This window comes from Panicum virgatum, chromosome 3K (genome assembly GCF_016808335.1).
Source record: "Panicum virgatum strain AP13 chromosome 3K, P.virgatum_v5, whole genome shotgun sequence".
In the NCBI taxonomy this organism is placed as follows: Eukaryota; Viridiplantae; Streptophyta; class Magnoliopsida; order Poales; family Poaceae; genus Panicum; species Panicum virgatum.
The window spans coordinates 31806595-31877313 of record NC_053138.1 but is presented as its reverse complement, the minus strand read 5'-3'; the positions used below and the strand labels follow the sequence as shown (position 1 = coordinate 31877313).

Sequence of the window (70719 nt, the reverse complement as noted above, 5' to 3'; positions counted from 1 at the left end):
ACTCCCTCCGTTTCAAATTATAAGTTATTCCAAAAATTTTGGAGAGTCAAAGTTTTTCAAGTTTGACCAAATTTATATAACAAGATAATAATATTTATGATACCAATTAAATATTATTAGATTTTTTGTTAGCTATATTTTCATAGTACACTTATTTGATGTCATAAATCTTTATATTTCTTTCTATAATTTTAATTAAATTTTGAGATGGTTTGACTCTCCAAGATTTTTAGAATAACTTATAATTTGGAACGGAGGGAGTACGACTTTAGTGCGTCCTCTTACGTCCTCCTGTGTGCTGCTGGTATACAGCGTCATCTTTGATCTTTTTATACGCAGAGAGTGCGATCGTGGTCACTGTTCTGTTCCGTTGCATGTACAATAGAACTGCATTAACAGATCCATGGGCATGGTGCTGTCGATCCGCTGACACTGCACAACTTGCAAGATTCAATTTTTCGACTAAAACTTTCAATGACCATTATTCAGTACGACAAGCTAGCTAGCGTTTAACTCAACTTTCAATCCTACTGAATTAACTTGAGCTAATGGAGAGCAAAGTGTGGTTCTACCAGACCAGCCCACCCCACCTATCTGAGCCTGATGAATATATTCGCTAACTGCACTTTCTCCTTGGACAGCGCCAACACTCTGCCTTTCTGACTTTGCACTATCTGTCGTCCATCAGGGTCTTTGCCCTCAGCAAAAGCCAAAAGCCCAATTGACCATTTTCTATTATGAAAATACATCCAACGTTTTTTGTGACAAAGAAAAAAGAGTGTAAATATCTATGTCCTCCCCTCATGGAAGGATAGTGTTCTTTAGCACCTCCTACTTCTCATGTCAAAAGTTCTGGTTCCTTCTTGACCTTTTGTGTCTGTTCTGTTTTGTTCGAAACATTATTTGTATTGATTGGTAGATTGTTATAGCTTCACCATATACAAATCCTGGGGGAAGAAAGGTTCACAATGGCAGTGAATGGTTACAATCAAACCTTAATGTGATTCTGAAAAATTTAATAAATACGATTTCCACTTCCTCGTGTTGTCTCTGTTCTGTGCTGTGTGTACCCTCGATGTTAATTGTCTGAGGCTCTAGATGGCAGCTTCGACCTATGGCTAGCAGTGCGAGACGTTTACAGGTGAAGACCAATGGCCGCACTGATTTGATCTGATCTCTCAGAGCTCAGACATCAGCTGCTGCCACTAGATACTGTTAGAAACGACGGCGAATAAACGACGAAGAACAGCAAGATTAAACCACAGGAGACACGAGGATTTAATATGGAAAACCCTTCCAATGCGAAAGGAAAAAACCCACAGGCGCCAGCCAGCAAATCTTTACTATATCAGATGTGTGTTTACAACGCCTAGCGGCGGCTTACAAGAGTAATAAATCAGTCGAGGAGCAAACCCTAAAGGGTATATGAACCGTAGCCTCCCGGCGACGGATCTCCGCTTCGCTACGTCGGAAGTCGGCCTTTCTTTTTGTGCAATGAATTTGGATCACAATATAACAGATACATCTCATGCATGCATGATTGGAACCCAACAACTGGTAAAATGTCCATATTACATTTATTATCTGTTGATTGGAACCAATGCATGGAGTAAAACAAATGCACACTGCCCTGCACTACAGAGGAAAAGGAAAAGGATCAATATGCAACTAGGCAAGTCAAGTCTCTCTTAAAAAAACGCGGCCGGAGGGGTGAACGGACCCCACCGTTTTTCATTAAGAGGAAGCAACACGGCTTCTTCGGGCCGCGGAAAAATCCCCAAACTCTGGCCCATGCCCGTGAGGGCCAAGCCTTACGGCGAGCACAGCAAGGGGATTTTTTTACCCACGGGCGGAAATTCGTCCCAACTGAGATTCGAACTCGCAACCTCGTGGGGACGACCATACCTCAGCTCCTCTAACTAACTAGACTAGAGGAGCTTTGGTAAGTCAAGTCTCTCTTCACATTTATTTGGCACAATTTAGTCTAAATGTATACAGCCATCTTTTCGACCATCGAATAGACTTCGCGACAATATTCTACTAGTATTATCCGCTACTATTTATGTTCTACTAGGTCATCACGCATGCCAATGCTGTCAATATGACACTAGTACACTAGTCCGGTTGACAATCCCAGTTTCCCAACCGAAACCGCCATACCGGAACTAAATAAAGGACCCTTTTTTTCTATTTCCCCCTCACTGCTCCGATCCGATCCATTGCCCTTAGAGAATAACTTAACAGCAAGATTTGTGAGCTCTGCAGGCAACACCTTTCGGTGACAGTGTCGGAACTAGTACGACAAGAAGTAGCTTGTATGAAAACTCCAACTCCACATGGTAGAGTAGACGATATGCATGTCCCCTAGGCCTTTAGCCTAGAGAATCAGAAAAGCGTGTGAAGAAACGAGTATATAGCAAGCAAGCGCGCGTGGTTTGTCCGCAGACAAACCCACTCCCCTGCCGATATATTTTACTCCTCCAATATAATCCTCAGGCGGCGCCAATAAACACACACCCGTTCCCTTTCGGAGGTTGCTTCCGCCTGACCTTCCCTGCTAATTGCTATTGGTGGATGCTTTGCGCAATGGCCATTTTTCATATCTGAACATGTCGTCGTCCTCTGATAAAGAGGTGATGGCGTTCTTTCGTTAGTATCTTTTATCTTTGTGTTGTGTTATGTGTTTTGCTACTTTATTCTTCATGGCTTGATCTAAGATTCTATGTTACAGTTACTATCTTCTCCATGATTTCTAAATGGAAAAGTTATAACCACGCCATTCCATATTAAGGAAGCGCAGTTAACAGAAGGGCACAATTGAATGGTTGTAATTATTATTACTACTACCATCAGGACATCCCTCATTTCTTAAAAAAAAAAGCAATACTAACATTTTTATTTTCACTTTAGTCCTTAATAATCATGGGTCATCCATGCATATTGGCAAGTTGTTTGTGCAGCGTCCTGCACGCGCAGACTTGTTTTTACACATAACCAGTGGCCAGTAATGACCGGCTGTTGCCTCCCATGCACTGAAACCAGCCGTGGAGCAGCAAACCAGCAAATGGGTGTCACTACACATGAATCAACCAACCTTTTCAACTGCCTGCACTACGGAAAAGCAGATATAGCTAGATTGCTAGAAGCAGCAAAATTGCAGTGTCACCGCCTACACCATTGTCAGTTGCAGCAGATCGGTCGCCAGGAGCGAGTTGGTCGAGAAATGCCGCCCAACCATCTTGCTTATTGGTCATGGAACGAACTCCTCCGTTTCTTTGCTGGTAACACTTGAACTGCAGGTCTGCAGACTGCAGCACACGGTTTTGTGTTGGTGTGCATGGTTACGTTAATTATTCGAACAAGCTTGTAGCAACTAACAGAGTGTATCGAGCCCGTGCCAGCCGAAGGAAAAAAAAAACTGTCAGCTTGTTATACATGCATGAGTTCTGAGCTTTTTCTGAGCCGACAGAGTACAGGAAGACACCATCATTTACAACTTACAAGCTATGCATTGCATGTCATCTAGGTAAGGTAGGGAGGGTCGTTGGGTCTTCTGTGTGTGTATCAGTGTATGGGCGGCAACTACCGCTGTCAGTAACATCTTTTGATAGCTACAAAGTGTATAATGATAATCATCCCGCATTCAGTATAGTCGACCCCCCAAGCCAAAGAAGGAAAAGCTTTGAGAGGCGCGCGAAGATTAATTGGGTATTTGGATCTGTACTAAAATGCAAAGAACAAAAAGGGAAATGTACTAGCAGATCCCTGCTCTGCCCTAGTATTTTCTCCAAAAACCTAACCAGCACCCGTATCGCTAGAAACTGCCGAAGTACCGAGCCGTAAAACCACTGGGAATGCTGCGGGAAACAGTGGGCCGAAACTTGGTGCCAACTGCTCTAGACAGACGATGGCCGGCAGTTTCAAGTAGGGTACAGTCGTACAAACAAATTGAGTAGTGAAAGAATGCAACATTGGCAGATCCAACCCTAGACTCCATGATTTAGTGGGACGTACGGCACCATTCATGTACTAAATATTTCTCTATATATAAGATAAGATATGACATGGTGACAGATCAATTTATCAGTTTTCAACCAAGAAACTGCAGTGGGCCGAAGTTTGTACAACATATGACCACATTTTATAAAACAAGTACCAAGTATGACAAGTTCGTGAGATTATCAGAACATTTGGTGAAATTGCATACCGTAATTTGGAAAATAAAATATTATATTCGCTCAACCTGTAATGTCCTATGGCTAGAGAAATAATTATTCATTTCACCATAATAATGTCTGAAATCTGTTGGGTCACTGGTCTTCGCCTCATAGCAATGCTCAAGCAGAGAAGCCATTTCTTTCTCTTTGATACAAATTCCCATCTCATGGAATTTTCTAAAAAAAACTTTCTTAAGAAAATATAGGGCTGGCCTTTAAGATAGGATTCCATAATTGCAAAAAAAAGACTAAAAAAGAAAGCAATAAGACTGAATAAAAAGTGGATTTTAGACCTAGCTGACTGACATGTTTACGTCTCATATTGGCTTGATGCATTTGGGAACGTCTGTAAAATCTTATTAATAAACTTTCCAGGGTGGCATCCATGCTGAAAAAAGAGCTAAGAGTATGAGGTTTTAGAAATAAATAATCTGACGACCAAATATGCAATGTAGAATCTTCTCCACACAAAAAGGTAATAGCATGTAGTCAAATTTCCCTCTTATTTTTTCCCGCAAAAAAAAATCCTTTTGTTTTGCGGATTGTACTGGAGCTTCAAGCTCTCAAAACAAAATAAGTAACATTAATCTTCAACAGTTTCTAAATACATACAGATAATACACCACATAATGGCACTTCAGGTAACTCATCTATACCTCTTTCAGTGCTTCAAAGACTTAGATGTACACAAATCCGAGCAATTCTTATGTTGGCCATACTAGAGAAGCTTCAACACAGGACATATACATGTATTGTCCCTCCAACTCGGGGCAAACGAAAAGTGCGTCCAGCATATGTTTAATTGTCAAATATCCTCAGTAAAAACTATAACACATACACACAGCAAGATAGGGGGAAAATGTACTTCTTGCAACAAGATGTATTTCTTGCCTGAGGCAATGTGTACAGCTAACGTAAGACCTATATTAGTTGCACTGGCAAATAATGAATTTGAGTGTTTGTTGCCGAAAAATTGAACAGGTGTCTAATGAACTGTACTTGTATACTATTCTCTTTCTAGGAAACTATACTTCTAGTATCTCTATAATAGTATGGTAATATCTTTGTTTCTTTTTTCTTTCCTATTGACAAAATTTGTAAAGCATCTACAAGCTGCTCCTTGCAATATGTACAGCAGCCGAGTGAGTAACTTCATGAGATAGAAGCTAATGGAAAACCTGTGGTGATGTGTAATACTCACTTTCACTGAAATATGGTCTCAAGTCCTCTTGGCACATGAAATCCAAAGGAAAAGAAACAAGATGCCCCTTTACTAACTTTAATCTGTCCGTAGGGTCAGTACCTTTGAGATCAAGGTCTTGGCAAGCTTCTACGTTCTCTTGGGCAATACCCAAATCAATTGTAGTGTGGCCAATTTTGTCCCTCAAGTGAGCGAAGCTTTGCCGAAATTGGGCCCTGAATAGTCACTATATGTTTCAGAGACCACAGCAGTTGACGAGAAAGACAACCACAATGGAATTTTAAATTCATACCTTGAGTGGATAAGATCGTTGGGTACACAAGAGAAGACATCTTGGTATATCATAGTGTTTGTCTGCCATACATGATAGTTAATATGTATTCAAGAATGAATGGAGTTGACATTTGCATAGGCATTCAATATAATATGTGCACATAATACAGTTTCAAAACAATTTGACAAACTGAAGGCAACCTAACAGGAAATAGGGTTCCAGATTAGATAATTTGATATGGATTTCTGGGACGAAAGTAGTAGCATCATAATTTAGTGCCTATTGATTGTACAAAAAAATATGAAACATTATGTCACCTTAGCAGTGGCCATCCAGATATTTTTGAATGTTGAATCATCTATAGGATCCATGATGTGGCTAACCTGAAAGTGAAAAATGCATTTTTGTTAAGAAACTGTATACATAACAAATATTGTCTGCTCTGTAAGGGTAAAAACATTGTAAAGTATAATTGTGACTGGGAAATAAATGTAAACTGGTTTTTTTGGTGGGGGAAACTGTGTCAAGCAAAGAAAAATTTCATAAGTTTAAAAACTTTTTTACCAAGCTTTGATCTGTGATCATGAACTCATGATATACCAAAATAGTTCTCATGCGAAAATTAATCGTGGCTTTTGTAAATATTCACTTGCCAGAAGTCAGCAAAATTTATGCAGACCTTTCTCATGGAGTTAGTTGTCACTAAATGGAGCAACATGTGACTTTTCTCATATCCAATGCCCCCACCTTTCTTGAGGGGCAAACAGTAGGTCTTTCCCCATTCCCTTAATGCAAGTTCTAATATCCAGACTTCTGAGAACTGGATTATTGGTAGCACATAAGAAGCAGGAACAGGAAGCACCAACTCAATCATATTTCTAAGGCTCAAGTTCTTGGGAGAGATCTATTGAGACTCAGCTATTACTTTACTAAAACAATTATGTGTTATGTCACGCTGATTATATAAGATTTGATTGCAAATAATTTCTTCTTTATGCAGGAAAAAACATGACTACAAGAGTGTCTAAAAGCTGGAAAAGCAAACCCCAATTGACCTTATTAAGAAGGTGATTACTCTTGCATCCATATCTGTGAAAACTACAACTGAAATGCTCATGACATTAGTACATTACTCTTGCATCCTTCTGGACTATGTGTCATGGATTAAGCATTGGAGGAAAATTATGAGGAAAATTATGAGGAAAATTACATTTTCAATGATCTAACCCCATCATGTGATCATGATAAAATTTCCCTTGATCTTTTCCATCCAAAACAGAATGCATACGCTTTTGTACCAATAAAAAAGGGCAACTGCAAAGTTTGAACCCTTATTGCAAGCTTGCTACTAGGAAAATTGCAAAGATGGCATGCTGTTTAAAGCAGAGTCAAAGTACATTACACCCACATATTGCAGTGAAAAAACAAATAATTTGAAATATGATACTTTGGCATGTTATGTGTTATATGGGCAGGCAAATGAACCAGAAGAACAGAAACAAGGATGGCAAGAATTAATATTAAATTGTAAACAGGAGAAATGCACATCCTGGTTCCATCACTTCTTAATAGAATTGCTGCGTGTTTCACCACCTAACAGCAGCAAATAAAAAATATAGAAGGACATAATGGCCAGACCTCTCCCGGACGAAGGCCAAGGTGCTCCGCCCACAGAGATAGACGTAGGCTTAGAGAGAATTTCCCAGCTTCCCAAGGTCTTCCATCCATTTTAGAATTAACAACTTCTTTGTCTTCGACGACTACAGCAACCTAGAAGGTTGAAGGGAACAAAAAATTGTCATAACATCAGCACACTATAAGGTGTTTTCAAAAATGTCATAACTTCAGCACACTATAAGGTATTTTTCTGCTAAGTTACTATATAGAACATCTATTTTACGAATAAAAAAGAGAGTAAAATACATGGATGGTCCTCGAACTTGTCTCGAGATGTCATCTAGGTCCCTAAACTCTCAAAATGCATTTTTTAGATCCCTAAACTTGTCCGGAGGTGTCATTCGGACCCCTAAACTCTCAAGATGCATCTTTAGGTCCCCAAACTTGTCTCAATGTGTCATTTCGGTCCCTAAACTCTCAAAGTGAATTTTCATATCCTTGAAAATTGCCATTAATTAATTGTATTCAAAATGGACAGTTTATTAAATTATTTTTTCAGTCGATTCATTTAGAAATCTTACCACTAAGACCATTTTAATTCTGAATTAACTGCTTATTAATCATACATCATAGGTTAATCTAGATCATTTGATATCAACGGTGGATATTATAGTTTTCTCGTTTAAAATGCAGATATCAATGCTAATCCTGAATATTTCCTACTAACTATTTATATATTGCATGCGCTTTGTATACATTTATTAAGATAAATTTGTTCCCATTCTCAATAAAAATCAAAATAGCAATTTTATTAAACTTAAAGTAGTAAAAGAATTTTTCATTAACCTAAAGTAGAAAAACAACATTTATATTAAATTACAATTACAAATAGCATCTTGAGAGTTTAGGTACCTGCATGACACCGCGGGACAAGTTTATAAACCTAAAATGCATTTTGAGATATTAGGGACCTATGTGACACCATGAAACAAGTTCAGGGATCTAAAATGCATTTTAAGAGTTTAGAGACCTAGATGACACACCAGAACAAGTTTGGGACCGTTGGTGTACTTCACCGTAATAAAAATTAAGTATTTCTTTTTTCTTATTTCACACTGTGCATCTGTTGTACACTGCAAATTAGGATTGTTTTAGTGATTACATTTGACGTAGCAATATAGGAGCAGGCGAGCAGCATCCCAAGACACAGTTGAACAAAGAAAAGGTGCATACCTCAGAATCCCTTGATCCAAGCAAGCTTCGATCATTTATGTTTGCGGAGCCAATCAATGTAATGCGGTCGTCAACTATCATTAACTTGCTATGTACATAAATCTGCAAAAAAGACCATGTTAGAAGGATATCCTGAATATATTTCAAATGCCAGTTCATGGAAGATCACCAACAAAGCACAATGGTGACTAGCACTCTGTAAAATGGGAAGAGCTCATGGTACCTGACTAGTAACCAAGGGACCCCCATCAAGAAGTTTACCATGTGCTCTAAGACCATGAAAGGAGATGTAATCATGTGCCTTAGGCCCAATAACATCAAATAGATTCTGAAGAATCGAATTAGGGCCTCTGCATATAGTCCGATATTGCCAGTGCATGATTGCCCTAACCGATGCAGCTCCGCCATCATCAATGCCTCCCTATGATGAGATTATGTAAGTAACCAAGCATAGATAGAACATATTTCTAATTTTTAGCAGAAAACTACCTGAAAACCAGGTAAAAGAGGTATGATGATGATGGCCTTAAATCGCCTTTTTTCTCTCTCAGCTCGAAGTATACGCCGATACAATGCTTCTAATACACGGTTTTTAATTGTATCATCTCCTGACAGGCCTGATATGAAAAATTGATTCTGCAAAAGCCCAGCAAAAAGGAAGTTGCAATAAAATTGGCGTATATCTTCACAGATAAGTAACCAGGTGCAAACATAGTAAAAGTTGCTAATTTTGTTTACCACTTAATTTTCCTCAAATATATTAACAGAACTATACAAAATAAGTGAGCGAGAAGAATACATGGCGAAATCCAGTTTCAGATTTCAAATTTAAAAGGTCAAAGGAAAAGGCACAAACCTCAATGTATACAAAGTGTTCTGCCTTTTCAATTAGGGAAAAGTAGGCATTGTGGATGCTCCCTTCAATTTGAGTGGTTCCAGCAGACCATTGACCAACACTCCTAACAACCTGAGCCAATATATATATATATATATATATATATATATATATATATATATATATATATATATATATATAGAGAGAGAGAGAGAGAGAGACATAAATTATTATTACTTACGAAAGAAAAACTTATTGCAAAGGAATCAATCTAATGATAGTATACAAGCATGTCTGAAATACTAGATCAGGAATGTATATTATCACTCAGATGCTTTTGAACAAATGATGAGCATGTAGGGATACAGCAATGTCATATCAACTTTATCTGGCAAGTTAACTAAATAGAAGTAATGATGAGCTGTAGCCACACTCGAAGTTGATTATGTCTGCTGATGCATTTAGATATGAGTTAAATATGTAGACAATCATTCCGTCAGATTACAAGAAGTTGACATCACCAAGAAATCAAGGCACCACTATATTTTTTTTTCATAAAGGCGAAAGTGAGAAACTCTTTTAAACAACATTAAAACTCTATGTAAAAGGATCCAACAAATAATGCTACTAAACATAGTGGTGGAGTGTCAACTCAGTCCCCTTCCCTCCTCCTTCCCATTAACTCCCAATAGAGTAGTTTCGATCAAAACAACAAAACAGCTTTAGAATGTCTGACATAGCAACAACAGACACTATCAACCACATTGATATTACGAACCAAAGTTCATAAACGATATAGTAGTAGGATCTGCATTGCAGCCATTTAGACCATGTTAATATGTGTGTCCAAACATTGCTAGAACAGCTAGTCAGCTACTCTTCTCTAATAAATGAAACTGGCAGTCTCATGCCTGTTCATTGAAAAAATAAACATTAGTACCAAGCTGTTTGCAAGACATTCTATGCTCATTTCTACAGATTTCATGTTGAATCTGCGACAAAATAAAAAGCTTTCTGCTTGTTCGTTTCTCAATAAATTACTGTTTCATAATAACATAGCTGCAAACAACCAAATGGCAGAACAACTAATTGGTGAAGCATATGTATATACTACTAATTAAGAGAAATTCATGTCCATGGAACCTCAAGCTACAGTGTTTACTGTTTAGTTTATTGCAGAGTACCATGTACTGACCTGACAACGACAAGCTGCCCTTGGACCAACTTGTCCAATGTCAAGTACTGAAGCAACTTGGTCACCTCGCTCTTGCTTTTCCCACCATTTCTTGTCCATGAGATTCCTATCATCTTTCGATGAATCAAAACGCCTAATAGATGATGACTCAAGGGAACTGAGATTGTCCACAAAACTTCTCATAGGTAAATCCTGATGAGAAGACTCCAACTTTGCCTTTCGGTTGAGCAAAGGCTGATTAAAGCTCTTTTTGTTTAGGCGATCTGAATGGTTAATAATGTCTAAATCAGTCACCCTTAAATCTGCATTGGACAATTCCTGTGGCTCAAGTTCTTGAGGTAGAAGCAATGGAACATCCTGACATGATGTGCGTGATGTCAAGACTGGCTTTCTCATATCAATATCTCTGTCATGATATAGTTTTCCCTCAGCCTCATCATTTGTTTCTTTGCTTCTACCCTTGTAGTGTGGTATTACCATGTGGTGATGAGGCATCAGTAAGGGAATTGCTTGCTCATTTAGAGCTTTGTTCCTCTGAAAAAGAAAAAGGAAATGAAAAAGAAAAGGAACAGTGAATTTACAATAATTGTGAGAAAACTTTACGACAAGTTGACCAATGCATCTAACTAACCTTTGCATAATTCCAGCGCTGAACAAAATGCCTTGCTACATCACGGCAAGGTGGACCATAGAGAGCACATTGAACATCATGCCAAGGCATGCGGGGATATTTGGCACGGTCCAGTTCATCTTTCATGGTGTCCTCCCAAGAATTGGGCTCAGATTCCCTATTTACAGAGATGAAGAGACATTTACAAACTTTGCCCCATACATGTAAAGGGTAAAAGATAACATCACAATTACCTGGGATTGTAGTAGTCCTTTCCTGGCCATATCACAGGAGGCGAATCTGTGACTTTGTGCTCAGGACTATCGTAGCGACCAAAGCACAGATCAAGACCTCCAATATAACATGCTTGATTGTCAACTATCACAATCTTCTCATGGTGTGACCTTGAAGCCAAGATATGAAAGTTAAATTGTCAGAAAAACAATAACCTTTTATTGAACATAAGGAAACAGGGAACAAAGAATCCTTCATACCACAAGTATACACCACTTGAGAAATGATCAGGGTAACGCAAAACTTTGACATTTTCATGAATGTTAAGTAGCCTTTGCTTACTGTATAAGCTATTAATCTTCAATGCAAGAGCAACTTCCTTGTATAAGAGAATGTAAATCTGCAAAATTGAGTCCAATGTCATCCAAGAGAACAGGTAATTATCAAGCAACAGTTCAACCTCCTGATTGAAAACAAATTGTTATTCCAACCGAAGGTAACTGATATGTTGCACGCGTTATCAGCTGTTCCAAAAGGTTTGACTATGTCTGAAAATGTCGAAGGCGAGAAATATAGAAGAGTTTTTTTTTTCATCACTACTCAACAGTAAAAAACATAGTACAGTTTCTTAAAATAATTTCTTTGTATAACATAATATATATTGACTAATGAGGCAACTTTAGAAATACTATGGTGAGTGCTTAGGATGGCATGTGAAGGAGCAAACATGCAAGTCATACATGATTTTGACATATAACAAGTGGCAAAGCTTGCTTCATAATTCCAACTCCACGCCATTCATACACCTGGCTCTTGACATTTTCTGATGAAAATTAAAATTTAAAAGAAAAGCCATGACAGTACCTGTACACCCTGCTTAGCTCTTGCTTCCAGTAGGGCATCAAGCCTAGATGACCCATGATTTTGGAATGGACGTCGAAGATACAACTCTGGGCAGAGCCACCAGCCAGTAATAAATATCTGCTCCAAATTTGAATTGTTTGCCTCGGATGACTGGTGGATAATTATCATGCAGTAAATGTTGAAGGAAATAAAAAGCTAACCTCTGATTTAGCTTCCTCAATGGAGGATGCAATAGCTTCAAAGGCAGCTTGCCCATCTATAAACCATTGTACCATACTCCCATCTTCCAACAAACCCCTCGGTGGCGCAAATGAACCAAAACGATGAGGATAACACCAACCCTCTGGAGGTTGTCGAGCAGCATTTATTGCAGTAACCCAGTCCTTGACCTTAGAAGAGCTTCTTGTGCGTAGCTTTATTGTCCGTCCACCAGAAGACACCTTTCTCCAATGAATAGCACAATGAGATTCAGACTCAACAGGAAAGGAAAAGTGATGCATACAGAATTATGGTGCTAAGTCATCAAAATATAGTGAAACCAACATCATCAGAATGAGATTTTTTATTATTTTATCACATATTCACATACAATATATGCAAGCTACCTACAACAGATATTTTGTTGATGAACCACATGTTTCTATACTATGTTCTACACAATGACCAGCAGTCTCATGCACGCGCCTGATATACCGAATGTCCCAAATGGTTGCACAGATAACATTGAAACAATTATGAAAACTAGGAAGAATTGAAAAGAGTTAAAGTGACAAACTGCAAGTCTCAGATAATTCTAACACTTCAATCTTGTGACTATGGTATTAGAAATAAAATGTGGACACTGATCAACAAGATTCTTCTACCATGGAATTGGACAGTAACATAGCAAGGCTTTTTTTAGCTCAGTGCTTTCTATTTCTGGAATTTTGAGAGCACCATTTTTATATCTATAGCAATCAAATCTTAATAGAGTTAATGAGGAATTTTGTAACTAAACAAATTTCAATACCAACAAGGCACAATATAGCAACTGAAACTAGCCGACTCAACAATCCCTTTGGCTATTGGATACTCCGATGTTTATAAGCTGGGAGGAACTAGTGTAAACAAGAAGAAATAGGAACCCAAATTCGAGTCAAAGAGGACTCAAAATTTGGGTGGCAGGGGTGTACACCCATAGCCCACACCTTCGACCGATTGAGCTAGACTCAGTTCCTAAAACATGAAAAGTAAGTACCAGAGGGTCCTTTTGGACTTGTGACCTGTGAAACATTATATTTTAAGTTCCATGTACTTTAAAACTACTACTTCGTGTTATAAGTCAGAACAAGTTCCTATTTGAACACAGAATTTCCGATATGGGATAGGTACCTGGAATCCAAAATGCAATGGGTTACGTTCTTTGATCTCTTTTGCTAAAGAAATCTGGCCTTCTCCATTTATATCCATATGCGGCAATGCATCAAAAATAATGACATCTAAAAGCTTTGGATCAAAAGGATCTTCAAGCAAAGCCAAGAATCCTGGCTTCAGGACAACCCAGACCTGTTGAACAAATAACCAACAACTCAAATACAACAACAAAATATCTGAGAACAAAGCACAACTGCAAAAAGCTTGATACCTTTTGCCAATTGCTCTTGCAACAGTTAAACAATCCACATGAACATCGCTTTTTTCGATCCTTCTGAATCTTTGGCAAATGTCCAACTGAAACGTAGTCTTCTTTTAGCTTAGGCCCATACTCAGGTAAAAATGACAAACATGACACCTCCAAAAATTTGCAAACCTGTTGTAAAACATAAAGATAACCATGACATTTTTATGCTCAATTACTAGGGGATCTACTATAGTGAAATGTAAAATGCTTTTGGTACCTCACGCGAATTGACAATATCCAAGTTTCCTAAGAAATGGTTCAGATATTCTTGCATTGCAACTTTTGCTCGATCAGAAATAGAGTTTTGACGTCCAATAGCTGGTCGAATGACAGGCAAAACAGCACTTGAAGGAACATTTCTGCCACAACAGGTTCAATGTCTTGCTTACTGCATGCATGGAATAACATATGGAGACTTAACTGCTCTAAAGCAACATATGAGATGTGATAATGCATACCTATAGTGAGTAACTTATAATAAACTACCACCATAAATTTGTAAACATGTTTACCTATTTCTAATGGAGTTGTCGTCAGATTGTGGTGGAACATTCACATCATCTGCTTCATCCTCATCATGTACTACTGGCATGTGCTCCCCAATTCCCAAATTTTGGAGCCATTCTTTGACCTTCGATGGCAGAATACAAAAATTAATTTGATGTGGTATGCTTAAATTGCAGTATGTCCCATTATGAGGAGGAATAAGTGTATTTGACTAAAAATTACGTAATGCAATACCCCTAACAGATGAGGAGGTCCAAACTAAAAACATCTTTTCTAATTTCTAGAACCAATATCCCTAATGTTACACAGCTTGAAAATTTAGCACACACCAGATTAGTTGAGCAACATTAATTCGTTGAAAATTAAGAACATACCAGATTTGTTAAGCAACACTAATATGTTGAAAATTTTGCATACACTAGATTCGTTGAGAACTGTTTGGGGTCTAACATGGGGTTCGCTGGGAATGATAGGGCTCACAGAGAAAAGTAGATCAGGAAACCAGTTTCCAGAAAAACTAACCTGCTCCTGCTTTTCATGGAATTCCTCAAGAAATTCACGCCTCTTCAATGCAAAGTGCAGATAGAAAACCTGTGAAGCTTTCTTATATAGGCGCCACCTAAACTGATAGAAGTAGTGAACATTATTCAGAGCAGATATGGCACATTCGTAACTACTGTGATGGAACATAAAACAACAAAAATATGGATGTGCAGAAGCAAATAAATAAGTATTCAAGATGATAAAATATGCATAATGTAACAAAGGTATTCCCTCATGAGTTTCTAATGATAGTTATTTTTTATCTGTTCTCTGTTTATGCCTGCACATGTGGTTTGTTCTTCGTGTGTATTCTATTGTACTGATTGTCAAGATAAACACATGATCCACAAAGGTCCCAATTGCATACAAAGGTGAGAAGGAAAGGGTAACAAAGACTTTTTCAACAATCTGTTCACAACAAAAGCACACAAATTGCTAAAAAATAGATGATACAAGCTTATATATCATTTCACTAAAAAAAATTTACATCCATACTTTTTATTTAAATGCGCCTTTCCACCATCAAAAATAGATTTACCATAATCAAATAACTGTCTACAGCCAATTGAGAAGAATGTACATACAAGCCAAAGCTAATAGCAAGATGAAATATCAAAGACCTTACAAGGCAAAAACAAGATTACCAATAAGTTACTAGAATCATGGTTCACAGGATTCGTGGTACAGGTTTGTGGTTCACCACTTTTTATAAGTATCACTCCCAGGGGCATGGCTCGTTTGGTTGGAACTTGGCTTGCAAATTGGTGATTGGGCTCGTGGTTCACAACGAAAAAAGGAAGGGGAAATTCAACGAAAAGGAGACTACAGTGGTTAATAGACAGGGGCACTGCCATCTAAAGTGGCACGGGCTGGTGGACACAGGAGGGAGGAGGGTGTCAACCTGAGAGGGGATAGCGGTGCCATGTTCTGTGGTGGCAGATCAACCACTACGGGAGACAGTTTGAGGATCATGGTGTGGGAGGCTGGGAACATCACATGAGAGGTGAGCTCTCTAACGAGCAGATTGGAAAGAAGAAATGTTGCGTATGAGAAGGTGACCAGGAATGAAGAACCCATGCTGTCAGATCGATGATCAACAGTCAAAGAGTTCAAAATGAGTGTTATGGAAACGGACCGCTATCATTTCAAATGCAAGGGAAACCACCATCCAATACCTCTAACATTTTATAACCAAAAGATAAGTTGCATGATATTCTAAGCATGCAAGTCAGCAAACATGTAAAATGCAGTGCGAGGGGAAAAAGTGACACAGAAACATAGTCATAGACAAACAGGGCAAAATTTTCCAAACTAAAAGTTTATGCATTTATTCAGAATTTCAGATAGAAAACACCAGATACCTAAACATCCAGTAGATAGAATAAACATGAAGCCATCATTGCTAATCTATCCAGACTTTGATGGAAGAACTGCTCATACGAAACAAGTCAGGAACTTGTCAGTCTAACCACCCAAATGAAATTTGTAGTCAAAGACCTCGTGTTCCCAACATCAAGGTAGGGAAAAAGGAACTTCAAACGGTCATGGACTTGCCATTCTGTTGAAGTCGCCTGAACCATACTGGTTAATGGTCAACTAAAAATTCGCAGAAAATCGATCTCTAATTCCAATGCTTCTTCCACTTTGCATATGTCAATATGTAAACCAAATACACATACCACTTCCAGAAAGGTAAACTAAATCATTAGCAACCACCGTCCACACGCGATGTAACTGAACGCACGTCTTATCGTGGATTCCACCCACCAAGAGAGCGCGATTTCCATAGTAACCACGATCGCATCACACCGAATTCACAGGACTTTCCAGGGCCCATTTCTCCGTCAAACAATCCACCAAAACCTCAAAACAATTGGGGAAGGATCGCGGACCTGCTTGTAGTGGACCTCGATGGTGTAGGAGAGAAGCATGGGCGTGATGTCCCCGGCGTCGGGGCGCGAGACGGCGACGATGGAGGCCCGGGGCAGCTCGTCGAACACCCGCGCCGCGTCGGGCACCCGGAGCGACGCCGAGGCGGAGGCCGCCAGGACCTCCGGCCGCCGCTCGGGCTCGGGCTCCGGGTCCGACGGAGACGCCTCCCCCTCGGGGCCCGCCGGCGGCGGCATCCGCGCGTAGCGGTAGTGGCCGTGGCGCGATCCCGCCGGCGGCGGCAGGCGCTCCAGGTTCATGGACGGATGCTTCGCGGGGAGGGAGGACAGCGGGGACGGGCTCGATCTGATTGGCCGGCGGAATTGCCCGAGTTTTTTTTTTCTTATGGACGGCACGGCAGGACGGTTGATCGGTTCGCTGGTGGGCTGCGGGAAACGCGAGGAGAAAGAGAAGTCGGAATGCAAAATGAAGAGAAGTTTCTTCTATAGCTTGGACAGTTTGACTCTGGTAGGTGGTGGGGCCCGGGCCATTTGGTGTGTGTGGGGCCAAGCTTGAGGAAGTTTCCATCAGACCATCTTTAATCATCAATCATCATTTTTAGAATTTGGGCTGGTTCTGTGTTGTGGATGCAAATGTTGAAGTTCAATTTTAAGTACAGGTATATAATTTAGTCTGAAGAAAAAAATTTAAATATGGTTCAAATCCGTGGCGGATCCACGATAATTGTTAGGTTTTATTTTCCAATTTTAGACAACTTTAGTCTCTTCTCTCGGTGCATCCATAGTGATATGAGGGGTTAGAGCCCCTCCGACCCATCGCTAGATCCGCCCTAGTACAAATGCAAGGATTTTTGGCTGATCAAATAATTATATCATTGTGTTGCTCCTATTTGGCGAATCAATTTTGATGTCAAATTGCCAAGTCAGAGTCCGATCCTAATGGTTGAGGATGCAAGTAGGCTTGGGAACTCACATATTAACTAGGTACAAACCAGAGAAAAACAATTGGACCTTTGAATCTCAAACAAGTCGGAGTAAAACATAAATGAATCTATTCAATGAACCAAGAATCATCATCAGCAACAAGATGATAAACCCCAAACATTTCTTCCATTACCAAAAAATACATTAGTAGACAGAGGGTAAGTAAGTTTTTTTCTATATTTTTATTCTTAGGCAGAGCACTGTGTAAGATGATTTTTTTGGAGAGCGAGGCCATTAAATTTATCACCATTGCGGTTTGAGCACGATATCATATCCATGATTATTTCTATTTTCATTCTGTGATGTTTTCAGAGGTTTGTCACAGATACTGGACCCAAATTAGAGCCCGTATGGGCTATTTGCAAACCTATGACTAAAATTCATAAATCGTCCTAGATCATATCTGTTTACGACGGTTTTCATAAACATCACCAAAAATTAGTCATGGATTAAAGGATTTCTTGCAGTGTGCAAAATAACTATTTCTGATGTTTAGATAACTCGGAATAAACTAAAATATGAGGACACGTTTACCCCATATGCATATTTTTTGTGGTTATATTACCTCTTCAAATTTGTGCCTAACCTTTTCCGCATCAATTTCCATCGTATGAAAGAATATATTAAACGTTCCATACGTCTATACTATGGAGTAAGTCGTTAGGTGTGCCTTAGATTCGATATATTTTTCTCACTTCGTTTGTCACAGGATATAGTTACATTTAGATATCTTTGACAAGCAGGGGCGTAGCCAGCAGGGTGAAGGGGGGCTCCAGCCCCACAAACTCCATTGGAGCCCCCCACAAGCTCCCCCTACAAATTTGAGGAGGAAGAAAGAGGGAAGGGGAGGCGGGAGGAGAAAGAAGAAGAGGAGAGCCCCCACTGGAGCTCAATCCTACATCCGCCACTGTTGGCAAGACTCTGCTCAACTCCAGCATCATCGCCGGTATTGAAGCATTGTTGCAGCTACCACGGTTGAATGCAAAATGAGTTAGGGGAAGCATTTTTTTACATAACCAGTTTCTCATTAGAGTAGTGCTATAGCCACGGGCTAGAGCACGCGGAAGCTATGTTAAAGAGGCTCTTAGGTCTGCCCTAAGCAAAACCTTTTTATCTTTGACTAACAATATCTTTGAAATAATTTATTTTAAAATATTATATTTTCTGATAGTAGGTTTTTACCATGAGTCTGGTATCATGTTTACATTGGTAACCTTTGTATATTTTATATTTACAGCTAAAAATCTGAAATGTTGCAAGTGAGTAGTTTTGCGGAGCGCGCGAGTTGTCTTGGGCTTTGGCCTTTGGGTGGCTTGTGGTCCTTCCTATTCCTTTCCTTTTGACTTAGAAGTTTTATTATCAATTGCAAGTATATTAGATCGTTTTTAATGGAAGTTTTATTATCATTAAGTATAGTGTCATGTCAACATTTTTTATGGTATGACAAGAAATTAATGAACAGAAAGGTGAAATGAGTTTTATGAGGATGAAATCCTATGTGTACTGTTTTCAAGATAGCTTGTGTCTCGTAGGTACCTTATTAAAAAATAATAAACAATGAAACTTTGCATTGTATAGATGTTTTCATCCAATTCCATATGACATTGCACCATTGGAAAACAGTGAAGCGAAAAGAGCACAACGAGATGTTTCACGGTTTCACCGCATATAGATCGAGCGTTGTGCATAGAATGTGACTAGCCTTTATGGAGTCATAATATATTTGTTAAATGCTGAGAATATACCGGTCCAGTTAGGCCGGCGAGAACATGCATGCACGCTCTTAGGACCTTAGTAGAAATGCGTGTTCCAGTTTGACCAGTGCGATTAGGACCTTAGACCCATGATCATGTCAATCAGTACGCGGCTACTCGCTGAGTCTCTGGGTCAGCAACGAGTGACTCGTCATCGCCTCGGATCTGCAGGACGCTAGCTATAGCAGCATGGCATGCTTTAATCTTGTTCGAAGTATTGTTTCCGTGATCTAATATAGTCCATTTTATATTTTTATTCTAACGTTGATGATCATCAAATCAAGGCTTAGAGATACTAGATAGTACCAGTTACCAAACGGCTAAGTGAACGCTGCCATTTTTCATTTCAATAAATAAAAAAAGGATGACTTGTTCTGAATTTCATTATTTCAAGAGAGCCGGTATCACTCAATAAGGGCCTTTTTGGCAAGACTCCAGCTGCGGCTCCCTCGACGGCTCATGCTGGAGCTCTATCAAATGCTCTGGAGATGGAGTGGCTCCGTTCTAATGATTGTGAGAGCCGGGTGAGAAGGTGGAGCAGGTGGAGAAAAAAAAACCAGCTCCACCTGCTCCAGCTTTGCTTTTTGTCCGAAGCCCTTCCAAATGGGGCCTAAAAAGTTTCATCTCGAGCCGCTTCGGCTCCGCCCTTATTGTCCAGAACCCTCCCAAACAGGGCCTAAAACATTCCATCTCGAGCCACGTCACAAGCCTACAAAGGTAGCGCAAACAATCAAAATGGTGCCAAATTAAAGCGCCTCCGAGACACAAAACTAACTGGCACCGTATCTATGAAAACCAAGGTCATTGTGCAAACTTTGAAAACTCCCCCATAGACCACATGATCTTGATCGGAGGGCAGGTGGGAAAGTTTTTCATTTAACCGCCCGTCTCACCCCCGCCGTTCCCTGGCGTTTTTGCGTTCCGGCCCCTCCGTCTGTTATCCCCAACGCCGTTCCGTCGCCCCCACGCGAATCATCACGAGTTCGTGACGGTCGGTGTCCCAGCACCGTTCCGAAATCCCGCAGGGCGCCGCCGCCGGACTCGACCCTCCGCCGCCACTCCCGTCCTATCCTGCCTAGCGGAGTCCGCCTCCCTCGACAGTGCCAGCACCCTCCACAGCACCGCGACGTGGACTGCACCGCCTGCCTCCGTTCCGTGCCCTACACAAACAGCACTGCCGCCTCCGTGCATGACCCGAGTGCCGCCGTCACGTACGAGCACCGCCAGCCTCGACTCGTCCAGCGCCGCTACCCTCGTCGCACAGCTCGTGGTCCGGCCATCCGCCACGCCATGGAGCCGGCAGCCGTCCGCCATGGATACGGAGGCCGCGGAGACCCGAGGGGGCGCGAGAGGCAGCGGTGACCCAGGTCGATTCCTCCGGCGGCGTCCCTAGGGCAGGATAGGATGGCGGCGCCCCGCGGGATCTCGGAAATGAACTGCGCCTGGGACACCGACCGTCGCGAACCCGCGATGATTCGCGTGGGGGCGACGGAACGGCATTGGGGATAACAGACGGAGGGGCCGGAACGCAAAAACGCCAGGGAACGGTGGGAGTGAGGCGGACGGTTAAATGAAAAATTTCCCCACCTCTATCAAGTGCCCTTCGATCAAGATCCTGTGGTCTACCTGGGAGTTTCCAAAGTTTGCACAAAGACCTTGATTTTCATAGGATACCATGCCAAACTAATAAGCAAAACAAAGCCAAGAGATTTGGACTTTTCAACTACGCCCAACAATATAATTTTTCGGAAAACAACTAAAGAAACACATAATTGCAAGTCTTCTATGACTAAAGCGCTGGATCTTTGACCATTGACTTTGACCGACCACATCTCGGTCAGCCATCGAAACTGCCGGTGAAAACATTCACTGACATGTGGTCCAAGCTTCTCATCAAGAAGAAAGAACCCCGGGGAAAGGAGTAGGAAGAGTCCGCGTCGGCCGCCGCGGCAGCCGGGCCAGCTTCAGGTCACAAGGTAGATGGGCATCGTCGGAGCGCCTCCACCCGCTCCTCCGGCGCCGAGGCTAGCGGGCCTGAGGCTGACGTAGGGCATCGCCTCCGCCGCGGCGCCGAGCTCGGCGGCGGCCAGGCGGCCGGACCGCACGGCCGGCGCCCAGCACGCGCACGCGGCCGGGCCGTCGTCGTCCGCGCCGGCGTCGTCGCCGTCGTCGGCGAGGTACAGCGGCGCGGCGGCCGAGGCGGAGGATCCGTAGCGGGGAGGAGGAGCTGGAGCCGCCGCGGGGCTGCAGTGGGAGGAGGAGGAGGAGGGGCGCCTGAAGAGGAGGAGCGCGGCGGAGGCGGCGGAGCTCCACCACCGGCGGCGCCGCCGCTGCTGCTGATGTTTCTGCAGGTGGTGGTGCTTCTTGGAGATGGGCTTCTGGATCTTGAACCGCGCGGACTCCAGCGGCGGCGGCTGGTGGGAGTGGTGGCGCCTGCTCCGCTTCGCCTCACCCTGAGACCGAGAGAAACCGCAGAGAGCGTCAGCACCTTTGCAAGAATCGGACACAGTTTCAGAATCTGGCGCAAGCCGCTAAAGCACCACGCATCGACCTGGGCGAAGAAGCCGACGAGCTGCGGGTCGAAGCCGTAGTCGCTGAAGTGGTCCTGCTCGCCGCCGCCGGCGGCGGCCCCCGGGAAAGGGAAGAAGGGCGCCGCAGCGGCGCTCACGGCCGCCCCCCGCTTCTTCCCCATCGCGGCACCTACCCGGCCGTTTCCTCTCTGCGCACGGCCGCCACGACGACGGCGCCTGCTCTGTGACCAAGGGAGATTGAGAAATGGACGCGCCCCCGGGGGAGAGGAAGGGTAGAAACAAACAAGGAACTGCAGGGGGCCACGGGCTGTCACTGGGATTTGGGAAACAAATATAAGAAGGCAGCCGAAGCTGCGATGCGATCTCACTGCACGCTCCCTTGGAAGGAGTTCTTAGCTCGATGAGCGAGAGATGATTTGGTGGGCGGGGGCGCGGGCAGAGGTGGCACCGGCCAGGCAAAGTGACCGTTGCAACTGCGAGCCAGCAAGTGCTCCCACCCACGCGGCACGCGCGGTCCCTCATCAATGGCAGCGGCGCTCCCCGCCCGTCTCTTTCCTGCCCACTTTTCAGGCCTTTTTACCCCGGACGACCGGGCCCGACGCCCTTCTCCCGTTCTCCACTCCTCTCCTTCGCTCGGGGGCCTCGGCTTGTGTTCAAAAAGGTTTGTAAAAAAGGTAGGTCGCCTGTCTCGGGGCCTTTTTGACCACCCCAACCGGCCTGCCGGCGACGCACCTGTGCACCCTGCAAAAGGCCCCGCCACGACCACGAGGGATGGATGCTTTTTTTTGTGTGCCGGTCTCGTACTCAAATTTCTGCATTTCAAACGTTTATTTATTTTAGTTACTCCACGAGTATTTGTTGTTTCACGGGATTTTACAGAGCTGTCATCCAACTCTGAACATAGTCAAGTGCCTAGTATTATGCATCAATGCTGCGCTCGACTGGACAACAACTGGTGTAGCAGCGCTCGCCGTGCCATTGTTTGCGGACCAGAACCTCGCAGCCTTTCGCATCGGTCCGATGTCGGAACTGTGAACTTAAGCAGATACAGGGCCCAATGAATCGGAGTGCTTCAGTTGTGTGTTTGGGGCTCTGGGCTTAGCCTATGGAAAAGGCGGCTCTGGGCTTAGCCTATGGAAAAGGCGTTTTTTCATTTTTATATTTAAAAAAATAAAAATTTCAAAAATATATGACTGTTTCAAAAAATTTCAAAAATAGGCCACTGTCGCCCATGGGGAGGGCGACAGGCCCCCTGTCGCCCAGGCAGGGGGTGACAGGCCTTTTTTGTAAAAAAAATTTACAATCCGGTCCTCGATCAGCGCGGCGCGGGGGTGGGGTCGCCCCGCCCCCAACGGGCGACAGGGGGGGCTGTCGCCCCCCTCCTCCCTCGGGCGACAGGGTCCGCGCGGGGGCTCGGCGGTGGGGGGCCCGGTCGCCCCCCAACGGGCGATAGGGGGGTCTGTCGCCCCTTCCTCGGGCGACAGCGTCCCCCTCTATATAAGCCCCCCACTCCCATTCCCTCCTCATTTGAGCCCAAAAATTCCATCAAAAATCCAAAAAAAAGAGAGGGTGAGGAGAAGTGAAGCGACGAAGCCCTGTCGGATTGCGCACTTGTGATCTGCGGGTAATTATATTTAACTTATGTATTTTTCCATTGATATTGTAGAGTAATTAAATTTAATTAGTGCTATAGTAGAACCAATTTAAATAGGAGTTTAAGAATACGCGTGAACTAGATACAGGGCCCAATGAATCGGAGTGCTTCAGTTGTGTGTTTGGGGCTCTGGGCTTAGCCTATGGAAAAGCCAATGGGCTACGTATGTTTTGGCTCATTGGCTGGACCTTAGTATTGGCCGTCATCTCATAACACGTTGGCCCAACATTGGGCTCTACTTTGATATACGGCCCAGCAACCACAGCAAGGAAGTCCCGCTGAATTCCCCGCTTTCTTCAAACCGGACATACACATCCAGTTCATTTCTTTGGTGTGTCCATGTGTTGGGGGTGGGGCTGGGGAACTATCAGCCTGATCAGTTGGCTGGCTTGTGGTACTGTATTGTAGCCACAGTACCCATACGTATTGATGAATTGCAGGTACTTGAGTCCATATAGCTACCAGCCGCTACGATAACCATTCACCAGCCGCCACTACAGTACCATGTCCTCTTACAAAACACATTGAATCAGCTGCTACAATAATAATTAATAAGCCCCGGCCATCCGGCCCGGCTGTATGGTGGTGAATGGTAGAGCGTGCCTTCTGCTATTCAGGCACTGTGTATGTTTGGAAGCCTGTGTAGACCTATGATACCTGTAGTGTGAGATTCCCGCTAAGCCTTCTTTGCCAACCTACTACTACATTTTGTTTCAAAAACCACTTGGCTGTGCCAATGCTTAACTAACTCCATCCAATCCAATTTCACTAAAGTAGAGCCACAAAAGGCCAATCTAGACAGTCAAATTTGTTTAATTGCTTAGATATTCATCATTTTGTAATGATTTTTTTTAAAAAGAAAAAACTTGTTGCAACAACTTTAACCTTTCATCATCAACAATTCTTTTTTTTTGTGAATCGCCCAAAAGCGTCGAGATCATACTCTCAAAAGAATCAATTCAATAAAAACTAAATTTGGCGGCTCCATATTTATATTTAGCTAAAAAAGTCTAAACCAATTAAGGGTGTGTTGCGGTTTTGGCAACCACATAAGTACAAGTGGGTATGTTGACTTTTCCAATAAAATGAATTAAAAAAGATATGTACACAAATTCAAAATTGACCTCGCACTGCACAGGCATTTGGTCTTCCCGTCGCAGTTCCCTTCCTCTCTTTCTGGATGTGAATCTCTGAAATAAAAATGCAATGAGAAAAAACCCCCTAAAGGAAGCAGTGCACTACTTCCCAACAATTTGGGTGTTTACTATTCAGAAAGGATGACATAAAAAATTGCCCCTTATTTTTTATTTGCGCCAACGGATTCGTCCTACCTAACTCGATCGGTCGCCGTATTTATTTTGAAACCCCTCCCGAATGGCATAGTCAATCCGGCCAACAAATCTACGATTCTATATGATCATTACTTGGCTTCAAGAAAGGTCGACGTCGTCTGCGACGAATTGTTTACTAAGCCGTCATTAGCAGAGCCACCGTACCGTCACATGTAGAGCCTTCTGGAAATTTATTTTATCCTCATGGACGCGAATGATAAAAAACCACGTAAACAAATGCCGGCGTGATCTCTTTCTCGATCCCGGTTCGCTGCGGGTTTGCTCGGCCAGTCATGTATAGACACGTCGGCAGTGACTCGGATGCCAAATCAGCTGCCACGGTGGACTAATACAATTGTATACGCCAAGATATCGAGAGGGAGAGACATAATCTATGCTTTGGCTTGAAGAGGAAGTCGTGATGAGGGGACGAATTGACCTCAAATAATATTATATATACTTGTATATATACGACAAGCAGGCGTCTATATATGTATATATTCTAAGCAGCTAGATCAATCGCCTATTGCATTATTGTAATACGATGGATGTTAAGACGACTTCCCATGATTTCATGAGAAAATGTCCGTGCTAGAAAAATGCAAACAATTTAACTCGATCAGAAACTTTCAGCGAAGCGCTAGTACAATGCCCTCGTATATATGGACAAACACGGGACACGGCCGGAACGCTACTTCATTTGTTCATGCTAATTTATTTGAGGTGGTAGTGCTATGCTGCCGATCCGATCCATTGGCCAGCAAGCACAGGATTTTTTTTTGTGTGTAGAGTGACTGACTGAGCATGGAAGATATAATTGGTAGCTGTAAATCTACTAGCTCCTACGTCGCCTGCTTGCTTGCAACATATATAGATATAGGGGCTATTGATTATTCTTGTTATTGAAAGGATCGGGTGCTCTAGTCTAAAAGGGAGGTGGTGAATTAGGCACTAATAAAAACTTAGACCTATGGCTCCAACTAGTTTGCACAAAACTTAAACTAAAACATGATATCTAGATGTGCAACTAGGTTGTTCTAGTGTGAAACCCCTATCCCAAAAGAGTTTAGCAACCTATAGCCTTTCCTATCAAGAAACTATTCTATGAAAGTAAAGGCACACAAATTACTCGTATGAAATGCGGAAGCTTAAAAAGCAGGATAGGAGATAGCAAACTCTTGACGCGGGTGTTTATCCCGTAGTTCGGTTAGCCACAAAGGCACACCTACATCTACGTTGTTGTAGCACTCACTAAGAGTATTGCTACTCGGCCACCAAGTCTCTTCCGTGAACACAATCACGGTCACCTTGGCCCCGAGTTCCACTAAGGAGCTTCTCCACAAGGGATGTGGTCTCCACGTTCCCCGCACAAAGATGTCGTCGCCACTCCACACCAAGTCGGAGGGTCGATGACCTTGCCGGCGAGCTTCACGCTCCAAGGTGCCGGCGCACCAAGCTCTTGTTTTGATTCGCTAATGAACCACAGCACAAAGGCTTGAAGCCTTTCAATCTCACTCTCTAAGAGCTAATCCTTTACACAACACTCTCAAAGTGTGCTAAGGGCTAAGTATATGATCTTGATGCTTTTGTATGGCTTGGAGATGTTCTTGGGTGTGTGTGGGATGTCCAGCAACTCCAGCAAGCTTCAAATGGCCGGGGTGAGGCATATATATAGGCCACCAAGTCTTGTAGCCGTTGCTCCAACGGTCAGCAGAAAATCTGCGTATCATCGGATGAACCGATGCCTCTGGCAGGGGTAGCGTCGGTTCATCTGGTCACTCTAAGACACGAAATAGCCGTTGAACTTCTGACTGCTAACATAGTGACCACCGGTTGAACCGATGCTTGCCCGTCGGTTAAACCGGTCACTCACAGCCTTCTTCTCTTCTGCTGACGTCAATGCACCGACGCAATACTCCGATGCACCGTCGGTTGAACCGGTGCTGAAGAAACTTCTTCTGGGCACTTGACATCGTCTCTGGTACACAGTATGCCCAATGCACCTATGCTCTTCCTTGGACCGTCGGTTCAACCGGTGCCTATAGGTTGGCTTGGCTTCGATTCCCTCCTGCACCAAACATCATATCGTCGGTTCTTCCGACAAGCGTCGGATGCACCGATGCTTAGGCATCGGTTCTTCCGGTGCTCCTGATCCGAAGAGCTTTCAGGGCGCTGCCCTGAGACCTGTAGGGGCGGCCCTTCGGGCCTTGCTACGCCTATCTTCTCTTTCTCTTTGTCATCACTTGAACCTAAGAGTCTGAGAATGATCATCTTAACAATCATATTAGTCCAAGTGTTGTGTTGTCAGTCGATCACCAAAATCACTCGAAATGGCATAAATGGTGCCATGTTCGTTTCAGTTATGCTGGAAGGAAAATCGATCTTTCATTCCTTGTCTAAATTTAAATTATTTTATCCTAATGATGAAGGGCTAAGCATAGATAACCATTCCACTCTGACTAGTTCGTCACCTTTTGCTTCTGCACGGGCTAGTATTTTTAAGAGAAATTAGCAACGAAAACTTATGGATGAAAGGCTTGAACCAATTAAAAGTTGCTTATCTTTACTTTATCTATTTTCATATATATTTTAGCAAAGTCAAAAGTTTTAGTTACCAATTGCTCTACACACATGCTCTTTCATCCCTATCCACATTTCCTTTTAAATTGTGCTCTTAGCATATACTCCCGCCATCGTAAAATTTAAGATATTTTATTTTATTTCTAAGTCAAAGTAGTCTAAATTTAATCAAATTATAGAAAAAAATATTAGCATCTAACACATCAAATAAATACTCCATCCGTTCTAAATTATAGGTCATTTGAATTTTTTGACCCTAAGTTTGACCACTCGTATTCAAAAATTTGTGCAAAATATCATTTCTTTTGTTGTGACTTGCTTTATTATTAAGATAAGTTCTTTAAGAATGACTTAAATTTGACTATATTTGCACAAATTTCTTGAATAAGACGAGTGGTAAAACTTGGTGTCAAAAAAGTCAAAAGACCTATACTTTGGAATGGAGGGAGTAACTTATAAAAGCATATTTTATAATAGATCTAATTATTCCTATTTAACATTCAAAATATTACCACTCTTTTTCTATAAACTTGGTCAAACTTAAAATAGTTTGATTTTAGGACAAACCAAAATGCTCTGCATTTCAGGACGGAGGGAGTATTTAGGAGAAACTTAAGCTTTCGCTTGACGATCGGCGGAATGAAAACTGACGTGATTGCATTGTTGCTTCTGTACTAACAATATCATGAAAGGATAATTAGAAGCATATATAGAAATACTTTGAGGTACATTATTTTTTCCCCCTAGCGTCTCGAGAGAATTAAAAGCAGCTTATTATAAGACCATTAGTCCATTAGTAAGTATAAAATCCTTGCCCGTAATTTTGTTAATTGAGAGTATCAATAAGTAGTAAAAGTAACATTATTAGGTTGTCCCGGTAAATCCATCGCTAATGGGGTGGATTGATCTACCTGTGGGCGCGAGAGAATAATAAGTGGCCGGCAAGGTTCCGTCGCAAGCTTCCAACCCTGTGGGCGCAAACGGAAATCCAATCCCGCGAGGCGCGGGTCAAGCTAGCGCCGCCTCGCACACTCGCACGCCAGCCGCCGGCGGATTCCCGCCCGCCGGAGTCGCGTCGGCCAGCGGCGCCGGAAATGCTGCGGCACGCCGCCATCCCCTGTCGGCCCGGGCCGCGAGGACAAAATATAGTGGCCACTAGCAAGGCGGCAGATCCGATGGCTGGGCCTCTCCCTCCTTTTTCTCCCCGGCCGGCCAGATAGATCGTAGATGCATGCATGATATACGCAGCGCAGCGCTGGCTCCTCTCCTCATTCCGTTCTGATCCGCTCCGTGATTTTTTTCCCCTTCCGCCGCGGCTGCGGCCGCCCGTGCAGCGCCGCCAAGAGCCAGCGCCCCAGCGAGCCCCCAGAGCGGAGCCGAGCACCTGGTCCTACTCCTATCGCGGCGGCGCCTGCTCGTATACGCCGCCGCAGGGGAACTGAAGAGCCGGTTAATACTGAGCAACCGCCGCCTCCAACTTACGCGCCGCTGCTGGAGGCGTATAAACAAACCCACGCCTCCACGTCCCATCCATCTCCATCCCGTCCATCGCCACTCCTAGCTAGCTCCTGGATCGATCCCAATCGCTACCCGGAACCTTCCATTCCGTTCTCTAATTTCTTGGCCGTCCGATCGATCGCCGGCCGCCTTCTGGATCACCCTCGATCTCACCTCTCGCCAACCCGGCCCGTTCATCTTCTCCGTTTTCCGGCGCGCGCGCATTGCGTATCCTACGGCGGGCGGGCGGGGCGGCATGGATCATCAGGACCACCTGAGCCCCACCCCGAGCGCGCGCGCCGGCGGCGGGTCCGGCGGCGTCCTCTGGGAGCCGCACGGGCGGCTGCTGACGGCGTGCCTGGTCGCGCTCAACGTCTTCCTCGTCCTCCTCGTCTACGCCTACTTCTGGCGCTTCTTCTCCCGCGCGCGCGGCGGCGGGGGCGACGGCGGGGACGCCGAGGCGGCGTCCTCCTCCTCCGCGGCCTCGTCGCCGCCGGCGTCGCCCAAGGCCCGGGACCGGCGGGAGGTGGAGCGCGCCATCACCGCACTGCCCGTCTTCGTCGCGCGCCCCTCCTCCCCCTCCGGTGGCGGCGCGGCGGCCGAGTGCGCGATCTGCATCGCGGAGCTGGCGGACGGCGAGGAGGGCCGCCTGCTGCCGCGGTGCGGGCACCGGTTCCACGCGCGCTGCGTCGACGCCTGGTTCCGCTTCCACACCACCTGCCCGCTCTGCCGCTTCACCGTCCTCGCCGAAGAGGACGACCCGGCGGCGCCTGCTGCGACCACGGCGAGCCAGCCCCAGCCGTCGCGTCGCCATGGGGACAGTACGGATCTGAGTACGGACGCGGTTTCGGATTCTCCGGTGTGACAACCTAACCGGCCGCCGGCGATCGATCAGTTTTTTAGGCTTTCCGTGGATTGGGAGAGAGAGAGGAGGCCAGGCTGCTGACGCAAGCAGCCGCACCTCAGTTCTTGCATGTTTTTGCATTGGGTGGATTGATCAAGACATTAGCTTCTTCGTTAACTACTGGCATTTCCATGGTGTGTATGCATTGTGAGCTAAATAGCTGTAGGTGTAAATGGATGCAGTACAATTTGTACCCGTCTTGTTGGCCTGTTGCAGTGTAGACAGTGGCGAATTTAGTAGCCAAGTTAAGAGGGGGCTCGCTTTCCATTTTCTTTTTATTTCTTCTCTTTTCTTCTTCATTCTTTGGTCTCAAAAATAGAGGAAGGCCTAGGGGATATCTATGGATTTTGGAAAGGTGGGGTGTAGGATGGGGGTGGGGAGGGGGGGGGGGGGGGACTTATCCCCCTAGCCCCCATGTAGATCCGCCCCTTAGGCAACTCCAAGAGCCTATGTAAATGGACTTGATTAGATTAAAAAAAATCTATAAAAACTAGATCCAACAATTTATGCAAATGTCTCCATGAGGTATCCCACTATCTATTCCCGGTCTTCCGGAAGGCAAAAATACATATCCCGCTCCATTCGGCATCTGCCTCGTGCCTCGCTCCTCGCCTCTCGGCCCGAGCTCCGAGGCCCGAGCCGCTGTCTCCCCGAGCCCCGCCTCGCTGCCATACCTCGCCGGCGCCGAACCTCGCCTCGCCCGGTGCCGAGCCGCACCCCGCCACCATACCTCGCCGGTGCCAAACCTCGTCGCGCCTCGCCACCACCCCCGCACCCTCGCGGTGCAGATCGACGCGGGGTGCAGCGTCGAGCGCCACTGCGGCGCTGCGCTCGGCGTCAAGCTCCGTCCGCGGCGTCGAGATCTTCCCGCAGATCCCCGAGCGCGGTCTGCTGCGACGGACGGCGGACACGGGCGGGGGACGGCGGGAAGGGGCGTCGGGGATGGCGTCGAGCTCTGGAGAGGAACGCCGGCGGCCGTTGCGCCACTCGCGCCGCCGCATGGGGGAGGACGCGGATAGCAGCGACGCGGAGGGAGGACGCGGCCGGCGGCGGGCTCGGCTCCCAGGCCGGCGGCGAGGGGAGGACGCGCCGGCGGCGGCACAGGCAAGGATGCAGCTCGCGAAGAAATGGATGGAGTGGATGAAAGAACGATGAAGAAACTGTTGGATTTCTCAGCCATTGGATAGCTAAATGGACAGTCAAATGACTAGCTAAATGGGATATCGCTATTGTGATTTGAAGAATCTCTTGGAGATGCTCTTAGTGTAGAGTATATATATTGAACATTCAAATTTGTAGTTCACTACTACAGATTTAGTTTTGCCGTCTCAAATTAGAGGATGATAGTCGTCTGTACTAAATCTCTCATCACCATCAGATTAGACGCTGACGGTTAGCGCGGGTTCTCAGCTCAGAGCTACTACACCACAACACCAATTAATCTAGCTGACCTGGTGAGATCGGAATTCATCCATCTTTCCATCCATCATATCCATGCTGAAGTTCTAATAATTAAGTTTGGCCGGAGCGTCCATCATCTCTCTCTGTCTCCAGCGAATGCTTTTCGAGAAGATTCACTATAGCTAGAGCGAATGCTTATTCAAATCGCCAAGTTGGCCGAGTATAATCCCAGCGCATGTGCCTCCCTCAGATCGTACCATTTCGTACATTGACCGCGATAAGCTTAGAAAAAAAAACCCGAGTACCAAAGCGCTACCGCTAGCTAGCTCGCTCTTGCAATTTTCTATCCGTCTGTCCGGCAGGAAGCCAGGAACGGAACGGGGAGGCGTGCGTACGCCGCATGACAGCAGCCGCGAGCATTATATATATCGTGCGTTGCTTGATGCTGATAAGCTCTCGCCGCCGGCGACATGCATGCACGGCCACACGACCCCACCACCGAGGAAAACAAATCCGCGGCGTCGCTGCTTGTTGCCTACCTCATGTGTATATGCTTACCTGTGCGACTGAGCTACAAGATCATCTTGCGTCAATGTGCAATTGTGCGTACCACCCACCGGCTGCTAGTTTCATTTATATTCTTGGAATAAATTTTGAAAATAAACAGAAACACTCTCTGACTCTCCTAATAACTTTGATGGATATTAGAATCTTTTTTTCGCGACCGTGTCTGAGCATGTTTTTTATTAAGAAGAAATAAGTTACAGGCATAATCTTGATGTGGTCAAGTAAAGCTTGACCAACACAAGAGCACAAGGAACTAAAAACAGAGAAACACTGAAAAAACACACATACAAGCGAGGAAATACAGCGACAATACATACAACAGCAAGCAACACGCTCAACCCATGAACCAAAGAAACCCACACCACCTTTATAACCGAACCTGAAAAAAAAATGCAACAACACTAAAGTTGCACAACCTTCGTCGCAGCAGCAAGATCGCCAACGGTAAAGTATCCGCTAAAGGTGAAGAAGAACCACAACGGCAAAGCATTTGCCCAAATCAAGAGAGGCGACAAAGCATCCACCAGAAGGCACGACCGGCTTTAACCCTGACCGCAAAACATCTGTCCGAACAAAGTAGAGGTGTCAAAGCATCCACCTAAACGAACTTCAACCAGCGAGGCGGCAAAGCATCCACCAGACTGAATCGACCTGAGCAACCAAAAGTGATGGCGGGGAAGATGAAGCGAGGGCAGGATCGGAGGGTCAGGTGACAGTGGCAACCTCCGCGATGCCTGAAGAATGTGGGTAGGGTAGGGCACCCCATGGCCCCAAAGCCGCCAGAGCACTGACAGCAAAGCCTCAAGGAGGAAGTGATGCCACTGGCACCACCATAGCAGGACTAGAATGTCGAGATTTTCACCTAGAAAGCTTGCCGGAGAGAAGGGAAGGAGGGAACGGATGACGCCTTCAACAAGGTAGGCGGTGCCCGACGGCGTCATCATCATCAACCCACAAGTGGGCATGGTTTTTGCCTGAACCCTCTTCCTTCCCTCAAGAACGGGACGCCAAGGAAGCCAAGCGAAGCAAGCGAAATGGGGCCAAGAAAGCCCACCAGGCCCCACCAAACTGCACACCACAGCCGCACTGAAGGGCCACCAGAGCCACGACTGTCGAAAAGCAATTAGAGCCATGGCTGCCCCTGGTGGCGGCGGGCCACTTGCGCCCCACACATTGTGTGAGGCTCATGGCCACACTGGCCAGCCTCGCGGCTGTCTCGCCGCGGTATGTGCAAGCACCGGCAGAGGAGGCGGGGTCCGTGCTGGCGCATAGAGCGACCAGTGACCACCGTGCGAGCACATGTGCGAGGGGGCGGGGGAGCAGCGCTGGCACCGCCGGGCGGAGGAACGCCGCGCCATGCCAGATTCGGCAAGGGAGGCACAGATCTGGCGATGGAACGGGCAGATCCGGCCACAGGCGACCAAGATGGAGGAGGAGGGGTGACCTAGGTAACGGGATTGAGGGAGCGAGGGGGTGAAGGAGGAGGGCGGCTGGCTGACATCGGCACAGCCGCGTGCCACCGGTGTGGTCGGTGGGAAGGGGGGCTGTGGGAGGGTGGGTTGGGCTGCGGGGGACTTCCCCACGGATAGTAGAACCTCTGTTCTTTTTTTTTAATAAAATCTGCATTGTAGGAGTATGCGAGGATTAATTAATATCGAACACTCAACTACATATTTTGGGATTCATCTGTGGTGGCTGTGTTCTCTTTTTATGGATTGTGAAGAAGATTATTTTCAATTGATGTTAATCGTGTCGGCACGTATGTTTGGATAGGCATGAAAGACCATGCGACGACGAACATTCGTGGCTTGAAGCGATTAGGAGCCGCGTTGTGGTTCGATATTTATTGTTTGCACGCACCTCACCGAATATTATATATCTGGTGTATACTCCCGTAAACAATGCTCTCTGCATATTCACGTTAGCACTCACAAAATTACAAAGGTGCCTCCCATCACACGGTTGCAAATATTATCACCAAAGCACTCGTTCACATACACCGATATGCATTTGCAGTAATGTTATTATCTGGGTGACGGGTATACTCATGGCTACTGTCCGTGCACTTTTAGAAAACTTGGATTCGATACTAATGCTAGAATAAATACATGATCTAATTAATACAGGTATATTTGGGGTGGATATAATGGAAGGTAATAGAAGCCTTTAGTACATCAATACCGGTTAGTGTTACCACTCGGTACTAAAAGGTCCTCCACAGGTTAGTTCAAAAAAAACATTACTCTCCTATTCAAATTGCTTATTAATATGAAAAATAAATTCCCCATTGAAGATAAATATTTTCATATGGTATTTGCGTAAAGGGGTAGTATGACAAAAGGTGACTTGCTTATTAGTAACCGGTAAGGAAACAAAACTTTTTTGCTTCTATCACATAGATGAAATCATTCAAAATCTATTTTTTAATGCCGCTATGCTCGTGTTGTGTGGTCCATAATATGAGCGCCTTCAGATTAATCTTAGTCCCGTAAGAGCAATTCCAATAGTGTCAGTAAAAAGAAGATGGAATGCTAAATATAGTAAAATTAGGATGAAAATCGGATCCAACAGCCTCTTCATTTTCCGATACTTGCCATCTCGCTCGCAATCCGCAACCCTTCGATAGCTTTCTTTGCCGAGCCTGTTGCCCTCGCCATCCCCTCCACCCGTGTCCTCCCCCTTTTTCCTGATCGGGCTGCTCAAGCTCGACCTTGACAGTGAGGAGCGGCTGCTGCAGAGCCTCGGGGCAGCCCAGGCCCCATGGCCGGCCGCGTGCAGCAGCATTGCCTGGTTGCGAGGCCTGGGAACGAGCGTGGAAATGACGCAAACACACAAGAACGAGGGAAGCATGAGCATCCGTGAGTCTAGAGGAGTCAATTTTTATACCTAGGTCGGATGGAGAAGGTCCGAAGGTGGGAGTTCGACGGTGAGGGGCAGGTACCGTACGTTCACCGGCAGTTCTGATGGTTCTAGAGCTTCGATTACCGGCCACGGAGGCCCCAACTCAATGGGGGAAATTGGGGGAAAGGGAAGTAGGAAGGTGGCGGAGGTGTGGATGGCGGTGATTTGATTTTGGTGGCCGGAGTTAGGAGAATTGCTCAAGCTTGGTTGCGCCAAGAGAAAGAAGAGGAGGGGTGCGTGCGAGAGAGAGGAGCCGGCAGCTCGGGATAGAGAAGGGATTTGAATAGTATGTTGGTTTAACTTCTGATTATGAAGCTCTCTATTTTTTAGAGGCCTTCTAAAACTCTAAATTTCTATATGTCAATGCCCCGATGGTCGGCGGCGCTCAGGGCATCCACGTCGGCCAAAAAGATTTGCTCCATCCGATGATAGATCTACGGTGCACATTCACTCCACCCTTGTGTTACTATTCCGATAAATATCTCCCCCGTGGAGAGCTTTCTTCCTCGCCAACTATCGAGACAGCCTGCTCAAAAAAAAAACTATCGAGACGGCGCTCCGCCGGACGCCCCCACCACACGGCGGAGGCTAGCGACCGGCAGCCAGCAGCTGCAGCCCCGTCGGTCGGCGGCTTGATGCGTGGCCTGTAGATGCGGCCGCCAACCGCGGCTCCGATACGCGGCGCGCACCCACGCGCCGTCCGGCGGCGTGCCGCGGCGCTACCCGCAGGGCCGCCGCGGAGTAGGAGAACGGAGGAGGAGGAGCCGCAGCTACGCTGCCCGCCGAGCAGCCGCGCTGAACCTCGCCGCCGCGGCTCCTCCCGGGTCACCGGGCGCCGCCGCGCTCCTCCTCGGGGCGAGCGGCGCGGCCACGCCGTGCTGTCCCTGCTGCCGCACCGTGGCGAGCTGCCTGCAAGGCAGCCGCGTCGACCCGCGCGCTCCTCCTCGGGGCGAGCGGCGCGGCCACGCCGTGCTGTCCGCGCTGCCGCACCGCGGGGAGCTGCCTGCCAGGCAGCCGCGTCGACCCACCGCGCTGCCGCGCCTCTCGCCGGGTAACCGCAGGCCACCGGGCCGCCACGCGCCGGCACTCCTCGGCGCGAGCGGTGCGGCCGCGCCGTGCCATCCGCGCCGCCGCGCCTCCCTCATCTCCTCCCACCCGTGCGTACGGCTGCTCACACTCGCGGTACATGTGATGCACCTCCTGTGGACATGGATTAAGGCTTCGGCGAAGAAGACGAACAGGGAAGAGAGGGAATGTATTGCTGAATTGTGCAGGGAGATAGATCGCTACGGGCTGCTTGGATTAGGTGGTTGCCGATTGGAGGGAGGAGGGAGGGGCAGGAGGAGCTGATTGCTGGCGATTTGGAGTTGGGGAAAAGTAGCCGCCGTGCAGCTGCAGGTTTGCTGTGTTATTTGCTCTTACGAGGAAGCTTGCAGGGAAGGAGAAGAGCACCAGGCGGCAGGAGCTTCGGCGGCGACCGGGTTCAGACTTCAGATCAGACGGGTTCGACGACGATGACGAACTCGATGGCGCTCCTCCAGTTCATTGCCACGGCCGTCTGAGATGGCACATTGCGGAGGTGACGCGGAGTGATTCGTGGAGGCGAGGTGGGGAGCCGGGCGTGGCTGGCCACGGCCATGGGAGAGACTTGCGAGCTTCCTGGAGATTATGGAAAAGCTGTACTTGGAGACTCACCTCCTGCCTTCACTTTCAGTGGCATGCTACAACTATTTGTTCGAATAAACTTGCTACAACTTTCAGCGTAATCAATCTTAGACTGTACGTCTATACTATGTTCAGTACTGGCACCATAGTGCTAAGTTCAATGTCCTATGCATGTTTCTAAGTTACCTTGGTGCTTCATGATCAAACTGAGCTTGCCTTTCTTTGTACTGATAAAAGGAGCTCAGCACAAATGATTTAGAGGCTTGCAAGTGGCTTGATGTCTTTTTTGTAGTAAAGATTCTTTTTTTGCAGTACAAATTCTACATGAGAAATACAGAATATACAGACTATATTGTCAAATTCTATTCTGGAGCTAATGAAATTGTCATTATTTTTGCAATGTAGTCATCATTTTAGTGAAGTAAATGTGCATTACCATGGAGTCTCATACAAGAAGATCCAGCCTTTAGTAAGTAAGCATTTTGTTCTGCCCTAAAAAAAAAAAGTAAGCATTTTGTTCCCAGGAGGCCAGGACATAGTTTCTCATCTTGGTTTGCTCTTTAGTGTACCATATTTTACAGGCTTCATATTACAATAACTGTTTCCACCACTGTGTTCTTGTGTTCCTCTAATTTAGAAACAAAATAGGGCCATATGAACGGATTTTTAGAAAGTTTTTCGCGTGATATCATACTGTAGGCTATAGCCATTCTGGTAGATCACATAAAGCTAAAATTATGTATAGATTCAAGTTCTTCTACATAGCTCTGTACAACACATACATATACTATCCACTTCGGATTACTCCACTAAAACTCAATTTATTCAATCCAAACTAAAACATATTGCCAAACGGAATCAAGCGAACAGTTTACGCGCGCAGTGGCGCGCGCACTGCACTCGTTTAGCTATGATTATAGCTAGTCTCTTGGAATTGCTCTAATGTGTCACATATTATGTGGCTGTTTGGACATGTTTCCCCTTCCGAGTTTTCTCACTCTAGATTTCTCTTATTTTTTTGGTATAACAAGAAACATAATGTATCTCAAATTATTCTTCTAGGAATCGTCCTTGGTCAATAGTTGTTTTTTTAGAGTAATAGTTGTTTGATCATGTACTCCTCAACGACAGTACAATATTACTGATTGGTAGAAGTCAGGGGTCAATGTTCTTATTTGTTTCTCTTGCAAGTCTACAAAGGTGCCGTCAGCATTAGAAGGGGACCATTCAGAATCTTGCGAATATTTTTCTCCCATGTGAACATAATTTACAGCTTTATAAACTATTCAAACAAGATCTTAAGCTCAGATCTTATTGGCAGAAAATTTGCCCAGCCTCTAATACATAGACACATCAGCGGCACAGGTGTGATGAGTTGGATTGTTCCGAAATAGCCAGACTCACTGAATCATTGACACAATTGGCAGTACTCAAACCTTCTCTTGAGGATTGTTTAAGGTTTTAATGGTTTGTTTTGCATTGGCTGTCCTGAAAGGATTGTTCCAACCTCACATATATAAGTCGTGTATATTAGCTCTATTATTTGTTAGACAAACAGAGGTTGCAATTAATATTTTCTTGGAGAATACATTTAGTACAACTCAGACAAGGTTGCAATTAATTTTTAATAAAAGAAGAGCCAAGAATTATTATATATCTTCCCCATCAGTTTTGTTTTTCATGTTACCAACAATATTATATCCAATAGTAGTTTTAGCCGAGTGACAAACAATTTTGTTAGTATGATTTCTAGTGTTACAGTTTTGGCAAATTGTCAACAAGGTAATTCCCTACAAACTCATTACCACAGTTTATTTGCTGCTAGTTAGTAAAATGTACTAGAAACTCCTGGCTACTTCAATTTAAAAAACTCTGTGTGGGTGGGTGGGGGTGGGGGGGGGGATTATCACTCAGTTGGATGTCTTGTATTTCCTTCAAGTTATCAAAAATTTTAGAGCATGCATGAAAACCCTTATGCCATCTGTTGGGGATATGAGGTTGCTCACGGATATATATTGCTTCCGTCTGATCTGAAATTGACCTGAGAAGGAATTGCCTTGAGAATATAGAATCTCGCAAGTGTAAGGTAACCTTAATAACTTTCGTATTCCTTCGACAGAGCAGAAATAGTATATGCTCCCCATATTCTTAATTATAGGTCGCTTTAGCTTTTCTAGATAAATAGTTTTGACATAATGTATACCTAAATGCATAGCAGAAATTATCTACCTAAAAATTTCAAAATAACCTATAGTTTGAAAAGAAGGGAGTATATAATTGTCCCCATCACATGTGACCCGATGAACCAGTGGATTTCTTTAGCATTCCAGTTGTCCTTTTATTTTGTTCCCCATCACATGTTCACAGTTAATATGTTTCCTTTCAGCTAGGGATACCATAAATTATTATTGTTAGAGAAACTATGTCCATTTGCATGTCCAGGGACTTTGTTTATGCTATAGTCTTTAATAGTTTTTATTGAAATTTTATAATTATGGTGGCATCAAATTTTACGTTCTCTCTTGCGAAGCAAATTAAGAGGAAAAAGAAGTCCACCCAAGATATCAACCACGAAGACTTGCATCACAAATGGCGTAGGTGGAAGCAAAAAATAAGTAACAACTTCACTTCTTTTATATTTGATAGCATCGACACTTATTGAATAAACATAAATAGATCAAATTTTGATAAACTAAAAATGTAGGAACACCATAAATTTGTTTTCAGAGAAAACATGTCAATATGATCCACCTATTTCCTTTTTTCCTATGTACTTTGTTTTTGACATAGCTTTTTTTATTGAAAATCTATAATTACGGTGGCATCAAACTTTACCTTCTCACTGATTAAAATCAATTCACCTTGCTCTATCATGATTCATTAAGTCAGAGTACGATGCAATGAGCATCAAGAGGCAACCTTGCCACTAGTTCCAAACCACCCGAGTCAAACCATTTTGGCATTTAACAAAGTCTATCACCATTGTACACCCCAACGTAACCTTGCTACTCATCAGCAGAAAACAAAAGAGCCAATGCTACCTCCCCCGCTTCTACCGTTTACAGACCTGTCCCTCTTCCACCTTTCCTTCCTACATCATCTCCCTCCTTCTTTTGCAATTCCTTGCTATCTTTTCCTCTTCCCCCTCATATCTCATTTGCGATTCTTTCTTCTCACAGCTTCCCGTAGATCTCTCCCTCCTTTTATTTACTTTGCCATCTCAATTTGCAATCTTGGTCAACTTCTTGTTGGTACGGGCGGCGTATTGATTTCTTAAAGAGTCTTAAATTCTGTGGTTTATGCACGCCATTGGGAGCTGCTCTCTGCTGCTTGTGTTGTCCCAAACCATTCCGTCGGCGCAATAGCCATGTCGTCCACGCTCGGAAGAAGCGGCTCTAGCCCGGCGGCGGTGGTGGCGGCGGCGGCGGTTGACACCAAGGGCCACTGGGTGCCGCACGGCCCCGTGCTGACGGCCGGCGTTGTGGGCGTCAACGTGCTCATGATCGCCCTCATCTTCTTTTTGTTCTGGAGGTTCTTCTCCGGGAAAGAGGGGCCATCCACCTCAGCCGACGCCGACGTCGACGAGGACGATTCGCGGCCCGTGGCCTCCCCGTGGGCGTCCCGTTGGCGGCACGAGGACGACGACCTCGGCCCGCCGCCGCTGGAAGACGTGGCGCTAGCCGTGCCCGTGTACACCTACTCCAGCGCCGGCGCCGGCGACGACGGAGGGAAGCTGCTGGCGGACGAGTGCGCCGTGTGCATCGTGGAGCTCCGCGACGGCGACTCGGCGCGCCTGCTCCCGCGGTGCGGCCACCGGTTCCACGCCGACTGCATGGGCGCCTGGCTGCGGCTCCACGCCACGTGCCCGCTGTGCCGCGCCATCGTCGTCGCCCCCGCCCCCGCCACAGGCGCCGTCGCCGGCGAGTCCAGGAACGCCAAGGACGACGACGTCGCCGCGGATTGTTCCGTGTGAGGCGGCCCGCCCCGGCCGACCGACGCCGAGGCCGGCCAGCTCGCGAGCAAGCAAGTGGATCGCGTAAATGGCGGAAGGTGACAGGCACAGGCACCTTTCAGCGTCCGGCATGCTCCTGAGGACCAGCTGGAAAAACATGTTGGTGAGGCGATCGATTCCTTCGTCCTGTTCTGCTGCGTTGTTAATTGCCATGTATATTTCTGGATGATTTGGGATTAGATATATCGAGTCATATATATATCTTGATTGGAGTCTTCTTCTATGTGTATGTGAGATCCGGGGGGATTTCACTTCTGTGAGATAGTATGGGCAAATTAATAGCCTGTTTGATTTGAGAAGAAAAAGGGGAACGATGGATCATCCTATCCGATCCCCTTTGTATAATTCTGACGAATATTGATTCTTCACTGAAAGCTTGTTGGATGTTCATCATCATATGATCTTTCTATTACTAACCGAAGATCTGCTTTGAAGCCCCTACGTTAGTCCTTATACCATACACTAGAAAAAAAAGATTTTCTTTAATTTTTTTTGGCTTCATTTGGATGTTTATATTATATTGGAGGGCATGGAATAATTGAGTTGAGTTCAGTACCAATTAGTTATGATATTAAAATGGGGTACAATTGAAATTCTGTTGTTTGGATGATCACTGAATTGAATTTCGGAATCCTATGAAACACCCCAATTCGATTCACGTTTGGATGAACCAAAGCATGGAATTGGTATTTGTTCTGTTGTCTTCCGCCATGGCTAAGGACCCTTCACCGCCGCTGTTCTCCTCTGGCCTGCCGCTGAACCGCTGCCTGTGGAGGAAAAAGGGAAGGGCCGCAAGTTGTGAGGGAGAAGGGAAGGGGCTTGCCGCATGGAAGGAGAGGTCAGTCTTGAGGAATAAGAAAAAGGCCATCTGCCGCGAGAAAGAAGGGCAGGGTCGTAGTCGGCCGCGAGGAAGAAGAGAAAGAAGAGGGCACGAGAGTCCAAAACTCCTACCTTTATGTTGGGAAAGTAACACTACAAGTGTAAGGCTAAACTAATTTAATCATTATGAAAAAAAATCTAAAGTAACCCCCTAACATTTGCATCAAATATACATAACCCTATAGTTGTAAAAGTGAGCCCAGTGGAACCCATATAACCTCGGAATTACGAACCCCTGCCTTCATTAATGCATACTATCAAACCAAGTGTAACAGGGAGCGGTGAGCATACAGAGCACAAGGTTTAGCCATCAAAAGGTATGCAAAAGATGCTGGGTTGGTGACATAATTCTATCTAAGATTTGAACTAATAAATACATGTTAAACGCACACGAAGGTGTCATACAAAAGGGGGAAACTATGAATAAGAATAAAAAACATATACAATACATATAATTGGTAACTGAACTCCATTCTAATCTGATAAAGATTACATCATATCCATATGAACATTTATGTACGAGAAAATGAAAAAAAATATAAATGAGATAGAGTAAAAGATAATCTATTTTGATCAACTCTAGGTTAATTTTATTCAGAATCTTGTGATACATTTCTTCTTATTTTAAGATTGAAAAGTGTATTTTCATCCCTTAATTATTGCAAAAGTGTGACATTCATCCCTCATGTTTCATTTGGTGCAAATAAACCCCTCAACTAACTAAAATGATGCATTTATGATCCCCACCTTAATTTAGCAATGGTTTAGTGTCATATAATATTGTTTTAGATCATGTAATTATCTTACAAATCATGGCCTAGCCACATCTAATGTTAAGCCAATCACTATAATAATTCACTATGAATCGGTTAAGTTAATTTTTTGGATAAAATTTTTATGAGGTACCCAATTTAGAGGATTTACTGATTTTTTAGACTTTACTTCTTCAACTCAGCATATTACATTGCTAAGAGGAGATTAGTCAAATGATTGAGTGGTATAACCACCATTATAATGCACTAAACCATTGTTAAACTAAGATGGGGATGATAAATGCACTGATTAGTTAAGGGGTTGATTTGCACCAAATGAATCATGAGGGATGAATGCCACATTTTTGTAATACTTCAAGGATGAAAAATACACTTTTTCCATCTTTCTTGAACTTACTATAATGTAAAGAGCAACGGGTTGGACTAATCCCATCTTGCGAGTGATGGGCAGTGAGAACACATAATGTGCATGCTGTGTTTCGGGAAAGAGGTACCGCGGGGGGCGGGGGGGGGGGGGGGAGGGGATCACATGATCAATTTCTGACCTCATTCATCCGTGCAGTGGCGGATGTAGGATGTGAATCAGGGGGCTCCTACCTTCTCTCTTTTTTCTTCTTCCTCTTCATTCATGGTTGAAAATTATTGTTGGTGGGTGGGTGTGTGTGGGCAGGGCCGCAGGGGGGGCTGCTTTGTGGGGGCTCCATCCCCTGCGCCCTTGGATCTGCTCCTTCGTCGTTGCTATCAGTTGTCACTGCTATTGCTATGATAAGCTGAAGAATGCGTGTGTCTGCATCTTATGACTGATGGCGAAAAGTAAAAAAGATTAAACAATTAATCATCTAATGGTAAATATAGAAAATTAAAAATTAACCACCTGCTGGGACTCTGTATTGTGTGTGATGCAGTTTTTGTTTCTAAAACAATGGGCAACAGCTCATGACGAGTTTCTCCTGATTTGGTTTGAATTTGTTCAGCGCAACGCTGTAGGAGGATGCCTTTTGTTGCTCGAAGTATAAATTAAATTTCCTTTTCCTGGTAGGAATATATTGTACCCTTTCCTTGAAATTCATGTGAAATTCCTTCATATGTTGTTGGCATATATATACGCCATTATGGCTTGCACGATGCACATGTTGTGTCCAAGAAAATAAACTAATAACTCTAGTAGCAAACTACAATTCGATCGAGTTTAAGCATCATTCCCTTGAATTTCCTATGGTTGTTGACGTAGATCGGATGGCACATACATGCTGCTTCACTTGAAATTTTTGTTATTAATGTTTTACCTAGCTAGTTAATGTAAAAGTTCAAGTGAAACTGCTGCTTGTTACACCAAGACTCCTTAAAACCACAATCATCCAAGCACAATTCCGCCTAATTTTTTTTTGAAACAACTTCTGCCTAGATTTGACCTTTTCCACGGCCGGGGCGCCAAGGTTTCAAGTGGTCACTGAGCACCTCTCGCCACTCCCTTTTCCCCGGCTGGACATATACAGCCCAGCTACCTCCATTGATCGGATGTGGAGTCACTGCATGCAACATAGTTGACGGTACATGCCTACACCTGGGCAACTCTCTCACGTTTCGCTTTTCTCCACAAGTTGGCATGCAGCTGTTACTTGCCACTCACTGACTCTCACGTCGTCATCTCTTCAACTCCTTTAGTCCTTTACTTCTTTGTGTGTTGTTTCTTCTTCGTGTACCACTTCGATCAGTAGCAAGATGATAATCTAACTGCCTATCCATGCCCACTGTACAGCACACTTCATGCATGTACTGTCGATTTTTCATCAGCACAGCTGCAGTGCACACAGCAGTGGCCTCGTTTGGTTTCTCCGTGCTAGTTCCTAGCACAAATTTCTTTTGAATGCATGGAGTACTAAATGAAGTCTATTTGCAAAATCTCTTCAGGGATGAGTGTAACTTTTCGCGACGAATCTAATGACGGTAATTAGTCGATGACTGGCTACAGTGATGCTACAGTAACCATTCTCAAATCACGCGATCAAAGGTCTCATTAGATTCTTTAGGGTTCCTAGCGCAGTGGTTCTGAAGTTAGTTTTGTAAATTAAACTGACATTATTTAGTACCCCTAACTATTGGTCAAAGTTGCTATAGTTTCTAGCGTAGCACAAACCAAACAGGGCCAGTATCTTCTAACGAGTAACAGCTCACATCCATCCATCCATGCACAGCAGCCATCCGTGTCTTTCTAGCTTGGAACAGTTACTAAAAGTTACTAGGACCCGATATCATGGATATGGATGTCTCTTTCTCGATCGACCACGTAGTGCGTCAGATAGATGTACCGTCCTCAGATCGTACCGGTTCGTACACGGACAACGACGCGCATCATCTATCGCTCGTGGAAGAAGGAAAAAGCCAAAAAGGAAGAGAATAATATAAATTCAAAACCATTCGGAACGACCCGGAGCGAGCGCGACAACGGCGGCGACGGAGTCGGATCAACGAAGGCGGCGGATCGCGGAAGCTAGCCGGACGAAAGCTACGTACGGCGGCCGAGTATTTTTGCGGCCGGGGCTGATCGAAACCGACGGGATTCCTCGGCGAGCAGCGACACACACCGTCTGCCTCGAGCTCGAGCATACAAGAGGATCGGAGATGGTGTGCCAATTGTCCTCATCTCCTGCGATTGTACGTACGATCAGGTGCTGCGGCATCTCGATCGGGAATGATGATAATTGATGTTTAGAGCATCTCCAAAAATTTCCAATCTTCCTTTCCCATCCTTATTTTTATAGAAAAAAAATCCTCTCTAATAGTTCCCTATCCAAATTCTCCATCTACTGACAATTGGCAAAGTGAATTCTTCTGTGCGTAAAAATACGCATGCCTCGTCGTTTCCCATCCGCCTTTTCTCGTCGCCGTTTTCTCCCCCGGCTTCCCGCTACCCTCCCTATTGTGGTGCCGTGGTGGACCCAACGAAACAAATCGTCGCCACCGTGGTCTCGCACGAACATACCACCGCCGCAGCATTCTTCCCAGCAAGATTTCGACTGCTACGATGCATCCCCGACGCAAATAAGATGTAAAACAGAATCCCCTCGTCGTCCTCTTTCTTTTCCCCCAAATTTGAAATCCTCTCATGCCCTAAATCGCCGGCAATCTGACTTGCAAGAAGCTTCTATCCGGCAACCATGTCCACCGGCCATGGATGTTTCTCGTGAAATTAATCCCGTGGGACCACAAGTTCTAATTTTTTTTGAGTAACAATAGGAAACTATTGGAGATGAACTTTTCTTTGCCTTCCTATACTTATTTTGAGAGTTGGCAAATAATAAGTTTTGGGAAGAAAATATTGGGAACTGTTGGAGATGTTCTTAGTACTTGTTTAGTGGACGTCAAGCAGAAAGACCAGGATCGGAAGAGGATGATAATTGCATTGTCCCCTCTCGCTCTCATAACAAAAAAAAAGGATGGAAAGAAAGAAAATAAGGGAAAGTAGATCAAGGTCTCGTCGAGATGCAGAATCATTGGTTTACTTAAATTTTTGGGGGTTAGACAATTAATAGGTTCCATACTTGCATTTTTAGATTATTTGGCTGGATATATGATTACTCGTCCATGTTCGATAGCTATGAACATGATCTCTAGCGAGCTATAGGTAACGGTGCGTGGAGCTCTGGGTTTGATATATATAATCAAGGGCAGGTTAATCCTCACGAGAACTTTTCGGACGGCAAATGACAAGCTGCTTGCATGGATCCACTGCTTTCTCTACCCACATCAACCGCTCGGAGGAGCACCCTTATTGAACATGTATGAAAACTGAGGTGTGTTATGGTGGTTGGGAAGGTACCAGGAGCTACTGGAGGTACCTTTTCTATTTTGGTATGGGTTTTACCTATTTTGGTACCTATTTCTAGCTACCTTTTTGTACCTCTTATATCTCAGCCGTCGATTTCAGCACGATGGACGATGATCCTGGTTTGTTTCAACCATTGTAAAATTTCTCATCAAAATTTATCCAAAAACATATGCAGATAGACCGCGCAAGTTTTCGAGTTATCATGAAAATTTGAGGTTGAATAACACTTTTTGCAGGGAAAAACTAAAAAAAAAGGAGAAATCAGCATATAAGTAATTTAATTTTCTGCTGGTTGCGGATTGGGACAGCAAATTAGAAGAGCTCAAATTTAATAGTAAGATAGTGTTTGGTTCTCATTTGTTAGATGCTAATGTTCCAATGTGTGTTGTTCTATTTTTTTTATGTTGTTTCCATTTTCTGTTTGACTTGATTAACCATGAAAAGAGATGAACCAAAAAGAGCATGTTATGTTACTAGTACTAATTGGAAACACCTTCCAGAACATCCACGTTAAGCCTCATGAAACACACTAGGGAAAAAAGACAAATTCTAAAAGTTCTTAGAAAAGTTGAAACTTTCGGCTGTCAGTTCAATAGAATAAACAACAATGATAATTATCATTATTAAAGCTATTTAATTTTCTAAATAAATTTCCCACCACTGCTATTATAAATAATGTAAAATAACCCTCTAATCTTCATCTAATTACACATATATGTTCTATTATGAAATAATATAAGAAAAAATAACCCTTAAATCTCCACCTAAATTACCTAACAATGTCACTATAAAAAATGCCCCAAAGTACTCCTAAGGCCAGTCTCAATGAGAAGTGTCATCGCACAGTTGCCAATAGTGCCACATCAGCTTGACATTGGAATGATATAGTCACTCTCAGTGCACAGTGTCATGGCACAGTTTTTTAGACACCTTACAACATTAAATAGTGCAATGGTTGTGTAATCAAATGTGCTAGAACTCAACAAAAAACGGTCTTAGTGAAAGTGTCTTCCCCGTGTCATGGCTTCGGCAACCGTTCCACTAGAGGGTCGTGGTGATAACCCAGATCATCTCTCTTTTCTTAACTCTGTTGCCAAATCAGCTATTTTGCTAATGTGTCATAGTCTTTAATATCTATGACACTCATATGACCCTTGCACTGAGACTGGCATAAGTGATATTGTATTAGAACATGAATACATCAAAAGAAGGTATTTACCCATCATTATCTTTTTAAAATTACAACCCCATGCAGTAGCACGGGTGATGGAGTAAATAGGGTAGACATTGTATTTTAAAGATAACCTAACACTTTGGGACTTGAGTCACAAACTAAAGCAATACGTACTTCAAGAAATATGATTAGTTGCTGTGCCCTCATTTTCTTTAATGCCATGAATTAGCCGCACATTTTGAGAATGAACATAATTACTTACATACGTACAGCTGTAATTTTAATGGCATATCTGTATAGCTTAGGTAGCCAAGTGCTAATAAAGCCCCAATGCTCACACATCTTTCTTGTTTTTGCCTTATTATTATTATTATTATTATTATTATTATTATTATTATTATTATTATTATTATTATTATTATTATGTGACAGGTGGCTTTTTAAACACATTCCCTCTTTTCTAGCTAGTGTATAAATTTTCTCTCGTAATTAACATTATATTAGCTATAGAACCCACGGTGTGTATTTCTCATAAGATGCATACTGAATAAAAAAATTACATAGCCAACATAATTAATTACAAACCTTTTGAAATTTATATAATGTTTTCTGAAGATACACTACAATAGTATTGATTTTAAAATAAGGAGGGCCTTGTTCTTAATTTTTATACTAATAAGATGCTGTCAGCATTGGAAGGGTATACCATGCAGGGTTGTGTTGCTTTATGAATATTTTTGTCCTTGTGAACATAATTAAAAATTAAAAAAAACAATTCAAACAAGATCTTGGACTCAAATTCTATTGGCAGAACTTTTGCCCAGCCACTAGTATATAGACACATCAGCAATGCCCTCGTGGTGAGCTGGACTGTTTAAAAAACGATCATGCCCACTAATCATTGACACATCAGCAGTGTCAGACCCAACGGGTCAGCCAACTTGTTCTGGTTATCCTCAACCCGAGAAACTTATAACTTTAACTGTTCTTATTTTTTTTGAGATTATACACTTCAACTAAGACACTCATAATGCACGCACACTAACACCTCTATGAATACACGTACACAAACCCTACCCCTATGAGCATCTTCGAAGACTGAGCCGGCAAATCCTCGAGATTGACGAAGTCACCACAGGCACCTCGCTGTCGACGGGAACGTCGCCTACCACTGAATGCACAACGCCGTTAAATTCCAAAATATTCGAATGAACGAAAATAGTTGCTGTATTGTATTGCCCTACAAGTAATTTAATTAACTTTTTTATCAGTAGAAAAATATAAGGAGCCACCTCTTTGAAGATATGAGCCGCCTACAATAATATATTTTGTTGTTTAACCGAAACCTATGCTCTGCCTACCCACATATTGCATCCTTGGGCGCCCTTGTGCCGTACTGAGCTCACTTACGGTGGTAACATTTTGCCACCTGTACCCTCTCAGGGCGTCCTAAGGACAACTACATTTTGAATTGTTTATTGAAATTATTTTAAACTGTAATATTTATTTACAGAGGATAATTTGTCCTTTCCTTTTCTTGTTGGTCTCCATGTTTTTAGGTTATATGTGTTTCCTTTTTAGTTTAGGGACACCACATATATTTCCTTTTTCGAGAAACAATGCCCATTTAAGCCACAATATTTATCTTGTTTTCTATGTATTTTATTTCTACTATATATTTTTTTACAGAAATTCCCAAAAAATTGACATGAAACATTCCCTCCTATATCATTATGCTAAAGGGGAAAAGTCCAACCTTAACACCGTTTACTAAAAAAAATACTCAGCGCATATATAAAGACTTAAATTGAAAACAAAAAAACAATATGTAAAGTTTACGCTTTATTCACAAATGCATCTGAGACTAACAGAATTACAGTTTCCTCCCTACAAAATGCAGAAGATTTCTACATGATGAACTCAGACCTGAAATGTACGTTAGTCCTAAACTCCTAATTAATACCAGGAATTGGTATGTACATTCACCGACAGTATTGCCAACTTTCAATTCTCTCCGGAATTTCATTTCCACGACTACTTCAACCACAACTCCCTCCATCCTTGGGCATACGGCGAGTGAAAATAACCTCTAGTTGACTTGCCGTATCCCGACAAGAAAATAATAGCATTTTTCTCATCTCTTGGTGAATGAGGAGCCCCAGAAATGAAAATACTAAACAAAATGCAGCAGGCTCTACCATGATTAGTTCAGTCGTAGCAAGCACGGTGCAATGAGCATCCAGAGCCAACGTTGCAACATGTCCCAAACCACAAGAGCCTAAACCATTTTGGCATTATTTAGCAACGTCATCGCCATTTTGCCCAACCCCAAGAGCCAAAGCTACCTCCCCCGCTTCTACCTTCTTATAGTCCCCTCCTCTGTTCCGTCACACCGCCTTCCCCCTTCCTCTCTGGCATTTCTTTGCTTTCTTCTCCATCTTTGCCTCATATCTCATTTGCGATTCTTTTGCTCGGAGAAATTTTGGAACTTGCGATCTTTTCTTGCCGATCTTTTCTTCAAAAGCGCGGTCTCATTAGGTTTTTGTGGTTTATGCACACCATTGGCAGTTACTCTCTGCTGTTCGGGCTGTCCAGAACCATCTCGCCGGCACACAAGCCATGTCCACGCTCGGGTTCGGCAGCCTTAGCCCGTCGGCCGCGCCGCCGGCGCCGGCGGTGGAGGATACGAGCAGACACTGGGCTCCGCACGGCGCGGCGCTGACGGCCTTCGTCGTGGGCGTCAACGTGCTCGTGATCGCCCTCATCTTCTTTTTCTTCTGCCGGTTCTTCTCCGGGAAAGGTGAGGACGATTCCGCATCAGACGGCGCCGAGGACGGCGACGGCGACGGCTCGCTGCCCGTGGCCTCCCCGTGGGCGTCCCGCCGCCGGCGCCGGCGCGAGGCCCCCCGCGCCGCGCGGCCCCTGGAGGACGTGGCGTCGGCCCTGCCCGTGTACGTGTACTCCAGCAGCGCCGACGACGCCGACGGGGGAGGGAAGTCGAAGGCCCCCGAGTGCGCGGTGTGCATCGTGGAGCTCCGCGACGGCGACTCCGCCCGCCGCCTCCCGCGGTGCGGGCACCGGTTCCACGCCGACTGCGTCGGCTCGTGGCTGCGGTTCCACGCCACGTGCCCGCTCTGCCGCGCCAGCGTCGTGCCTCCCGCGGCCGGCGGCGAGGCCACCACGAACGCCAAGGACGACTACGCCGGCGGCGGCGCGGACTGTCCCGTGTGAGGCGCGGCGCTCCGGCTCCGCGCTCCGAGCGACGCCGAGGCGAGGTCAGATCGAGCTCGAGCGAGCAAGCGGCGCACGTAAACGGCGGATGGGGACAGCATCTTTCGGCGTCGGCGTCCTTGTCTGTAGCAGCTTGCTGCTGAGTGCATGACGGCCAGCTGGGAAAGGTTGGTGAGCCGATCTGTTCTTCTCGTCCTGCTGTGTGATGAATTGTCAGGTATATTTTTGCATGGTCTTGGGATTAGATACATCGAGTCATATAAATATCTTGTGATCGATTGGAGTCTTCTTCACTTAAGAACGAGAGGTGGTAATGGGCATTGCGATGATGTATTATGTAGTAATGTTTGTGAGCATCTGCGTTCGTACTGTATTTCACAACAAATAAAATGTATTGTCTGTATAGTTAGTTAGTTGGATCTTGTGAGATGATATACATGGTGGATAAATTTTAAGTTTCTAACTATGCATACAAGCGAAAGTATGATTATGTTTGCCACTTGTAACTTGTTCGACGCGAGGACCGAGAAGATGATGAATCATCGATTCTCGATCACACACAATATGGTATAGAAATATAAGGATCATCGATATCATCGCAGTTCGATGATGATGAAATGAAATCGAATAGCGACTAGTGATTGAATTTGACCTTTAATTTTGTGATCTCCATATTGAATGCTTAATTATATTTTTGAAGCCCATGATCGATCATGGCGAAAGGGCTGGGGATAGTACGATGAATTGTCAACCTTATATTACCAGCGTGATGTCTCTCACATTCGTCCCTCTCATATAGTGGCAAATCACATGCCACTCGCCTCGTAAGGATGGCAAATAAATATCTTAATTATTGGTATAGTTATCATGGCTATAAACTCAATGCATGCATGTGCATCAAATTATTAAGATGAGCGGTAATAAGAAACACAAAAGAGATAGTGCATCAAATGGAGTGAATCACCGTGTTCGGCTGGTGGGGTGGGGGGCTGCTTCCGTCTGTTGCTGTGCTGCTTCCGTATGAAACGATATAAATGTACTGTCTCAAGCACTTTGTTCTAACAAATCACAAGAGGCATAACAAAGCACTATAGGAGAGTTTCTTCTAATTTGGTTTTGTAGATAGTAGCTAGAGTGACGTGAGGCACCTACATGAGGAGGTTGATAGTAGCATCTCGTCTTCGGATGGAATAATGCAGGAATAATTTACGTTTAACCTGCTAGCTGGCTGCTGTAAATTAGGTCAACACTAGAAAGACTGGCGCGGCGTTGCCGCGCCATAACCTGTAGCCCAGTGATTGGTACGAAGGCTGTGAATGTTTTTCGCGAACTTTTAGGCTATGGATTAATTTATAGAAACTTTAGTGTATTATTACTTAGTTAGAATGTAGGGGCCGCGGGTTGATCGTCATGATTTTGGGAGCCACTTTTGGGTCTCGTGAGTCCACAGTGGGGCCCACTTGTGGGACCCACATTGTTGGGTCCTACGGAGCCCACGGTGGGGCCCATGACCCACTTGTGGGTCCCGTGAGTCCACAGTGGGGCCCACTTGTGGGTCACGTGGGTCCACAGTGGGGCCCACTTGTGGGACCCACATTGTTTGGTCCTACGGGGCCCACGGTGGGCCCCATAACCCACTTGTGGGTCCCATGAGTCCACAGTGGGGCCCACTTGTGGGTCACGTGCGTCCACAGTGGGGCCTACTTGTGGGACCCACATTGTTGGGTCCTACGGGGCCCACGGTGGGGCCCATTTGTGGGACTCATATGTTGGATCAATCTGAGCCATTCACACACGATCCGACGGCCGAGATATTTCAGCCTACGTGGCGCAATATGGGGGCAGAAATCCCCCCTTTAGATCTTTTAAAGATACTGCTATAGTGATTCCCTGTACTAATAATCCAAACACACAACTCTTAGACCTTTCCACGGCCTCTGCAAAAAGATATCAGGTGGCCATCCTCCTGAACTCCCTTTTCCCCGCCAGCCCACAAAGTCAGGTAGGTCGCATAGCTAGCAAAGCTCCACCGATGTGGGTCAGTCGCGTTCAGTCAGTGTGTGCGACAGTGGCAGCACTAGCAAAGCGTGGCCTGGCAGTCCCCACAATCTTTTTCTGTACGTTCTTTGTGGGTTTCTCAGGTTCTTCGTACCAGCTCAAAAGGAGGCTTGTGCCTCCTTATAAAAAAAGAAAGAAAAAGAAAAATAAAAGGAAAGTTGGCCTGTCTTGCACAATCCTATCTGTGCATGCTGTTCAGCCGGCTTAGTCGTCGATCATGTGTAATGTGTAGAACTAAACTTTGTTCGGATTAATCTTTAGGCGAATAAATATTAAGTGTCTAAACCTTAAATCATGTCTGTTTGGATCTGTAGAATAAAATTTAGGTGGGACACATAGAAATATAGAAATATCATTTTTAATCTTGGATTATACAATTGGTTGTGCTTACATGCTCGAGGGGTGGGGTTTGGTCTTTTCGCAGTTCGCAGGTTGGTTTAGTCCAAATTACACTACTACATAAATGCCTCCTCATTATAAATTCGGAGTGGAGCTGAAAAATCTGGAGTGGAACAGTCCCAAATAGGCCTTTAGTCCAGGTTATGAATGCTCATCAACCGGGACTAAAAGGTCAAATAATTGGTGCAAGCACCCTCGGCCTTGCAATCCCAAGACTCAAATCCAAGACCCTCCTCGTGTATAGTTTACTTACCAGCCCACCTACACAACACATGTGTATTAGATAGAATGCTTAATTTACTTTTGAATTAACCTGTAGATGGCCCTTTAATTCTGGTTGGAGGCTCCAATTTGGACTAATATTTCCTCCCACCCTCTAAACAGTCCTGTTTGGAGGTTCTACTCGGAACTAATATTCCCTCCACCCCAACCATTAACTATTAGACCCAGGACTAATGTCTATATTAATCTCGAGTCGAAATGTGATCGGGACTAATGCACGATGTGCCCCTCTCTAGTAGTTTTACGTGGGTTTTGAGAACACTAATGGGCTAAACTTTAGTTGTGGTGGAACTGAACTTTATCTACATTTTAGTCCACCTGTTTATCCACTATGAACGGGCCCTTAGGTTAACCATCCACACCTGCCGTCAGTTTCAGTACAGCTAGCTGCAGCACAGTAGCCTCCAAACAACAGCTCATGTACGTATTCTATAACCTATCCGCACACACAATAGCTAAGCAGCTATCAGTCGCAGCTAGCTGTCGATAGCTTTGTTGCCTCCTGGTGCTATGAATTCCTAGGCAAGTCCAGTCTATCTAGCTAGTAGTCTCTCGCGGTTCCAAAGGAAAGGGATCACAGGACAGTCGTCGTCTTCTTCCCAACGCTAGCTAATCGAATCCGTATGGAAAAGATCTGTATCAGCTGGTGGAGCAAGCCGATCAGATGTGGCCTTCCTCAGATGGTACCAGTCCGTTCGTACGCCAGGGACAGCGACACGCGTCGCCATCGTCTATCGGCCATGGAACAATAATCTCGCCGTCGCCTCCGTGTTTTCTTTCTGAAAGCGAGCGCGACAAGGCCCGTCGACGGGGTCGGCCGGTCACGGAACGCACCAAAGCTGCGTACGGCCGAATATTTGGTTGCTGCACAGTGCACACACAAACCTTTTCGATCCTGAGTTTTGTCCACAACTGCAAATGTGTGTCGTCTTCGAGTGATGTGCTTAGATAAACTAAGGACGAGCCTAGATTAACTAAGGACGAGCATCTTGGGTCCTGGTAGCTAGTGTACGATCAGGTACAGCGGTATGCGGGATGATTGATTAATGATAAGTTATCAGTAGAAGTATTTATTTTTCTAATAAGGAACTGTTTTTATTGGGGCCTCTCCATGATGTGTACTCATCAACCATTCATTGTTGCAAGTCTCAGACTCCAGCTGATAAACCATTGCTAGCAAATACCGCCATATGTTTAGAATTATAAGTCATTCCGGTTTTGTCCTAGCTAAGTCGAACTTATTTAGCTTTTCGGCAGATGTGGCCTAGAAAATTAGGGGAGACTTGTCCATCTCATAAATTAGGGCAGATGCATCCCCCTCTTTTTTTTGGACCAATGGTAGTCACCCTTGAATGATAAGTGATTGCACTACGGGAGACAGCCTCTTTGCCGTGTGCCAGGGCCCAATCTGGCCCACGGCAAAGCTGCCCCCTTTGCCGTGTGCCCCGCGATCCGGCACACGACAAAGAAGTGGGCGCGGGATCCGGCACACGGCAAAGAAGTGGGCGCGGGGCAGCGGCGGGACCGGCGGCTTGGCGAGGCGTGGACGCGGCGGCCTGGCGGCGAGCGTCGCCGGCGGCGGCTTCGGCCAGCTTTGCCGTGTGCCCCGCGCTATGGTACACGACAAAGTCCTTTGCCGTGTGCCTGATCATGTGGCAACAACAAAGACGTTTTCTGTTTTATAATTATATGGAACTGAACCACATCTTATCAAAATAAAATTAATTGAAAACACTTTAGGTATCTTGCACATCTGAATCAGCATTTTTTGTTTAATTATTATATTGAAAAAAATCATTATTTTATGCACATATAGCTAAAGTTCAATGTATATCACATGATATTGTTTAAATGCAAAAAAATTAAAAATTATCAAACAAAACCGAAAAATAGCCAAACTATGGCATGAAAGATCCTAAGATATTTATTGCATGTACAAAAAGGTTTGAAGTCAACATCCAATTTGATCAACTCTTTGACTTCCAAACTCAACGACTTCTTCTCAACTCTATAGATCTTTTCTGGTTTTCTGGATGTACTTCGATTTATAAGGAGTACAAGTGAAAACGTGTACGGAACCTTTCCAAATTTTTACCATAGCATCCAAGTATGAAATCATAATATCATGACAAATCTTATATTTTTTAGTCTACGATTGTTTTTTATAGAATTTTAAAACTATTGGGCCACATGTACCAGGGCATGTTTCATGAGCAAGAATTTCGAATTTTCCATCCCTTTTTTGGATATGGTCTCACATGGGATCTCAGGATGTTAATATAATTTTTTTGCTTCATTATTACTCTATTTAAAAGTATTGCAATTCAAACTTCACTTATTCTATGAAATTCATTTCATTGAAATAAAAAAGTTAAATATAGCAAAAGGATCAAGAAAAATACCAAAATCTAATTTAAAGTGCCACATACAATAACAAGTTACCCATAAAAGTTGCAATGGCGGAATCAAGTTTTTTTAACAAAAAATTGCCGTGTGCCTCATGTTTGCCGTGTGTTACTACTGTGGCACACGGCAAACTTTGAATTTTGCCGTGTGTTTTTATTTTTGCTGTGTGTTCATCTGGCGCGCGCACGGCATACGAGCATGTTTGCCGTGTATGTCTCCTTTGCCGTGTGTCAGGAAGCCAGGCACACGGCAAACATGGGCTTTGCCATGTGTTGGGTCTTTTGCCGTGTGTTGCCTTTTCGGTACACGGCAAAGGCTATGTTTGCCGTGTGTTGCCTTTTCGGTACACGGCAAAGGCTATGTTTGCCGTGTGCCCGAAATGTGGCATACGGCAAAGCTTCCGGCACACGGCAACCAGCGGGTTTCAGGTAGTGTTGACAACATTAAGTGGATTTAATGTATCTCTTGGCTCGTTATATGCAGGTGTAGGATGCGACGTGGCGGTCGACAATATGTGTTAAGATACGTGTATGTGTTGATAACAGATGCAACAACCGTGCAGCAATATTGATACGATGAGGCCAGGAGATCTTAGAGTAGTTGATGTTTATCTGTAAATTTAAAGTTGTTGTAACAGATCTCCTGGCCATCTACGTTTGTTGCTGCACGTCTCTATGTAAAGCCACCCTCGGGCTATTCCGATGCAATTAATCAACACGCATACACCGACGACCCAAGCTAGGGCGATGGTGCTTCCGTTGCTCTGGAGAACCTACTAGTGTTGCAGAAGCTCTAGGAGACAAGAGTTGGAAGGCTGCTATGGAAACTGCTATGGAGACAAGAGTTGAAAAATAAAACATGGCACCTTGTTCCACCTCAGAAAGGAAGAAACATCATAGGATGCAAATGGGTATATAAAATTAAAAGGAAATCAGATGGTAGCCTAGATAGATACAAAGCACATCTGGTTGCAAAAGGGGTTTAACCAGATATATGGTATGGACTATGAAGATACTTTTAGTCCTGTTGTTAAGGCAGCTACTATTCGAATTATTTTGTCTATTGCTGTTTCCAGGGGGTGGAGCCTTCAAAAACTTGATGTCCAGAATGCTTTCCTTTATGGATTCTTAGAAGAGGAAGTTTACATGCAGCAGCCACCTGGTTTTGAAGATCATACAAGACCAAACTATGTTTGCAAGCTTGACAAAGCTCTATGTGGGTTAAAACAAGCACCACGAGTCTGGTATTCATGTCTGAGTAACAAGTTAATTGCACTTGGCTTTCAAGCTTCTAAAGCCGACACCTCTTTATTATTCTAAAACAAAGGAAATGTGAGTATATTTGTTCTTGTGTATGTGGATGATATTATTATGGCTAGCTCTACATAAAAAGCTACAGATGCATTGCTCCGTGATCTAAAAGGCGAATTTGCACTAAAAGATTTGGGGAACCTTCACTATTTTCTTGGAATTGAGGTGCACAAGCTGATGGATGGGATATTGCTGACACAAAGTAAGTATGCTTCCCATCTTTTAAAAAGAGTTGGGATGTCAGATTGCAAGCCAGTTAGTACACCTCTTTCTACTAGTGAAAAATTGTCATTATATGAGGGTTCGCTGTTAGGTCCTGATGATGCAACTAGATATAGAAGTATTGTGTGTGCTTTGCAGTATTTAACTCTTACAAGACCTGACATAGCATTCTTTGTCAACAAAGTATGCCAATTCCTTCATGCGCCTACTACTGTGCACTGGGCTGCAGTCAAAAGAATTCTACGTTACATCAAGCAGTGCACAGATTTGGGGCTTCATATTCATAAGTCCTTGTCCACAGTGGTTAGTGCCTTCTCAAATGCAGATTGGGCAGGCAGTATTGATGATCGAAAGTTAACTGGAGGCTTTGCAGTATTCATAGGATCAAATCTTGTTTCCTGGAGTTCTCACAAGCAAACCACAGTGTCAAGATCGAGCACTGAATCTGAATACAAAGCTCTTGCTAATGCCACAGCAGAAATAATGTGGGTTCAAACTTTGCTTCGAGAGTTCAGAGTTAAAAGTCCACAAACAGCAAAGCTTTGGTGTGATAATCTTGGTGCAAAGTATTTATCATCTAACCCGATGTTTCATGCAAGGACAAAGCATATAGAGGTTGATTTTCACTTCGTCAGAGAATGAGTAACACAAAAGCTGCTCGAGATTCAGTTTGTTTCCTCAGGAGATCAGATTGCTGATGGGTTTACGAAGGCACTGTCAGTTCGACTTCTGGAAAATTTCAAGGTCAATCTTAACCTAAAGTGGTTATGATTGAGGGAGGTTGTTAAGATACGTATATGTGTTGATAATAGATGTAACAACCGTGTAGCAATATTGATACGTGTATGTGTTGATAACAGATGCAACAACCGTGCAGCAATATTGATACGATGAGGCCAGGAGATCTTAGAGTAGTAGTTGATGTTTATCTGTAAATTTAAAGTTGTTGTAACAGATCTCCTGGCCATCTACGTTTGTTGCTGCACGTCTCTATATAAAGCCACCCTCGGGGCTATTCCGATGCAATTAATCAACACGCATGCACCGACGACCCGAGCTAGGGCGATGGTGCTTCCGCACCTCTGATTGCTAGTTTTTCAGGATGAGCTGAAGGTCAAGCGAAAAGTTCATGTTGATGGACCCAGGGCGGTGAAGCAAGAATTCATGGATGTGATGAAGACAACGTCGGCCAAGTCAGGGAGGAAGGCGATGGCAAGATCGAGTAGGCTGCCCGTGCGGTGGAAGCGCGAAAGATCTTGAAGGTGTCGTGGCACCTGGCGGAAGGTCGGACACGCGTCGACATCGGAGACGACAGGTTTACCGGATTGGGCCTCAAATCCAGGCGGAGGCAGGTTTGCCGGTTTGGGCCTTAAAACCAAGGGCGCGCCCGGTGCGGTCGGATGGCGGTTGTGGATGGCACGTGGCGTTATCGCGAAGCTTGCGTCGAGGCAAAGCGAAGTCGTGAAGGCAGTGTGTCTGTCCGAGGCTATGAGAAAAAGTTGGACGGTTTTACCCCTGAGGGGTATTTGGGTTGTATGCTTAACGGATGGCATTTTGGTCTTTTGCCAAGGCGTTTATATATAGAGAATGGGCTGGTTGAGTGAACCCACCTCTGGGCACACCTCTTGCTTCTCATTTGGTGGAGGTCATCTCTTTTGTTTGTGAGAGAGTTTGGTTAGAGTTTGAGAGGGAGAGAGATGAGTGAATCTTTGATATGATCTTTTTGTCGTCCATGTTTGATTTGGCTAAGAGTGGCTTTAATCGGATCTCGTGAAGTAATCAAAAAGACAATTTTCTGTTCAATATTGTGCTTCCCAGCGTTTTTTCTGTGATTTTTGGGCGGATTTTCTTGTGATTTTCTTTTCACGAAATTTTTTTTGGATCTGTTAGACCTCGTAGATGTGAATCTATGATTCAAGTTTCATTCGGATCTACGAAGTTTCGAGGGAGTAACTTAGGTTAGAAATTTCGGTTTTGTTCCTCCTTTTTCCCTTGTTCTTCGCTGTGCAGGAGATCTCTGGGACGGCGTGCTTGAGCACGTGTGGCGGCATGGGTGAGCGTGCGCAGCGTGGCTTGCAGAGGTGCACTGCAACGCCGACGGCGGCGGCCAGCACGCACGGCGAACCACCAGCCGTAGCGACCTTCGAGCACTAGCTAGCACACGCGAGGCGCGCGTGCGGGGCGCACGCAGGCCGGGGCTCGGGTGCTGCCCGGGAGCTCCTGTATCCCCGGGAGATGGATAAGAGATATATCTGTAAAGCCCATTAGAAATAAATGAAGCCCACAACCCAAAACAGCCCTGTAACAGCCCGCGCTCTGCATGCATGCAGGATTGGGGACAGCAGCCGACCAACAGCAGACTAACCAACGTGCAAGTGTGTTTTCATTTCTTTCCCCTCAAATATGTGTATCAATTCGTTATATTTACTAAAGTTTTTGTAGCCTGATATATTCAAATATTAAACTAATGTAGTCAACATTTTAAATACTAGGATCAACATCTCTTTAAATTAAGTTCAACATTTTAAATAATCTGGTTCAACATTGGTATGAAAATGTTGAAGAAGCATATTTGAAATGTTGAGATAGCTCATCCAAAATGTTGATTTTTGAAATATAGCAAAATATATTCATATTATGTCTTATTATGGTGCATTAATTCTCAAGAATACAAGGATTTAAACGGATTCAAAAATAAGTTCGAGAAAGCATATTTTAAATTTGAAACCCAAAAGCCACCTACACTTACCACTTTACCAGGGCCTCACACATGTCCAAGTCACTATCTCAACCACGTGATCTCTCTCCAACTGGTTGTTCCCTCTACTGCACATGCGGAACGAGGGTTCAGATCTAACAATGAAAAGCAGTTGCACGAATCACAAATATTGAAAGATGTATAAAAAAATTTCATCCGAAACATATATAGGATTCCCGTTGCTGCCCAGGGGCATCAGCAGGCCGACTCAGCAGCCCACGAGGGAGCTGCTCGACCAACCAGCACACGCGGGCTGGTGCGGGCACGTGGCCCAGGCGAAGCTGGTGCCCAGCCCAGCGCAGGGCCAGCTGCCCAGGCAGGTGGCCGAAGAGGCAGCTCACGTGAGAGCCAAGTCAGGCAGCCCACTCACGGTTTGCTCTTTTGCCTTTCAAGCTATTTAATTCCTACTCTCATTATTAAACTAATTTATTAGCCTTTTGCTTTGCTATTTGTTTCAATCAGTTGTCTGCACGCTTAGTTAACTTGTGATAATTAGTACTTGTTGTTACTAATTCCTAGAGATATCTTGCATGCTTGCTTAGGAGTTTTTCATTAGCTTGCCGCATATGTTTTGTTAGAGCTAGTCTTTTCGGTGAGGCTTTTGATTTCGGATAAGCTTTACTTCTACTTGATTTTGAGCTTTGATAATCATTATTGAATCATTGCATTCTCATTGAAGTAAGCTCTTGTGCGAGTGTGTTTGAAAACCTTTTGCGGTACTTGATAATCGTTGCTTCCGCTTTGTGTTGTGCCTAGATTGCTTTTCGCGTGCTTTCCGCTTTGCATCGAGACTTGACTAACTGTTCCTAGAGTGAGCCCATCATGAGTTGTCTTGTGTCACTTTAACGGTTAGAAGAGAGAGACGTGTTGAGTTGAATTGGGACATATGCCTTGTTCTCGTTGAGAAGAATTTTTTAAAGGGCTTTCATTCACTCCCCTCTCTCTAGTCGCCCGTCCCAGTCTTTCATTCTTCTTCCTCTCTTTGATTCATGTCAAAAATTTGCTGAGGGGAGGGGGCTTAGGGGAGGATCCTTGGGCATTAGGCCAGTATGGGGAGGCCCCTTCTAAGAGCATTTCCAACAGTCTAGCTATCTTAGGCGGTCCAGCTAAAAAAAGAAAAATCTCAAAAAAAAATTGGATCCAATTGCTTGTGCAAACATCCCCACTAGTTATACCATTAGCCATTCCCGGTCTCCCAACAGCTACTTTTGCTTGGCGACCTCCGCTTGCCATCCACGCTCGCGCGACTCCCACCTCTCCCACACTCGCCTCCTGCCCCTCTCTCACCTCGCTACCATGTCGCTGCCACGCTGTTGGTCCGCACCGCTGGTCCGTCGTCGGCCCTCGCGAAACCTACACTCACTGGCGGCCCTGCAAGGGGCGAAGGATGTGGTCGACGAAGGGGGTGCCTAGTGCGAACGCCCTGCCGCCAGGGGAGAAGACGATGAAGGCAACGTGCGCACCGCCTGTCGCTCAAGCTCTATCGAGCATCTTCACCAAAGCCCCTTAAATTAGACCCTCTAAATGCTAAATGGGGGTTGCCTCTATTTTACAGGGGATTCTAAATTTGCTTCAACTTCAGCAATAGCTCTCAATTCTAACTTATAACAGAGGGCTTCCTAGAGACCTCCTACCTAGGAACGGAGGGTGGAAGAGGGGATTTAGAGGCCTTCTGAAAATAGAGGGTACAGTAGAGGGTCTGCTGGAGTGCATCTTTTTTGTTTAACCCTCTATCTAAACTTATGATAGTGGGTTGTTTAGAGGGTCTGTTGGAGGTGCTCTTACATTATGAGTGTTTTCAAACTCCCCCTAAGACTATGCGAAAATCTCACCAGATCCGTGAGTTCTTGTGGGGGACTGCGAGGTCGAGAACGGCAAAAGAAAGACGATATTGATCGCGTGGGAAGAGATGTTAAGAAATGTTGTGGAGGAATGGTATTCAGAGATCTTCGCTTGTTCAACCAAGCTTGTTCAACCAAGCTTGTTCAACAAGGCTATGCTGGCAAGACTGGCCTGGCGAACCAAATGGCTGGCGCAGTGGTTGGATTGATTTTGTTGAAAGCTAAGGTGCTAGGTTCAATTCCCGCCATCATCAATTTTTTTATTTCTATCCTATTATTTTTCTGGTGTGGGCCGAGCCAAGAAAGGCCACGAACTGGACCTGGGCTGCGTTGGGACAATGGGTTGTAGCGAGATAAATGATAGTTTGAGTGGGATAAAAGAAAAGAGAAAAGAGTTTGGTCCAAATTGTGGTTTGAGCACCATATAAAATCCATGACGATATAATTTTCATTCTATGACGTTTTCAGGTATTTGTCACAGATACTAGGCCCAAATTAGAGCCCATATGGGCTATCTGCAAATCTATGATGAAATTTAATAAATCGTCATAGATCATGTCTGTTTATGACGATTTTCGTAAAGGTCACTAAAAATTCATCATGGATCAAAGGATTTCTTGTAGTGGACTAATCCAGTACCTAGAGAGCCTTTGTGCCAGATTACTGAAAGTGAAATACTACCAAAGAGGAAGTTTAGTGGACACTGCTCTTTGTTCCAATGCTTCAGAGACATAGCAAGCTATTATGCATGGTCTCAAGCTCCTAAAGCTTGAAATTATTTGGCGAGTGGGCAATGGAATCCAAATCCATATTTGGTGGGACCCCAGGATCCCACCAGAACTATCACTCCGAGTGACCACCAAGCAAGGTTGATGCAGACTACATTGGGTTTCAAAACTCATGGATATCGAAGGAAGAGGTTGGAACTTTGACAAGCTAATACAAATTTTTAATCCCGCAGATGCTGAGGAAATTGCCAAGATTAAGATACCACCTAGGTCGTCTAATGATTTCGTTGCTTGGCACGTGGAGAAGATCGGGCTCTTCTCTATTCGTAGTGCCTATAATTTGGCCCTCAAGATCAAAACGACACCGCAAGTCAGGCAACTAGTTCAGCTCCAAGAGGGGAAAGAAAGTTGTGGGAATGCGTTTGGATTGGACTGTTAGTACTTTAGGATCAAATAGAAGTATTTTTTCCATTCAACTTTCTTTACATAGTACATGAAGTCCTAGATCTAGAAACACGAACACAAAGTACACAGAGAGTACAGAGAGGGAGACAAGAGAGAACCCTCAGCAGTGGAGCTCGAGCTACCAGCCATCGCTGGTTCGTCGGCGCAGATCCGCTTTAGGGCGGCGATGGGCGATGCAGAGGCGTCGCGGTGGAGGCGGCGGAGTTGAGGAGTGAAGAAGGGTTGACGGCGGCAGCGGTGGCACTTCCCGTCACTCCAGCGCACCCTTAGATCGGCCTAGGGTTTGTGGGGTGGGGTGACTAGCGGCGTGGTGAACCTTATACCGAGCGCCCCGGCCCCCATCTCGATTTATTATAGCGTTGGGCGATAGGGGCCCACTAGCTAGTGAAAGACTGGGTGCGGGTCAAGGGCCTAATGGGCCGACGGGCCCATTGGTGGAGACGTCAACCTAGCATGGACGAGTTCCACCTAAAGTCAGCGTGTTTATTTGGAAGCTGACCAGAGACATTCAGACTCGACGTGCAAAATTTATTAGCCTAGTGACATTTCCCAATGCTGAATCTATCGTCGCCCGCGGGTTACGAAACTTCCGGTCGATATCAGAGGACTTTAGAGTGATTAAGTTCCCTTTCTTTTTTTTCCCTTTCTTCCTTTTCCCCTTGATCTGGAGATGGCCGCGTGGCTGGATGGGTGGTGACGACGCGCGGGTGGAGCGGACTAAGGCTATCCGCACTGGGTACTGGAAGCGGTACGCCACCGCTCATCCAGTACCGATTTACAGAAAAAAGTCATGTAGCGGCGTTCTGCACGCAGCTGGGCGGGGCAGGGCGGTGTGGCGCGGCGGCGCAGCGGGGTTCCGGGGGGTGAGCTCCGCGCGCGACGCTCGGCGAGGTGGCGGCGGTGGAGTCTCCGGCGACGTGTTGGCTGTGGACTGGCACGGCTGTACGGCACGTGGCGAGATGGTGACGGTGGAGCGGTGCGGCTAGGCGGCGCATATTTTTTTCTTTTTTGGATGCAAATGGTTTAACAAAACTTTTTTTTATTTTTGATGGAAACATAACTTTTCTACCTGAACCTTTTTTTTATTTTGGATGCAAAAAAAATTTTCTTCTATTTTTTCCTCAAAATTTTTTCTTTTATTTTTTTCTCATCAAAATTTTTCCTATTAAATTTCTTCGTAAAGTGTTTTTTCAGAATACCATCACAAAAATTATTGCAGCAAACCGTTTTGGAATCTTTGATTTCAGACCGTTGTGAAAAGTTTTTTTTCTAAAATTTTAATATATTTTATCTGTAAACATTTGTATTTGAACAAATTTGGTTAAAAAAAGAATGGAAAGACCGATCAGCGCACGTGAGTGCATTGATTGGGCTGAGCAGACCGCTTGTCGGAATTTGACCAGAAGAAGTCCCGCTAACGGGCGACCGTAAAGTAGCAGGCCCTGTGACATTTGCCCATTATGCTGTAGAGAATTGGAATCGAGCTTCCATGCCACAGTTGCATGTCCCCAGGCGAAAAAGTTTGTAGATGGCCATGAGAGATCATTGGCAGCTGCCGGCTAAGTCACATTTCAGATACACGAGGCCTGATTGGTTACTCCTATTGCTGGATCAGACATCAGAGTTAGTGAGGGATCAGCTCAAACTGTTGCTATATAATATTACGCACCAAGCTGGCCCTATGAGCATACCAGAGGCTGTCCATGGCCTCTGCGCCATCTACTCCATGATTTCTCCCCTGCGGCAGATAAGGTGGAGGGCAAGGGGAAGGCGCCCTGTTCAGGTTCTGACAATAGGAGGAAAGGCCCAGAACGTCAGGGAGAGCTGATGGGAAGTGCACGCTGGGAGCCACCTCCATCAGGTTGGGCCAAATGCAATGTCGACGGCTCCTTTGTCTCTCAACCCGGGGAAGCAGGTGTTGGTGCCGTCGTGCATGATAGCGAATGCCAGGTAATGCTCACGGCCTGGCAGGTGATCTTCAAATGTCAGGATGCAGTAGAAGCGGAAGCATTGGCATGCTTAGAAGGTTTACTACTGGCAGCTCAGTGGGTACAAGGCTCTGTCATCCTTGAATCCGACTACGCCCAAGTCATCCAAGCTCTGCAGCAAAAGGAGGATCGCTCGGCGTTTCAACCTGGAGGATGCCAAGGACTAGGCGCAGATGCTGGTGGATTGGTGAATCGCCAAGGTAAAAAGAGAGAGTAATCAAGTTGCTCATGAGTTAGCGCATTTTGCTAGAAGGAACATGTACACTGCTGTTTGGTTAGGCCGTGTGCCCGTGCGCGTTGAGGGTCTGATCAGGAATGATTGTAATCTTGGCGCTAATTTCAAATCTCCTTTCCAACAGGTTATCACCTTAAAGAAAATTAATCCCAGCAATTGCAACATTAGAAAAATATAGCCCACAGCATTTTGAATCATCCTTTGCAATGTTAAAATCAACATGAAGAAAATAAATCATCTTCGGCCTGTGAGATACGAAATTGTACTTTACATATCCATGTATATTTTTAAGATGAAGATCGATATTCAATTGTGAGTTACGAAATTAACAAACAGCACAGAAGATCGAGAAAAGATTTAGAGCAAAACAATATTATCATGGATAATATCATACAGTTTGTCAATTTCACATCTATCAAATCGAGCTTGATCTTCAAAAATTTCATGGATAATACCTGTTTTCATTTCAAAAGAATAGTTTACAGAATAATCTTGAAATAAAAAAAGTTCCATTCATCATGGACAGTTTGTTATTCCATTCAGAACTTCATATTTTTAATAATGTTTTAAGTAGCGGGCTAAGCCATTTAGCTATCTATGTCCAAAAATAGATTATAACCGGTTATTGCGGGCTATAGCGACAGTTAAGAGCTAAATTATATATGAAAAAACTTAGCTAAATCTCTCTCAAACAGCTATAGCCGGAGATAGCGGAAGCTATAGCCGGAGATTTAAAATCTTGATTTTTAAGCACCAAAACTCGCAATTCATCTAGCTAGATTCACCTTTCAAGTGGTGAGATTGTAAATCTGGTGGGAAGCCCATTGAGATCTGTTCTGGAATCGGGGGATTTTCTAGGATTCTCAGAAAATTCCCATGAGCTGTCTGCTAGGTTCTTGCGTTTCAAGCAAACCTTCGATGGGGTAGGCGCAATCCATCTCTCCACATTGAGGTTCATGTGCTCGCATAGTTTCCGGTTGCCGCTGTCAACACGGATTTCTTCGAGAACCTTTGCATTGCCGGCGAAGAATTTTGCCAGCCGGGTTCCCATGCAGCTGGAGTTATTCTCCAGGCGAAACTGCAGGCCAACTCTCCTCAGGCTACTTTGCAAGCAGGTGAAGGAGTGCCCACTCAAGCCCGGAATGTCATCATCATCATCAGGAACCCCATCATGTTCGCCATTGCCATCCAAGGAAATCACTGGATTATTCAGTCTGCGGCGCATGAAGCGGTCGACTGATTTTTCGTAGTCCAGCCGGTCTTTCCTTTCCAAGAATGCCGATCCGTAATGAGAATCCTTGGTGGCAGAGTTGGGTGGCGCAGTGCTGAGCTTGAGCCTGAGGTCCCGAACCGCAGGGCAGCAGCAGAGCAGGTTGGCAATGGCGACCGCCGCCGCCTTGCTGGTGGTGGGATGGTGCGCGCCTTCCAGCTCGAGGCGCACGGCGTCGCGGAACGTGCACAGGAGCTTGGTCCGCCTCCCCTTGCCGACGGCGATGCCCTCGAGGCTGTTCACCCGGAGCTTGAGGACCCTGGCGTTGCTGAAGCTCCGGACGGACTGCCAGAACAGCCGTCGCGTCTTGTCCGGGTCGTCATCGCGGACCGGGTAGTGGTAGCTGCACCGGACGAAGTGCAGCTCCAGCACTGCCATGTCCGGCGCCGGCGATGTCAGGGAGAGGCGGCGCTCGGTGCCCTTGTACCTCAAGTGCCGCAGCCTCGGCGCGTCGATCTCGACGGAGCCTCGGTCGCCGCCGTCGCGGGGGTCTTGCCCCGCCATGCCGCAGAGCTCCACGACCAGCTCGGTGACCGCCCGGCAACGGAGGCAGAGGCCGGGCGCTTCTCCCGACCCGTCGCGGAACCCCTTGAAGAAGACGGATTCGAGGTGCACGCTGGCGAGCCCCGGCGCGGCGTCCATGAGTGCCTGGACGACGCTGGAATTCAGGGAGCAGTGGCGCAGGCGCAGGGTCTCGAGACGCGGGAAGGCGCCCGCGGTCGGCGGCGAGAGGTCGCCGCACCCGCTGACGTCCAGCACGCGGAGGGCATTCAACGGCAGGGATCCAAGGGTGTACATCCTTCCTTCCATGTCAAGCGGTCGGTCGCCGGGCTCGTCGTCGTTGCCAGAGGCTCCTTCCCTGCCGCCGACGGCGGCGACGCGGAGCTCCTCGACGCGGCGCGCCGCCGGGTGGGAGAGCAGGCCGCCGATCACATTACGCTCGCGCCAGTCTCTGGTCCTGTGAAGGAAGTCGTAGGTGTCATCGCCTTTCGGGTCCTCCACGCGCAAGGTGAGCCTGGTGACGCGGGCGGCGGCGGCGTCGAGCGCGGCGTCGGCGGCGCGGACGAAGGCGTCGCGGCGGGAGACGAGATCGTCTCGGCTGTAGCCCCGCCGATAGTTGCCTTGTTCGTCGGAGATGCGCACGTCGAGGTTGACGGCGCCGGAGGAGCGCCAGAGCGAGCCCCACCGCCGCGAGAGCACGCTGGTGGACGCCGCCTCCTTGAAGGGGACGAAGTAGAGGATGCGCCGGAGAAGGTCGTCGCCCAGGGCGGAGAGGCGGTCGTCGCCAGCCATTGTTGCCAACGTCGGCGGCGATGGAGATTGATCGGATCTCATCTCATCTGATCGATCTTTTAGCGCTGGGGTATTCAATTTAAATCCGAATTCGATCTTTTAGCGCTGGGGTATTCAATTTCAATCCAATTCGGATGGGACTCGGATGATCGAGTCGGTGCCGGCATCGGTGGTAAAAGGCCATGTCGGCCTACTTGGTGTACGTACGCAAGCTAAACGATCCATCGAATCCCGTCCCTCCTCGATGACAGTGACGATGATGGATGGCGGCGACCGCCTGAGCAAGCTGGAGGACAGCGTGCTCGGGCACGTCCTCTCCTTCCTGCCGGCCAGGGAGGCGGCGCGCGCGGCGCTTCTCTCGTCGCGGTGGCGCGGACTCTTCGCCGCCGTCCACACCGTGGCCCTGGAAGAGCCGGAGGCCCCCTTGGAGGAGTGCGACGACAGGTACGACGTCGACAGCTGGAACCGCGGCCCGCCGCCCGATCCCAACGCGCCGCCGCCCTTCCACTTCGCCGTCAGCAACGCCCTCCTCGCCCGCGGCGGCGCCGCCCCTCTGCGCGCCCTCCGCGTCGGCATGGAGGACGCGCTCGAGACGGCGTCCGAACCGGGCGTCCATCCCTCCACGGTGGACCAGTGGGTCGCGTACGCCGTGCGGCAGGCCGCGCCCGAGGGCCTCCGCCTCGACCTCCGCCTCCGCCGCGACCCGCTCTGCCACCGCCCCTACTCCCTCCGCGGCCAAAACCCAGATGCCGACCAAGAGGAGAGCCCTCCACCAGACACGATTAGTCGACGTCGGAAGGCATCCTCCGACACGGGCATGGGCGAAGAGCCTCATGCCCGACAGCGGCGGAGATCGATCTCAAGCAACGAAGGACGATCTTCCGATTTCGACGACAGGCGCTCGCCGTCTACTTCCTCGGACGTGCCTCGTACCCGACGGCGGCGGAGATCGATCTCGAGCAACGAAGGACGATCTTTGCCGAGCCCTCCTTCTTCTTCTTCCTCCGACAAGCCTCATACGATCTCGAGAAACCAAGGACGATCTTTCGATTCCGACTGCAGGCGCTCGCCGAACCCGCCGTCTTCTTCTTCCTCCGACGACACCCTCCTCCGTCGGAGCCCACCACGCAGGCAGCATGACGAGAAGGACGCCTACCCTAATCGTCGTCACAGGCTGCGCACCGTGCCGACGGCGCTCTTCTCCTGCGCCTCGCTGCGATCGCTCTCGCTCGGCCACTTCCTCCTCGCCCCGCCGGCGGAGGTCAGCCTGCCGTCCCTCGAGACCCTGCTCCTCTCCCACGTCTCCGACCCCGGGGGACGCGTGGAGCGGGTCATCGCCGGCAGCCCGCGGCTGGCGGACCTGACGCTGGAGGCCTGCAGAGGGGCGGCCGGCCTCCGCGTGCCCCGCAGCGCGCGCCTCCGCAGGCTGGCCCTCCGGTGCTGCCACGGCCTGGCCACCGTCGCCCTCGACGCGTCGGAGCTTGTGGCCTTCGAGTACAGGGGCGCCGTGCCCACCAGCGCGTTCCTGACCATCGACGGCGGCGGCGGCGTTCCCAACCTCGCGTACTGCAAGGTCGACATCTGCGGCGCGGAGGTCTCGTCGGAGGAGGAGGTCGCCAGGCTAAGAGAGCTCCTGCTCCTGTTCGAGAGCGCCAAGCGCCTGCACCTGGAATCAGCTCGCCTCGGTTCAGGCATGGGCAAGGACGTGCCGCCCGTGCCGTTCCCGACCCTGCCGGACCTCCGCCACCTCGAGCTGAGGGGACGCCTCCCAGACGGCGACGACGACGACACCGCGGCCGTCGCCGGCGCGGTGAGCCGGATCCTCCGGCACACCCCAAACCTGCAGGCGCTGTCGCTCGTCTTCCATCCTGAAGAACATGCTCGGTGGGCGGCAGACAGCTGGTACACTTGCACCCAAGAGGAGCTCCTCGACGCGCACCGGCTCAAGTACAACGGGCAGTCTGTCCTTGCCCCGGCGAGCGCCATGATCACTTGCCTGAGCAGCAGCGTGAGGGAGATCAACCTGGTGCACTACCAGGGGGGCAGGGCGCAGAGGGCGCTGGCCAAGTTCCTGCTCTGCAACGCGCCGGCGATCGACAGGGTGTGGTGCGAGTTCGCCGAGGGGCCCTTGTGGACGCAGACACAGTTGATGCGCGAGATCAAAGGCTGGGTGATGAACAAGTCGGCAAGCACCCAATTCCTTTAACGCATCGTGCTTATTTAGTTTTAGAAAAATTCCCTCAAAGGTATCTCTTCTCACCTCAATATAAAAAAATATTATTATAATAGAAATAGTGTCCAGTAACAAATATCTCCATTTGAACGGTGTCCAACAGCAAAGGCTAATTTAAGTAGTGTCCATCAGCAAAGGCCAACATTTAACAGTGTCCCGTAGCAAAATTATCCAATAATAAGTTGATTCGAAACAGTTAAAAGGGTAGAAAAAACTGAAAACAGAAAGGCCGTTTGCTGATGGTGATGTCTTGCTTTGCCCGGCCCCCGCAATGGAGACGTCGGCGCAACTCTTCTCACAAAGTAGAGCAAGCCAGCCAAGTTAGAGAAGAGTTTAAATGTTAGTAATTAGTAATTTAATATTCATTATATAAGTAGAGGGTAAAGGATTAGAAGATAGCTAATTAAAAATAACATACTTATCTATGTTTAGCTTTTATAATTAAATATATAAAACTAATTTAAATTCAAAGTAAATAAATATTTAAATACTTATTAATCACAATTAAATAAATAAGTAATTTGACTCGTCATATTTTTTCAATAAAATAGTTAAACTTAATTTTGATATCCTTAATAATATTAGAATTAACATTATTAGTCATCTAGCTTTTAAAATACTTTAAATGGTGTACATCATTAAGCTATTAGTTATAGAGATAAGTTTAAGATGGTTTCACCGGTTA

The 70719-nt window shown here is 45.7% G+C and overlaps 6 protein-coding genes across 8 annotated transcripts; 4 read left to right on the top strand and 2 right to left on the bottom strand.

Moving 5' to 3' along the window:
* Positions 1 to 4703: 4703 nt before the first annotated feature.
* LOC120698988 (phospholipase D zeta 1-like) lies at positions 4704 to 17292 on the bottom strand. 3 transcript variants are annotated; one of them, XM_039982804.1, is made up of 20 exons: positions 16883 to 17288; positions 14970 to 15071; positions 14453 to 14571; positions 14158 to 14299; positions 13905 to 14069; positions 13652 to 13825; positions 12481 to 12720; positions 12281 to 12397; positions 11677 to 11816; positions 11437 to 11586; positions 11204 to 11360; positions 10573 to 11106; positions 9399 to 9509; positions 9032 to 9178; positions 8766 to 8963; positions 8543 to 8644; positions 7331 to 7462; positions 6010 to 6075; positions 5711 to 5772; positions 4704 to 5633 (listed from the first exon to the last, which is right to left on the bottom strand). In XM_039982804.1, the coding sequence occupies exons 1-20, from the start codon at positions 17177 to 17179 to the stop codon at positions 5384 to 5386; spliced, it is 3405 nt and encodes a 1134-aa protein (XP_039838738.1). In that variant the 5' UTR covers positions 17180 to 17288; the 3' UTR covers positions 4704 to 5383. The 3 variants fall into 3 exon arrangements, with proteins under 3 accessions (XP_039838738.1, XP_039838740.1, XP_039838739.1); XM_039982806.1 differs by lacking the exon at positions 16883 to 17288 and having other exon boundaries at positions 14158 to 14328; XM_039982805.1 differs by lacking the exons at positions 4704 to 5633; positions 5711 to 5772 and adding an exon at positions 5783 to 5892 and having other exon boundaries at positions 16883 to 17292.
* A 3963-nt stretch (positions 17293 to 21255) lies between these two features.
* LOC120698987 lies at positions 21256 to 22781 on the bottom strand. Its single transcript, XM_039982803.1, has 2 exons — positions 22169 to 22781; positions 21256 to 22070 (listed from the first exon to the last, which is right to left on the bottom strand). Exons 1-2 carry the CDS (start codon positions 22307 to 22309, stop codon positions 21582 to 21584), a joined length of 630 nt encoding a protein of 209 aa, XP_039838737.1. The 5' UTR covers positions 22310 to 22781; the 3' UTR covers positions 21256 to 21581.
* Positions 22782 to 28863: 6082 nt separating this feature from the next.
* On the top strand, positions 28864 to 30396 carry LOC120698986 (RING-H2 finger protein ATL39-like). The gene has a single exon (XM_039982801.1). It carries the CDS (start codon positions 29467 to 29469, stop codon positions 30073 to 30075), a length of 609 nt encoding a protein of 202 aa, XP_039838735.1. The 5' UTR covers positions 28864 to 29466; the 3' UTR covers positions 30076 to 30396.
* A 9275-nt stretch (positions 30397 to 39671) lies between these two features.
* LOC120698985 (RING-H2 finger protein ATL8-like) lies at positions 39672 to 41056 on the top strand. The gene has a single exon (XM_039982800.1). It carries the CDS (start codon positions 40016 to 40018, stop codon positions 40619 to 40621), a length of 606 nt encoding a protein of 201 aa, XP_039838734.1. The 5' UTR covers positions 39672 to 40015; the 3' UTR covers positions 40622 to 41056.
* Positions 41057 to 49298: 8242 nt separating this feature from the next.
* LOC120698984 (E3 ubiquitin-protein ligase ATL6-like) lies at positions 49299 to 51009 on the top strand. Its single transcript, XM_039982799.1, has one exon. It carries the CDS (start codon positions 49935 to 49937, stop codon positions 50544 to 50546), a length of 612 nt encoding a protein of 203 aa, XP_039838733.1. The 5' UTR covers positions 49299 to 49934; the 3' UTR covers positions 50547 to 51009.
* Positions 51010 to 68046: 17037 nt separating this feature from the next.
* On the top strand, positions 68047 to 70007 carry LOC120700840. The gene has a single exon (XM_039985057.1). It carries the CDS (start codon positions 68058 to 68060, stop codon positions 70005 to 70007), a length of 1950 nt encoding a protein of 649 aa, XP_039840991.1. The 5' UTR covers positions 68047 to 68057.
* The last annotated feature ends 712 nt before the right edge of the window (positions 70008 to 70719 follow it).

What these genes read in the sequence shown, in the direction of transcription:
- LOC120700840 (XM_039985057.1), top strand. Translation starts at nt 68,058, where the DNA reads ATGATGGATGGCGGCGACCGCCTGAGCAAGCTGGAGGACAGCGTGCTC.
- LOC120698988 (XM_039982804.1), bottom strand. Translation starts at nt 17,179, where the DNA reads ATGAACCTGGAGCGCCTGCCGCCGCCGGCGGGATCGCGCCACGGCCAC. An exon ending in ATATTGTCAATTCGCGTGAG is followed by an intron (nt 14,070 to 14,157) that starts GTACCAAAAGCA and finishes GTTTTACAACAG; the next exon opens with GTTTGCAAATTTTTGGAGGT. An exon ending in GCAAGAGCAATTGGCAAAAG is followed by an intron (nt 13,826 to 13,904) that starts GTATCAAGCTTT and finishes TTTGTTCAACAG; the next exon opens with GTCTGGGTTGTCCTGAAGCC.
- LOC120698986 (XM_039982801.1), top strand. Translation starts at nt 29,467, where the DNA reads ATGGATCATCAGGACCACCTGAGCCCCACCCCGAGCGCGCGCGCCGGC.
- LOC120698985 (XM_039982800.1), top strand. Translation starts at nt 40,016, where the DNA reads ATGTCGTCCACGCTCGGAAGAAGCGGCTCTAGCCCGGCGGCGGTGGTG.
- LOC120698987 (XM_039982803.1), bottom strand. Translation starts at nt 22,309, where the DNA reads ATGGGGAAGAAGCGGGGGGCGGCCGTGAGCGCCGCTGCGGCGCCCTTC. An exon ending in TCGTCGGCTTCTTCGCCCAG is followed by an intron (nt 22,071 to 22,168) that starts GTCGATGCGTGG and finishes TCTCGGTCTCAG; the next exon opens with GGTGAGGCGAAGCGGAGCAG.
- LOC120698984 (XM_039982799.1), top strand. Translation starts at nt 49,935, where the DNA reads ATGTCCACGCTCGGGTTCGGCAGCCTTAGCCCGTCGGCCGCGCCGCCG.